The sequence below is a fragment of the Benincasa hispida genome, chromosome 11 (assembly GCF_027475165.1).
Source record: "Benincasa hispida cultivar pf3 chromosome 11, pf3_genome.v1.1, whole genome shotgun sequence".
NCBI classification, from domain to species: Eukaryota; Viridiplantae; Streptophyta; class Magnoliopsida; order Cucurbitales; family Cucurbitaceae; genus Benincasa; species Benincasa hispida.
Window position 1 is genome coordinate 60,783,467 of NC_143488.1, and position 71,624 is coordinate 60,855,090.

At 40.2% G+C, this 71,624-nt stretch overlaps 4 protein-coding genes and 1 pseudogene across 7 annotated transcripts; 4 read left to right on the plus strand and 1 right to left on the minus strand.

The window, feature by feature from the left end:
• Positions 1-974: 974 nt before the first annotated feature.
• On the minus strand, positions 975-27,344 carry LOC120091222 (LRR receptor-like serine/threonine-protein kinase EFR). 3 transcript variants are annotated; one of them, XR_016524788.1, is made up of 4 exons: positions 24,489-27,306; positions 23,932-24,391; positions 23,783-23,852; positions 975-1,149 (listed from the first exon to the last, which is right to left on the minus strand). XR_016524788.1 is itself a non-coding variant. In XM_039049143.2 (3 exons), the coding sequence occupies exons 1-2, from the start codon at positions 27,181-27,183 to the stop codon at positions 23,979-23,981; spliced, it is 3,108 nt and encodes a 1,035-aa protein (XP_038905071.1). In that variant the 5' UTR covers positions 27,184-27,306; the 3' UTR covers positions 23,388-23,852; positions 23,932-23,978. The 3 variants fall into 3 exon arrangements, 1 of the variants encoding a protein (XP_038905071.1); XR_016524789.1 differs by lacking the exon at positions 975-1,149 and adding an exon at positions 5,947-6,319 and having other exon boundaries at positions 24,489-27,344; XM_039049143.2 differs by lacking the exon at positions 975-1,149 and having other exon boundaries at positions 23,388-23,852.
• A 6,052-nt stretch (positions 27,345-33,396) lies between these two features.
• On the plus strand, positions 33,397-33,747 carry LOC120090756 (uncharacterized). Its single transcript, XM_039048465.1, has one exon. The coding sequence runs from the start codon at positions 33,397-33,399 to the stop codon at positions 33,745-33,747; it is 351 nt and encodes a 116-aa protein (XP_038904393.1).
• Positions 33,748-34,976: 1,229 nt separating this feature from the next.
• On the plus strand, positions 34,977-36,144 carry LOC150032786 (uncharacterized). The gene is made up of 5 exons (XM_090307019.1): positions 34,977-35,113; positions 35,300-35,380; positions 35,483-35,624; positions 35,766-35,825; positions 35,905-36,144. Exons 1-5 carry the CDS (start codon positions 34,977-34,979, stop codon positions 36,142-36,144), a joined length of 660 nt encoding a protein of 219 aa, XP_090163145.1.
• Positions 36,145-36,301: 157 nt separating this feature from the next.
• On the plus strand, positions 36,302-37,027 carry LOC150032787 (secreted RxLR effector protein 161 pseudogene; annotated as a pseudogene).
• Positions 37,028-44,489: 7,462 nt separating this feature from the next.
• LOC120090207 (alpha 1,4-glycosyltransferase family protein) lies at positions 44,490-46,446 on the plus strand. 2 transcript variants are annotated; one of them, XM_039047750.2, is made up of 2 exons: positions 44,681-45,972; positions 46,268-46,446. In XM_039047750.2, exons 1-2 carry the CDS (start codon positions 44,808-44,810, stop codon positions 46,294-46,296), a joined length of 1,194 nt encoding a protein of 397 aa, XP_038903678.1. In that variant the 5' UTR covers positions 44,681-44,807; the 3' UTR covers positions 46,297-46,446. The 2 variants fall into 2 exon arrangements, with proteins under 2 accessions (XP_090162791.1, XP_038903678.1); XM_090306665.1 differs by lacking the exon at positions 46,268-46,446 and having other exon boundaries at positions 44,490-46,204.
• The last annotated feature ends 25,178 nt before the right edge of the window (positions 46,447-71,624 follow it).

The window sequence follows — 71,624 nt, forward strand, 5'->3', positions numbered from 1 at the left end:
CGAGAGCAAGAGTATTTAATCAGAAGAGAGCGAGACTTACCTCGTGAGGCTGGTATAAGAGCAATTTACGTAATTTGGTATGGCAATAATGTCAGCAGAAGATTAATTGACATTATTTGTTAAAAATGGGTCATTTGACATTTTGGACCAAAAAAATGGGTCATCTATACAAATTTTCCTAACAACTTCATTCATGGGCGTTCTCTCTTTAGGTGTAGTTGAAGAGCATGACAGGCCAATTCACAATATCAACCATGCATTTTGGAACTTCTTTGCAACGACAAACTTCATCGATTATCGCTATTTTTTGTATTATCTCTTCATTTCCTTCGTCTCCATGGTGCATTTCTTCAAATAGCAAATAAAGGTCAATTATGACCAATGCTCCATGAGATGGGTTTATTGTAGTGAACATATAAATATCTACACTACTGATAAATGTGTTGTCGGTGGGTATTTTTCCAATGATCATCTCCAATAGTAGTATTCCGTAGCTAAAACTATCTCCTTCAGGAAAAATTCTACTACCAAGACCGTACTCTGCAACTCATTCATTGTTATACCAATAGAAAATCAAAATCAAAATGAAAGATTGCTAATGAAGGATGAAAGAATTTGGATGGAAGAAAAAATACTTGGAGGGATATATTCGATTGAACCCTCGAGGGTAAGTGACTTAAAGATGATTGATCATTTAAAGCTTCCAACATGAATCTAGTTAACCCAACCCTACATGGGCTACCATATCATCATCGAGCAATACATTACTAAGCTTTAAATCACAATGAAAATAGGTGTTTCACAATGATTATGGAGATAATCTAATGCAAAGACAATGTCAATGGCAATATTCAATCTTCGAATAAGACCTAACCTTCTTTGATTTCCTCCATGATTTGCAGGATGAAGCCAACGGTCTAAGTTTCCATTGGACATGAAATTAAAGACAATTAAACTCATTACCTTGTCCATCAATATTTAAGCAAGAAGTTATGATCTTGAGAAGATTTGGATGTCGTATGTTTGAGAGAGATTTGCATTCATCACCAAAACTTTTTGAAGCACCTCGTTGTTGTTGGTTTATGACTTTAGTTGTAACAACTGATCCATCATTTGAAAGAAAACCTTGATACACAGATCCAAAACTACCTGAACCAATCAAGTTTTCCCTTGAAAACACGTTAGTTGATCTAAAAAGTTCCAAGTAAGAAACTTGTGAAAGAAAATTCTTGGAATTTGAAGATAAAGCATTCTTCCTCAACTTCATGAGATAAAACAAACAAAAAGGATGCTCAAAATGATGACGATAAATGAGACCATAGATACAACAGGAACTAACACTTTTGTTGTTAGAAACTTATTGGATGAATGTGTTCAGTTAGGCTTGCATGGAGGTAAATGAAATTTTTGTGATCCACCACATAGGTTATTATAAGATAGGTTGAGATACTTGAGCGAGAGAAACTCGCCAAGAAATTAAGGAATTGGCGGAGACAAATTATTGCTTGAAAGATCAAGTGCTTCTAGACTTTTTAAAGCTTCCTAAGATTGAGAAATTGTTCCCTCGAATAGATTATCGTTGATACAAGTGAATCAAGCCAATTTAGTTACCAAAGTCGCTAGGAATATTACCTGATAACATGTTCTCTGATACATCAAACTCTAATAGACTAACCAACTCACCCATTTCGGCTGTCAATGGACCAGTAAGTGAGTTATGGGCCATGCAAAAAAAGATTGAAATGGAAGGGAGACTGAAAATTTTCTTTGGAATGGTGCCACTTAGGCTATTAGAGGAAGGTCAAGAGCTTGTAGGCTTTTGCATTTTCCTAAGCTCAATGGTATACTTCCATCAAGTTCATTATCATTCATGCAAAGCTCGACGATCGAAGAGAGATTATCGAAGGAGGATGGAGTTAGTTTATTACCATACAAATACAATCTCACCAAGTTCTAAAGCTTATCAATATTGGGAGGGATACTACCATTGATATAGTTAAATTCTGATGAAAAAGAGAAGAAGAGAATGCACAAGTTTGACGTGGAAAACCCTAGAATAGGGAGAAAAAACCACAATAGGCACTGATTTTTTTATTATTTTCTGATACATAGATTACAAGAAAATTGCTCAAATAAATAGACAAGTAGGAAGCCCTAGGTGCATAATAAATTACAAAATGCCCCTAGGGTAAATATTTATTTTCAACACTCCCCTCAAGTTGGGGCGTAGATATCAATAAGACCCAACTTGCTAACACAATAATCAAAGCTGTGTCTGAGCAACCCTTTTGTAAGGACATCCGCGACTTGCTGATTGGAAGGAAAATAAGGAGTGCATATGCTTCCATTGTCCAGTCTCTCCTTGATGAAATGTCTATCAATCTCCACATGTTTTGTCCTGTCATGCTAACAAGATTATTTGCAATACTTATTGTTGCTTTATTGTCACAAAAAAGCTTCATCAAGTGTTCACTGTCTTGATGGAAGATCCGTCAAAACTTTCTTCAACCAAATCTCTTCACATATCCCTAGGCTTATGGCCCTGTATATAGCTTTAGCGCTACTTCTGGCTACAACCCCTTGTTTTCTTACTCCTCCAAGTAACTAGATTCCCTTACACAAAGGTGCAATACCCAGACATTGACTTTCTGTCAACAACAGAACCTGCCAAGCCAAAATCGGTGTAAGCTTCAATACCCAGCTAGACCCGGTGCTTAAACTGACTTTCAAATCCCAGGGGAGGACTCATGTAGACTTCCTCTTCCAATTCCCCATTAAGAAACACATTTTTTACATCTACTTAATGAAGATGCCAATCTTTATTCACTACTACTAATAACAACACCCGGACAGTATTATGCTTGGCCATGGGAGAGAAGGTTTCTAAATAGTCTATCCTAAAGGTCTGAGTAAAGTGTTTGGTGACCAATCTAGTCTTATACCTATCAATCGTCCCATCAAACTTGTATTTTACGGTAAACACCCATTTGCATCCAACCATCTTGTGTCCTTCGAGGAGAATGACCTGATCCCACGTCCCGTTCTTCTCAAGAGCCCTCATTTCTTCCACAACTGCAGCCTTCCATTCAAGAATCTCCATTGTTTCATGTATGCTACTTGGTATCATTATTGTGTCTAGGCTGGTAGTGAGAGCCTTGAATTCGGGTGACAGGTTACTGTAAGACATGTAACTATGCATAGGATACTTTGTACAAGACCTAATGCCTTTCCTCAGGGCAATGGGAAGATCGAGAGAAACATCAAGATTCTTCATTTTGTCTGACTTTTCATCGCATTCAGTTGTCTGCTCCAGTGGTTTATCTTTTGAGGGATCTTCCACACATTCATCTTTCCTAGTACTACTTTCACTATCTGGAGTTTCCTCAGCACTATTATTTTCAACTGTTTCTTCATCGCTCATGGTGTCCTTGGTGGAACCGTCAACTACTTTTTCATCTTTACCCACACTGCAAACATCATTTTTAGCACAAGTACCAATAGTCTGGTAGGAGTACAAATACCTAGAACTGACGCGGGTCAAACTCATGCACCAGCGGGAGAAACGACAGGTGGCATTGTTTCCTTCCTGAGATTCTTCCTATAGTATGTTATCCACGGGACTTGATTGGTAGGAAAGACCGTGTTGACAGGCTCAGGTTCAGGAGACAACTCTAAGGGTATTGAAGATGTGTTCCAATTAATCTCTTCACTGGAATTCTCCCCTTGAAGATGGCTAATAGGAGAAAACGGTTGATCCTCAAGGAAGGTAACATCCATAGAAACGAAATATTTTCGAGAGGATGGGTGATAACATTTATACCTACGCTGATGGAGTGGATACCCAACAAACACACATTTTTTAGCACAAAGGGTAAACTTCGTGCAATTAGGACAATGGATGTGAACAAAGACTACACACCCAAACAACCGAATAGGCACATCAGGGATAAGACGGGTGGTTGGGTACGACTCTTTAAAGCAGTTAAGAGGATTATGGAAGTTCATGACACGAGAAGGCATACGATTAATTAGGTGGGTGGCAGTAAGGATTGCATCCCCCCATAAATAGGAAGGAAGAGAGACAGACCACATGAGAGAACGAGTAACTTCCACTGAATGGCGATTCTTTTGTTCGATCGCTCCATTCTACTGAGAAGTATAGGTACAAGAACTTTGGTGGACAATTCCCTTGGATGCGAGGAAATCCCAGAAGGAGTTGTTAAAAAATTCCTGTCCATTGTCACTTTGCAGAATTGCGATTTTTGTGTTAAACTGTGTTTCCACAGTGTTATAGAACTGCTGGAACTCCAATGGCATCTTAGACTTATCTGTAAGAAGGAAAACCTAAGTATGCCGAGTGTGGTCATCGATAAAGGTGACAAACCAGCGCTTACCGGTAGTGGTAGTGATGGACGAGGGACCCCAAACATCACTGTGGATAAGGGTGAAGGTTTGGACGGTTTTTAGGGCTGAGAATAGAATGAGACACAACTCTATTTGGCCTGAATACACACATCACACTTTAAGGATGAAATATTAACATTGCGAAACATATGCAGAAATAAATATTTCGTGTACTGAAAACCGGGATGTCCAAGACGAAAATGCCATAAAATAAAATCATTCTCAAAAGTAGAATAACACAAAAAAACGAGACTAGTCCTATAATAATCCCTAGAGAAAGTATCATCAATCAGGAAATAGAGCCCCCTATCGTGCCGGGCAGTACCAATCGTTGTCTCCGAGCTCAGATCTTGAAATAAAACAAAGTCCGATGAGAAAATGGCTTGACAACTCAGATCTCTTGTAATTTTACTGATAGATAATAAGTTATACGAAATCTTTGGAACATGTAAAACATCATGCAACATTAAACCCTCAAACGAGGAAAGATGGCCTTTGCTTGCTGAAAGAGTAATCTAACATGTAGTGGAACAAATCAGAATCAATAAGCACTCTAACTACTCTTAATTTGAGTTTTGAACATGCTATTCAAGTGAAATTCATAGAGGGTTTGAAGCAAACATTACCTTTGAATACTTAATCCACGAATTCAGTAGTAATACTCCAAGATTGAGCTTGAAACTTCAACAAAACCACCACCAAGATATTCTCTACAAAGCTCAAGAAAGAATATGTGGTGGAAACACTCAAATCTCTGAATTGGAGAGAGATTTTGGTGGGTTTGTGAGGGGTTTCAATTTTCCAGCCCTTCAGTCAATTTTCCAGAATTCCATACTCATTTCTCTACATGAAGCATGTATATATACACTGAAAACATGCAAGATAATAGGGATGCATGGAAGGCAGCTCCTACTTGGAGTATTTGATGGAATTCGGTAAATTACCAATTAAAGAGATAGTCGACTTTTCTAAAATTGGAAAAATCCACTTTCTCTTTAATTTTGTTTTATAATCAATTTCCTCGAAATTGATTTTATTTTAAATAAAACTATTTTATTTAAATTTTTTTATAAAATTAATTTATATAAGACTAATTTTATTTTAATTAAACTTTTTAATAATAGAAAATTAATTTAATATCTTAATATTAAATTAATAAAACACCAATTCCACCAATATGATTCAATTTCATATTTAAATCATAATTTAAATATTAATTGATTCTCCAATTTCGTTTAGTTTCATTTAAATTAAACGTTTTTTTAATTGTATCAAATACAATAAATTGAAAACCCTAATAATTGATTTGAACATTTCAAATTCATAACCCTAATTCCAAAATTCATCCAATTAATTCTCAATTTGTTATTCCAATTTATGAGCCAGTAGAGGGACCTAATGGACCTATAGATCATGAGCTCCAACGATTTGTGATTAATCAGTTAAACTTTTTAAACCAAATTAATTACTATTCGTTAACTATCAAGGTATACCCCTATAGCTCGATAGTTGCACTCTCCTCACTGTATATATATTTCTATCTTTTTCGGCCATAATCAATAAGTCGATCCTTCACAGGTCGTTCGTATTTATAGTTTGGTCAAAATTACCATTTTACCCCTGTAAATACATCTTACACCTTAAGCTCCCACTGACCCTCTACTGAACAACTGATTTGTAATACCATTTATTAAATTATATCCCTCTCTACCAAGAGAAGGTGGGGTCCCGTTGTTCAAGACTAGGCATCAACACTTAAGAAAACAACCTATCTACTAACCCTAAGTCGGGTAGGAATGAATTCCATCTTGCATAGCTATGTCCCCAGCTATCTACCCGGTCTTATCCCCAAAATGGGAGGCTTATTGAGCAGTGTTGTTGGACTACTCTCACCTATGCAGATCAAAGGATAATCCTGAAATAAACAGGAGTTCATAGTTAGCTCAGGATTAAGATCGTGTTATCCTAGGTCATTTTAGTTCGAAATAGTCAATTTTAATAGTAAACGGTTGTTATAAAGAAAAGTGACTATTTCGAGGTCCAGAATTATGCAAACTCATTGCATAGGATGCCTCCACTCACATGTCTCTACATGAATGATTTGTGGATCACATCATTTCTATCAGTATACGAAATGGGTCGCATCCAATAGTGTTACCAGGATGAAATACCCAACTTCATCCATATAATTATAGACCATTTAGGCTATATACTATAACTTGATCCTGTTTATGTCACCACATAAAGTTCAAGTATTCATACTATAGCCATAGTTTATTAGATTTTCATAACAGAATGCAATATCAATAACTTTGTTGAATAAAATACTCAATAACATTTTATTAATAAATAAAATGTTTAACACAAAATGTACGAACTGCAAGTTCTAGGACATTTCCAACACTTGCATCCGAAGCAAACGACCTATCTGCAATTCTAATCCGTTCATTACCAACACTCAGACAGTATGAAATAAATTGATCAGATGAGCCGGTTAAATGGTTTGTAGCTCCTGAATCAACAGTCCATGGTTTTTTACCATTAACACTAAGAAGGCCAAAGGACTTAACTGTACCTAACTACACCTACAACACCTGAACTATTTTGACCGTCTACTGGAGGTTGAACCTGAGGGTTTCCACTTGTCGAGTCATTCACAAGAGCACGCTCGGAGTTTGACTTGTCATGGGACTGCCACTGTCTGTTGTTCGGAGGTTTCCCATGAAACTTCTAACATTGATCTTTCGTATGCCACGACTTCTTGTAGTGTTCACAGACAGGAGGAAGTCTATTATGCTTATCATTGTCAGACTCGGAAGATTTTGTAGCAAAAATCGCGGCATCTGTTGATGAGATTACTAGATTATTCATGGCACTCGATCTATCCTCTTATAGACTTACCTCTGAACAAACCTTCATAAGGGAGGGTATGGGATGCTGGCCCAATATCCGACTCTGAACAACATCGAACTTTGAATTCAACCGAGCCAGAAAGTCATAAACTCGATCAGTTTCATCAATTTTGAAGTTTCGAACTCCCCCACAAGGACAATCCCAGACCATCTCTTGACACAAGTCCATTTCCTGCCACAGTAGGGAGAATTTATTAAAGTAGGATGTCACGTCCATTGATCCTTATTTACATTCATGGCCCTGTTTGCATAATGTGTACAACTGAGAAGCATTTTGTCTTTTTTAATATAATTTTTGTACAGCATCCAAAATGTCCCGGATGGTTGCAACATAGAGTAATGGCTTGCCAATCTGGGGTTTCATGCTATTAACCAGAACCAATCGCAACAGAAAATCTTCTCTTTTCCAGATACATTCCTGAGGATCTCCTAGCCTTGGTCTTGGTATCTCCCCCGTTAAGTATTTCACTTTATGACGCCCTTCCAAGGCCATCTTGATTGAATGAGACCAAGAAAAATAATTCTGGTCATTCAGCTTCTCTCCAATAATAAAATCCTATAGAGTTTCCCATAGATCTAGACATAAAATTCTTTGTGAGTAAGGTAGGGAAAGAATTTATTTGGCTGGAGAGATCTGGTTGGACTAGTTGTGAGTTTGTACCAAGAACGGCTCCGAGAGCTGCAATCTACTACTAAAGGTGGGCAAATTGATGTTGGACCTCATTTGGACAAACACTGATAGGTTCTATATTGCCCTGATTTCCTGGAACCTATTGCTGTCCAAGAGATTGAGACAAAGACTCTTCAAGTTCAAAGCCGCTTGAAGCCATCGGTATAAAACCGAGTAACGGTACGGATAGAGGACCTTGCTGATCAAAGGAGGCACTATGGCTCGGCTAAAGAGGGTTGCCATTGATCGAGCCACTCGGGTTGAGAAGGATAGCCACTGGGTCGATGCGGCTGGTCGAGTCTGCAGGTCGGCTGAAGGAGTCAGTTAGGGCAGCGCCCAAAGGGAAGCCGAACTGCTGGCTAATGGCCAGTGGCTGGAGCGACTGCTATTAGGCGAAGCCGAATGGATGCGACCAACAGGAATGGATAGACGAGTCAGCATCGATCGACGAAAGAGCCGCAACTGGATGGCCTTCGATCTGGTGAGCGGCACGGATGGGATTGGCGTTGACCTGAAGCATCAGGCCTTCGATCTAGTGAGCGACGTGGGTCTGAAGCGTTGAGCAGGTTTCGACTGGGCGACTCCATTGGTGTCAGTCGGCTGAAGAAGATGAGGCAATACAGTTTGAAGGTATAATTCAATGGTTGCCTGTATTGTGGCTGCAATATCGACGTTCGGAGCTGATGGAGACTATGGTTGATTTTTGTCAATGACGGCTAGGGTTTCATCACCATGCTCTGATACCATGATGAAAAAGAGAAAAAGAGAATGCACAAGTTTAACGTGAAAAATCCTAGAACAGGGAGCAAAAACCACGATAGGAACTGATTTTTTATTATTTTTTGATACATAGATTACAAGAAAGTTGCTCAAATAAACAAACAAGTAGGAAGCCCTAAGTGCATAATAAATTACAAAAATGCCCCTAAGGTAAATATTTATTTTCAATAAATTCCACAAAGAAAACTTCCAAATTAATCAAATTTTTAATCCTTGTAGGAATGTGTTAGGTACCAAATCTGCAATAAGATAAAATTACCCAACAAAGAAGATGTCCCCAGAAAACAGAGCAAGATCTGCTGTATATTATTTATGCAATAGTAAGGAAGAGATTACAGATAAAACCCTTCAGAACTAATATCGAAAACAAGAAAACTATAAAGGAAAAAGATAAGAACCAACCTATTCAAGAGGGTTGTGTCTCTTCTTAAACTTAGGCTCTTCAGCAAATGACCCAAATTCTTCTCTGCCTTCTCTCTCACTATGCCCTGCTATTTAAAGAACAAAAGTGGTCCCTTTCCTTATCCATACGATTATATTTCCTTTTCTTGGTCATGCTCCACCTCCATCTGAATATTCTTTCTCAACTTCCACTATTTTAGGTAATTTTCCTTTCCTTCCCCTTAACTTATACGTATTAATGATTGGGGATCTAACAATACCGCCCGCCTCGAAATGCACCTTGTCCTCAAGGTGAAAATTAGGAAATTTCTCCGTGATCAAGTGGATAACTTCCCATGTAGCCTTGCTCTCTGGTAATCCTTACCATTGTACCAACCACTCTTTCACTGCTAGCTCCCCATTCCAATGCACCCCAAGTATATTTTCAGGAGATAGTTGCAGCTCGAATTCTTCAATGAGTGTTGGATAATGATGTTGAACTTGAGTGTTCTGAACCAGCTTCTTCTTTAATATGGAGACATGAAAAACAATATGTATATTTGACTCTAAGGGAAGTTCTAGTTTGTAGGCCACTATCCCTACTTTGTCTACAATCTTATAAGGACCATAATATTTTGGGGATAATTTCTCACATCTTTTTCGTGCCAAGGATTTCTGTCGATATGGTCTCAGCTTAAAAAAAAAACTTCCTCTCCCACTTCAAAGTGTAGTTCTCGACAATGACGATCTACTTTTTTTTTCATCCGATTCTAGGCCACTATTAAGTGCTCCTTTAATGCTGTCAATGCAGAATCACGCGCCATCAACTGATTTCCACCATGTCATTGGATGTTTTCTTCTTTCCATAGGATAGTATAGGTGGTGCCTTTCTTCCAAAAACCGCTTGATAAGGAGTGGTATTGATGGATGTATGAAATGTAGTGTTATACCACAATTCTACCCATGGAATCCACTTATTCCACTTTGAGGGCTACTCATTACAAAAACAACATAGGTAAGTCTCAAGACATCGATTGACTCTCTCGGTTTGGCCATCCGTCTGTGGATGGAATGTTGTGCTTCTCTTTAAGATTGTGCCCATCGTAGTGAAGAGTTCCTTCCAAAAGTGACTAAGGAAGATCTTGTCTCGATCAATTATTATTGATTTAGGAATTTCGTGATGTTTAATGAACTCTCGAATAAACAACTCGGCCACTTGTTTTGCAGAAAATAGATGTTTAAGGGGAATAAAGTGAGCGTATTTACTCAACCGATCAACCACCACCATAATAGAATTGTAATCGTCGGATCGTGGTAATCCTTCAATCAAGTCCATGGTTAATTCTTCCCAAATCTGCTCCGAGATTGGCAATGGTTGTATTAATACGGCAAGATTCAGGGTTTCTATTTTGTTTCGTTGGCACACTTCACACTGCTCTACATACCTTTTTACATCCGCCTTCATCCCTTGCCAATACAGCTCCCCCGACATTCGCTTATAAGTTCTTAGGAACCCGAAGTGTCCTCCCAAAAACTGAATCGTGGAATGTGCACAACAAGGAAGGGATCAACGAGGACTTTTTAGAGATTACTAACCGGCCCTTGTAAAGTAGTTTCCCATGTTACCACCGATATTTGGACCTCCCCTTGGGATCTTCTTTATAATGCAATAGTTTTCTATAATTCCTCGTCGTTCTCCACCTCTTATAAGGCTGTCCCGAGGCCAACTAAATCAAGTGATGTCAATGTAAAAACCTCCACTACATCAGGTAAACGGGGCAAAGCATCAACAGCCTTGTTTTGCAAACTGAGTTGATATAGTATCTTGAAATCGTATCCCATGAGCTTTGTTAACCAATGTTGGAATTGAGGTTGCACCTCTCTTTGTTCCAATAAAAACTTCAGCGCCTTTTGGTTCGAAATGACTGCAAATCTGTTCCTTATGAGATAATGATACCACTTCTAAATAGCAAGCACTACAGCCATGAGCTTCTTTTCATAGATAGACTTTTCTTGTGCTCGAGGGGAGAGCTTTTGACTAAAGTAGGTAATCGGTCTGTTGTTTTGGCTTAGCACAGCTCCCACTTCAAAGTCGGATGCATCTGTTTCAATCACAAATGAAAGGTAAAAATCAGGCAAAACTAATACTGGTATTGTTATCATGGCCCTCTTCAAATCCTCGAAAGCCTTGGACGCTTGTTCATTCCACTTGAATTTGTTTTTTTTGAAGTAATTGTGTTAATGGTGCTGCGATCTGGCCACAGTTTTGGACAAATCTCCGATAGTAACCCGTTAGACCTAAGAATCCCCTTAATTCTATCACATTCTTAAGTTACGGTCATTTGATCATTGCTTGCACCTTCTCATCATCAGCCTCCACTCCTTCTTAAGACACCCAGTGTCCTAAGTATTGGATTCGTGCTTGGCAAAAGGAACATTTCTTTTTATTGACCATCAGATTGTGATCTCGCAGAACATTAAAAAAAACGGCCAAGTGTTCATGAGTGGATATATCTGGATATATCATTAAAGAACATGAGAATAAACCTTCGAAAAATGGCCGGAAGATGTGGTTCATCAGTGATTGAAAGGTAGCAGGGGAATTTGTTAACCCAAACAGCATTACTATAAATTCATAGTGGCCCTCGTGAGTTCTGAACGCTGTTTTCTCAACATCTCTTTCATTCATCTTGATTTGGTGGTATCCAGACTTAAGATCTAACTTGGAGTAGATTGCCGATCCATGGAGCTCATCTGATAATTCCTTTATCACCGGAATAGGAAACTTATCGGCTATGGTTGCTTGGTTTAATTTTCCGTAGTCCATGCAAAATCTCCAGCCCCCGTCTTACTTCTTTTCTAATAGCACAGGACTAGAATATGGGCTCCTACTTGGTCCGATGATGCCCGCCTACAACATTTCCTCCACCAAGCTTTCTATTTCTTCCTTCTGATGGTGGCTGTATTTGTATGGCCTGACATTCACAAGAGGTTGCCCCGCTGATAGGTTTATTTGATGATCTACGACTCTCTTGGAAGGCAGCCCGGTAGGTGGTTCGAAAATGTCTGCATTATCCTATAACATAGCTTCAATCATCACAGGAAGAGGGCCTTGTATGCTACGACTGATATCTCGGATTTCGCCTTCACTCGCACATTCCACATTCTGGAACTCCACCAAAAATCTTTGATCATATTCTTCCCATTCTCTCGCCATCACCTTTAAGGATACTTCTAAACGAGTTAAAGATGGGTCTTCTTTGAGCAGGACTGTGTTCTCCCCTTCCTTGAAACACATCAGCCATGAAGACCAACTAAAACCCATGAATCCGATTGTCACTAACCATTGCATACCTAAGATCACATCCATTTTCCCCAACTCCATGGGGAGGAAATCAACCTCGATCGTCAACTCCTGCAACAAAAGCTTTACAGACTTACAGATCCTCTCCCATGCACGACATCTCCATTTTCGACTACTACCTCGTAACCCAAAGTTAACATGACCTACAGACCAAGCTCGTCAATCAGCCGTTGATGAATGAAGTTGTAGGTGGCACCACAATCAATTAAAACCAGGACTTCGCGATCGAGAATCGTCCCTTTCAGCTTCATCGTTCCTTTATTGGGAAATCCCATCATCGATTGCAGGGATGCTTCCACGTCTTCAACCACTTCGACTCTTTGCAGCTTTGGTGTCTCCTCCGTTACCCCTGTTTCTAGGTCCTCTTCCCCACCGTCCCTTTCATTCGAAATAAACAACCTCTCGGTTTTCACGTACCTTACATCGATGACCTTGTGAGTATTTATCATTACATCGGAAACATAGCCCTTTTTCCAGGTGCTCACAGTATTCACTGTCGGACAATCGTCTCACTGGTGCCTCCTTCTTCACCGGATTCGCTTTAACTGGGATTGAGACTTGTTTGATCGCCCCAGCTCCGTACCCTTTTGGGTTATATTTCATTATTGATGTTGAAGCTTTATTTCCCATTGCGTTTTGGGCTTCTTTATTGATAGGCCAACAAGGCCTAACTCGCTAAGGGCCATTTTAAGAGCAAGATTCTGATCATTAACTAATTGGGCCTCTTTCATACACTCATCCAGCCCTTTGGGACGCCTACTGATGACTTCTGCTTGTAGTGATTGATGCGTTATTTTATTGAAGTGGAAATATGGATGATATGCGTTGATGGAATTGCATTGTGTACTCAAGTTTCCCTAGCGGAATTCAAGTGTAAATTCCTCTGAGTTTCCTGGTAAGTCCAGGGTCGAACACAGAGACTTGTGAAAATAGATTGCGTTGGTAATTTTGATGAAAACCTTGCGGTAACCGGGAAAATAAATAAAGTGTTTGGTTTGTCGATTGCGTTGATTAAAAATAAATAACAAAAATAACGGAGTTTGAAAAGAGTTGGTAAACGGGAAATGCAATGAATATTCGGTGAACGGGTTGAGAAAGGTTTTGGCTAACACTCCCTAGAATGCGTTCATGCTTACGATCATGCAACATGCATACATCAGTAAACCACCTCTCGGTGCGAATACCACGGCTTCTAAAGCTAGAATGTATGCGATATATATGCGTCTACAGGGTTTACACACAAACCTCTATTCCTATTTATGCGATGACAAAATGACATTCACACAAATATGCGACCACATAATATCATTCCCATTCCTAGGATGCATGCGATGCAAGTTGACAAACAGAGTTTATCTCTAAGTCCCTATCCCTTGTTTATATAAGCCTAATCTTGCTCTTTCGAGTCCAGATTCTAACCTAGTTCTCTCGAGACATTAGGTTCTTTCTTTAGACTCTCTCGAGTAGCTCTAAAGGATATTTTGCACAGCATAAAACAAGACAATCGCAAGCAATGAACTTCCTAGGTCATGTTAGCTTAGTTCTTCTCAACCCATTCAACTAGTTTAGCTACTCATGCGTATTAAGAGAGTGAGCAGATGTAGAAATAGAACTTCCATTGAATAGATATGAAGATGAAGTACAAAATAACAATACAAGTATAGTAAGGAGCCTGGTAGCAATTTCTTGTTGCCAGGCGTTTACACTGTTTCTACTCGTGCTCTAAAGATATTCTCGCTCTCGCGAGAGTCGGTCCGCTCTCTGCTCTTACGCCCCAAGGTTCTCTCTCGAGTTTCTCTGGGCGATCTCCGGCGCCACCACTCTTCTCTTGCTCCACCTTAAAATGGAAAGGAAAATTATGAACAAAAGCAACTGGTTTTATTGTCAACCGGCTATATATCGTGAACCCCTTTTTTGAAGAATTCACTTGGTATTTATAGGGCATCCATGGTGAAAGGCAGCTTCTCTCTCCCGGTTGTACAGATGGGACAACTTTAATTCTTGATTGACGTGTCGAATGATTGTTACCGATAAAGCTGAATGTACTTTGTGACCATTATCGACTGTCAACTTAATTTGGATTTGACTGTCGTTAGCTTTCTGTCTCATCGCTCTTAATTGGCCTTTCACCCAGATGCGCCAACTAAGTTGCGACAATCCTTCTCAGATGAATGTTTGCGAGCACGATCAACGCAAAGTCTTGCGGTGAAGTTGCACTCGACCAATGAATTCCTATGATCGCAATCTTTGCATTGCGTTAACGCATGTTCTGCACAAAAATATAAAAATCAATAATTCTAATGCGTTGAACGCATGCGACCGCAATATTATAGAATTTATGCTTAATGGACGCAATTTAACATATTTCATCAATGCAATCCAACATTGTTTAAGAACTTAGCACTATGATAACGTGCATTTCTGCCCGTTATCAGTGATGGGTCCAACCCGTTCAGAAAGACGTCCGTCAGCACATCCTCGGCCATCTCCAGCAATGGTGCGGAGTAGGTGACAAATTTCTTCACATAGTCAGTGTAACTTCCATCTTGCTTGATCCGAAGTAGTCGAGCCCCTATACTCTCTTCGTTGGTTGGTCTATAACGCTCGAACAGTCGTTTCTTCAATTCCTCCCATGTGTTGATCGACCGTTGGTCATGGCTCGAACGAAACCAGTCAAATTCATCTAGTGCAAAGCTCACCACAACCACCTTCACTTTCTCGCCGTCGTTGAGGTAGTGTATGTCAAAGTAGTGCTCAGCGCGATATACCCAAGATTCTGGGTTTTCTCTTGAAAATATTGACATCTCCAATCTTTTGTACTTGCTTTTGTCCACTCCATTTGTCCATTTGTCTGGTCCCAGCCCTGAATCAGATTCACGGATTTTCTCATGCATTTAAGTTTTGAGCCTTCACATGTACCTGATTCAGTCACCTTCTGCAACAAGCTTGTCTCCTTCACCTCCTCGGTTAGTTTCTACATATTCTTGCATAGTACCAACAACATATCCTTCATACTCGATATTTTCTTCTCATTGGCTTCTACATATTTATGGCTCTAGTACCCAACAAAGAAGATATCCCCATAAAATAGAGCAAGATCTGCTGTATATTATTTATGCAGTAGTAGGGAAGAGATTACAGATAAAACCCTTAAGAACTAATATCAAAAACAAGAAAACTATAAAGGAAAAGGATAGGAACCAGCCTATTCGAGAGGGTTGTCTTTCCTTCAGCTGAGACTCTTCAGCAAATGACCCAAATTCTTCACTGCCTTCTCCCTCGCTATGCCCTGCTATTGAAAGAATAGAAGTCGTCCCTTTCCTTATCCATACAGTTATATTTCCTTTTCTTGGTCATGCTCCACCTCCATCCGAATATTCTTTCTCAACTTCCACTGTTCTAGGTAATTTTCCTTTTCTACCCTTTCTCTTGTACGTATTGATGATTGGGGTCTAAGAGAATGACTCCATGCAACATATTTCCACCAACAGTTAGGCTTGTGAGTACTGGTTTGAAAGATAACTAATAGATGAAGGCAATACTCCTCCAAAATGATTCCCAGCAATACCCAACATACTTAAACCAGTACAATTGGCCAAAAAATTGATAAAACTCAAGTCATCAACCTTTCCACTGCCAAGTATATTGTCATCAAAATTGAGTATCACCAAGTCCTTTAAGCTCCCCAAGTCATCGAGTAGTTTTCCAGTGAGGTTATTCTGAGAAAGATCTATTTCTTGAAGACAAGAGGTATTAGCAAAACACATGGGAATGGGCCCACTGAAATTATTGATAGCACCATAAAATAAAAGAATTGAAGATTAGGAAGAGATTCCAATATTTGGTGGTGCTAGTACTTGCAATTGATTTTGAGTGAGAGAAAAGTATATAAAATATATATATATATATATATTGCAGATCGAAGGTGGCACTGAACCTGTCAGATAATTATCATAAACTGTGAAGACTTTCAATTTAGATAGTCGTCCAAATGCAGTGGGAATACTTCCTTGAAAATTGTTCTTTGCCAATGACATGCGAAACACTGAAGAACAATTCCCAATCCAAGGTGGGATAGTTCCAAACAAATTGTTGACACCCGAACTGAGTAGTTTCATCTTGGTTAATGTGGAGAATTGGCGTGGAATTTGACCTTCAAGTCTATTGGCACCAATTGACAAAACAACAAGCTTAGTGTAATGACACATATTTATTGGAATCTCACTGCTCAAATCATTGATGGACAAATTGAGATGACCAATCGTAGTAGTCAACCAAATTCTTGGGAAATTTGGCCATAGAAGTTGTTTCCTAATCTGATTTCAATGAGATAATTAACATTTCTCAGAGAAGAGGTATCGAACCCGTCAAACTTCGAGCTTCCAAGTTCAGAATCTTCTCTTCCAATGGTGTTACCACAAGTAACACCAACCCAATCGCAAAAAATGGGTGGAATCATTCCAAGAGCTCACGATTTTTCTAGTCAAGTAGAGCCAAGCCATCTGATGGAGCATTATTTCCAGAAGTTGGTATATTTTTTGCCAAAGCTGATATCATAAAGATAACGAGGATGAATTGAAAAAAAAATTATTCGTTCTACCTCCTATTTTTTATGAAGAGAATGAATCTTTTTACCGAAAGATCAGAAAAAAATGAATTCAGACCTCGCCGAAAATGATTTAGCAGTCAATCAATATAGATTGATCCGAAATCTGATTCAAATCCAATATAAAAAATATACACAGAATCCTCATGGTACTGCTGCACTTGTGCCCCATTCTACTATGAAATAGAAATGATAAATCTCGATCTATTTGCTTACTTGTGACAATAAGCTTATCGTTGCTTTAGGCCCAGATTTTGAGTGGAAGTAATTATTAGGTCAGACAAATATATTGACTTTATGAGATGAACACTAATGGTAACTCTTCACCGTCTTAATTTAAGAATTTAGTCTTTAAATTTTAGTTTTATTTATTTGGTCTCATGGAATTCAATTTTAAATCTAACAAGCTAGTTAAGTTTTAAATATGTTATTGATCTATTAAACACAATAAAAGTTAAATAACCCATTATACATTCTTAAAGATGAAGAAACTATTAAACACAAAATTAGAAGTTTAAAAGTCTTTTGGACATAAATTCAAACTTCAAAACTAAACTTTGAATTTAACAGTTTTTTTAATAAAAGGAGATCAAGAAGTATAATTTCTTTCTGATTCAAAGATATTTATACTCTACTATTATTAAATGAGTTCTTATAAAAATTTAAAAAATATATATATGACATATAGTATGAGTTAGAAAAGTAACTGGACTTTTTACCTTATAACATTAACATAAATTAGCTCATCTTATAAAGAGTAAGAGGTCTCTTGTTAGAAATAAAAGAGTAGGGAAGAGAATAACATAGTTACGTGGAAACCCTAGTACAGGGAGAAAAACCACGATAGACACTGATTTTTATTATTAATTCTGATACCAGAAGTACAAGAGAATAGGCCAAATAAATAGACTAGTGGGAAGCCCTAGGGTACACATAATTACTAAAATGCCCCTAGGGTTACAAGCTGCTTTTTCGACACTCCCCCTCAAGTTGGGGCGTAAATATCCATAAGACTCAACTTGCTGACACAGTAATCAAAGCTTAATCCTTTTGTGAGCACATCTGCAATTGCTGATTTGAGAGAACATAAGGAATGCATATACTTCCGTTGTCAAGTTTTTCCTTGATGAAGTGTCGGTCGATCTCAACGTGTTTTGTTCTGTCATGCTGAACAGGATTATTTGCAATACTTATTGCTGCCTTATTGTCACAAAACAGTTTCATACGAGCTCATTGTCTTGATGAAGACCTGACAACACTTTTATCAACCAGATCTCTTCACATATTCTTAAACTCATGGCCCGATACTCAACTTATGCACTACTTCTGGCCACAACTCTCTGTTTCTTACTCCTCCAGGTCACAAGATTACCCCAAACAAATGTGCAATACCCTGATGTTGACTTTCTATCAACAACAGACCCTGCCCAATCAGAATCAGTGTAGGCTTCAACGCAACATTTATCAGACTTCTTGAACATTAACCCCTTACCTGGTGTACCTTTCAGATATCGAAGGATACGTTCAACTGCTATCATGTGTTCTTCACAAGGAGCCTGCATAAACTGACTGACGACACTCACTGCATATGAAATATCAGGTCTCGTATGAGATAAGTATATCAATTTCCCAACTAACCGTTGATAACTTTCTTTATTGACCGGAACACTGTTACTAGTATTGCTGAGCTTTGAATTATATTCAACTGGGGTGTCAGCAGGTTTGTACCCAGTCATTCCCGTTTCCGTTAGAAGATCAATCGTGTATTTCCGTTGGGACACTGAAATTTCGTCCCTAGACCGGGCTACTTCCATTCCGAGAAAGTATCTTAACTTCCCAAGGTCTTTAATTTCAAACTCTTTGGCCATCTTTGCTTTGAGTTCCACAATTTCAACATCATCATCATCGGAGAGCACAATATCGTCTACGTACACAATGAGAACTGCTACCTTCCCTGAAGTTGACTTCTTTGTAAAAAAGTGTATGATCTGAGTGCCTTTGGGTATACCCTTGTCCTTTGAAAAAGGTGGCAAATCTGTCAAACCAGGCTCTCGAAGACTGTTTCAACTCATATAGCGACTTTCTCAACCGGCAGACTCGCTGTTTGAACTGATCTTCAAATCCGGGAGAAGGATTCATGTAGACTTCCTCCTCAAGTTCTCCATTGAGAAAGACATTCTTTACATCCAGTTGATGCAAGGGGCCAATCTTTGTTAACTGCAACTGATAGCAATACTCGGATAGTATTGAGTTTAGCTACGGGAGAGAATGTCTCGGAGTAATCTACCCCAAAGGTTTGAGTAAACCCTTTAGCAACTAACCTGGCTTTGTACCGATCAACAATCCCATCTGACTTGTACTTTATAGTGAAAACCCATTTGCACCCAACCGTCTTGTGCCCTTTAGGTAGGATCACCTGGTCCAACGTTCTAATTTTCTCCAGAGCTCTCATTTCCTCTATAACAGCAGCCTCCAAACTTCAGTTCCCATTGCTTCCTGTATGTTACTTGGTATCACCCCTGCATCTAAACTAGTGGTAAAGGCCCTAAATTCTGATGACAGATTACTGTATGTCATGTAACTATGCATGGGGTACCTTGTACATGACCGAATACCTTTCCTCAGGGCTATTAGAAGATCAAGAGAAGCATCATATTCCTTCAAACTATCAGAATTTCCATTGTGAGCCTGTTTCTCATCTTCAAAAATCACACCTTTTTCACCATTATCTTTAGTATCATTCACATTTTCTAGAGCTGTGTCTGAATCGTCATTCACTATCGTCTTCCCATCTGCTATAGTGGTGCTATCAGACCTTTCCTTCCTTTTTCCTCTCTGCACTTGTTAGTACAAGTATCAATCTCATTAATTTCAGGAATACATGTACCTGATGTCGGGTTTGACTCATGGACCGGAGTCGGAGATGCAACAGGTGACGTTGTTTCCTTCGTAAGATTTTTCCTATAGTATGTTATCCATGGGACTTGATTTGTAGGAAGGATGGGACCAAAATGTTCAGGAATAGGGGCAGACTCCAAGGGAATTGTATATGTGGACTAGTTAGTCTCTTCACTAGAGGTCTCCCCCTAAAGATGGCTAACAGGGAAGAAGGGTTGATCCTCAAGGAAGGAAATATCCATGGAAACAAAATATTTGCGAGAGGATGGGTGGTAACATTTATACCCGCGCTATGGAGTGGATACCCAACAAAGACGCACTTTTGAGCACGGGGGGTAAATTTCGTGCGGTTTGGACCATGGGAGTGAACAAAGGCAACACAGCCAAAAACTCGAAGTGGTACATTGGAGACTAAACGAGTCGTAGAGTATGACTCTTTTAAACAGTCTAAAGGGTTTTGAAAATTGAGGACCCGGGAAGGCATTTGGTTGATTAAGTGAGCAGCAGTAAGGATGGCATCACTCCATAGGTAAGACGGGAGTGATGTGGATAGCATTAAGGACCTAGCAACCTCCACCAAATGACGATTTTTCCTCTCTGCTACCCCATTTTGTTGAGGAGTGTAGGCACACGAACTCTGGTGGATAATCCCTTTGGAAGTAAGAAACTCCTGGAAGGAAGCATTAAAGAATTCCCGCCCATTGTCACTTCTCAAAATACCAATCCTGACATTAAACTAGGTTTCCACAGTGGCATAAAATTGCTGGAATATAGATAACACCTCGGACTTATCAATGAGAAGAAAGACCCAAGTAAGCCGAGTGTGGTCGTCTATAAAAGTGACAAACCAGCATTTCCCTGTGGAGGTTGTGGTTGGTGAGGGACCCCAAACATCACTGTGGACTAAGGTGAAGGGTTTGGATGGTTTATAGGGCTAGGAGTGAAAGAAGACACGACTCTGTTTGGCACGAATACACACTTCACAATTTAAAGAAGACACATTAATATTGCGAAATAAATGCGGAAATAAGTGTTTCATGTACTGAAAGTTCAGATGCCCTAAGCGGTAATGCCATAACAGAAAATCATTCTCAGAGGTAGAAAAATTTAAGGAGACAAGGCTAGTCCTATAATCATTCCTAGAGGAAACATCATCAGTTAGGAAGTAGAGTCCCCCATCGTATCGGGCAGTGCCAATCGTAGTCCTCGAGCTTAGATCCTAAAATAAAATAGAGTCGGGTGAAAAAAATGTCTGACAATTCAAATCTCTTGTAATCTTACTGATGGATAACAAATTATATGAAATTTTAGGAACATGCAAAACGTCCCGCAAAACCAAACCCTCAAATAGAGATAAATCCCCTTTTCCTACAACAGGTGCGAACGACTTATCTGCAATCCTAATTCGTTCGTTACCAGCACTTGGATAATATGAGAGAAACTGATCAGAGGTACCAGTAAGATTATCCGTCACCCCTGAGTCAACAATCCAAGGTTTTTTACCGTTCACACTAATAAGACCAAAAGACTGTATATTGCCTGACTGGGCGATGGTACTGATTTCAACCGTACTCAGGCTGGTCGTACTGTCAACTGAGGGAAACACAGGCAGGATATTTGTAGTAGGTAAAATAGGGAAAGAATTTACCGGGCTTTCATCTCGGTATTGGGTCGAGCCACAACCGATTGGAAATGGGGCAGCCACTAACGGCTAGAAGGAGATCGACGGCTAGAAGGTAGTCGCCCGTTGGAGGCGGTTGTCAGCCTGTTGTTGGTCGAATGCGCCTAGGGTAGAATCGGAGAGGTCCTTTTCTTTTTTTCGGACGAGTGGGTTCGCCGGATCTGACGTGAAAACCCTAGGTTACACTAGCGCAGTTGAGTTTTTACAGGTCGAAGTCGAAGCCCTAGGGGCAATCGGAAGCTGTCGAAGGTCTGAAGCCCTAGGCGCGATCGGAAGCCCACCTTGTTCGTCAGTCGGAAGCTGCAGGTCGAAGGCGCGATCGGAAGAAACTCTGTCTGCTGAAGGGTTGCTGCAGATGCGAATGTCCCCGATCGGAGCCAGATCTGGTCCGCCTCGCAATGGGTCTGAGGGGTTGCTGCAGCCGTACCTGATCGAAGTCGTACCTGAGGGATCAGTCGACGACGGCGCGAGACGAGGCAGATCAGCTCTGTTTGTGTATTCTTCAGATCTGTCCATGTGCAGCTCCCATTGACGGCGGCTTTCTGTTGACTGCAACTGGACGGCAGAAATTAATTCCGGTAAAGCAGCATGAAAACACTCCTTTACCGCGGCTCAAATAGCAGTTTTCATATCAAAACTCGAAGATCCACCAGCTGAAGGCGACTGTGGATGGTTCTCTTCCATAATGGCTAGGGTTTCGTCCCCTTGCTTTGATACCATGTTAGAAATAAAAGAGTAGGGAAGAGAATAACAACACAGTTATGTGGAAACCCTAGTACAAGGAGAAAAACCACGATAAACACTGATTTTTATTATTAATTCTAATACCCAAAGTACAAGAGAATAGGCCAAATAAATAGACTAGTAGGAAGCCCTAGGGTACACATAATTACTAAAATGCCCCTAGGGTTACAAGCTGCTTTTTCGACATCTCTCAATTCTTCCCATGTAGGATCCTAAAAAAAACGTAACTAAATTCATCAAATTTGGGTGAGTAATTATATTTTGAGGGCATTTTCAGGATACTCTCAACCTCTACATGTGAAGAAATCTTGATTTGCTAATTTTTGCCCATTTTCAAAATCGAACTGTAAAAATATTCCATATGATCTAATTTCCATTGATGCTCCAGTCTAGATCAGGGTGGGTCATTAAGATTAAGAAAGGTTATAGATTCGTTCATAATTAATTAAACTAATCTAAAGAAATACATATTTACATATCGTTCCAATAAAAAACCGAACCAAACAAAACATTTTTTTTTTCTCTATCTCTCATCATATCATGTGTATAAATCCCTGATATGAATTATGATTTTATTCAACATTATTCAAGTTCACTCTACCTAAGCAACCAAGTCGCAACCCATCTCCCATCAATTAAAGTGATTTTGATGGTAAAATTATTGCAAGTCCAGGTCTCAAAAATATTGGATTGAAGCATGCCTACTCTATAACATCTAGGAGATTATCAGAGTTAATCCTGCAATGCAAACCTAACAGAGCATTGAACTTGAAGAAACAGAGCCTATTTTGGACCGTATGTGGTGTTTCAAAACACGAGCACAGAAGATAAGACATCAATAACAACTACGCATATATCTTAAATAAATTCAAACCTCACATATAGTATTACTACTGCAATATTTTACGGTATACTGTTAATGTAAGCTCCAAAAAGTAGAAAATATGTCAAATGAAAATGATAAATAACATTAGTTAAAACTATAAAGTTATAAACATTATTATTTTAAAACATAATTTTTCGTAATGAAAAGAGGCTATTCCTCAAATTACAATGAATCAAAAGAGCAAAAGAAACACAATTATAAAAACATCGGATCAGTAGGTGCACCCGAATTAATATAAAGTAATAGACATGATAAAATTAATATAAAGAAGCTATGAAGATTTTTTTTTTTCTTTTATTCAATCCTATCCACTAATATCTCCTAAAAAAATTTACCTTGGTACATAATATTTTGTACAATTGAAATAAGCAATATTCTTTCTACTTTAGTCAGAATAATATTTCTTCATAACTCATCACTTGAACAAACTGATTTTTTGTAGATGAAACAACATACCTTACTTTGATTCCTCCAAGATTTATTCTCACCATACATGTCAAGATGTAACCAAAATGGTTAAGCAATACTGTAGAAAACAATTTGGAAAATAAATTAGGAAAGAAACTCATAGATGGGTCCAAATCCTGATAACGAAGTAAACGAACCTGCAAGTTCTTGAAAATCTTGTTGGACAATATTAGCTTGTTTTCTTCTACTTGAGATAGGAGCTTTTAATTGTTTGCAACTTGTTAACAACTATATTCATGGACATCCTTTCTCTAGGTGTTGTTAAGGAGCATGACAGCCCAATTCTCATTACTGAGACTAGGTATTCTTCCATCCTTCTTTGCTCAATTTCTCTACGATCTTCCCCGCTCATAATTGCTACTGTTTGTATTTTTTCTTCATTCTCTTCTTCTTGTTGGCATGAGACTTCAGATAGCAAAAAAGGATCAATTATGTCCAAGACACCATGAGGCAATGCCATTGCTGTGAATAGATGAATATCCACGCCATCGCCAAACAAGTTGTCAGTGGGCCGTCTTCCAATGAATGTTTCCAATAGTAGAATCCCAAAGCTAAAGATATCTCCTTCAACGGAAATGTTGCCACCAGTTCCGTACTCTATACAATGATCATTTACTCATCATTTTACCAAAAGAAAATCAAGATCTAACATCTGCTACAGAAAGGTTGTAGAGTTTGAAGGGAAGGAAAGTACCTGGGGGAATATATCCAATAGAACCCTTGAGCGCAATTGACATGGTTTGTCTAAAAGAAGATTGATCTGATCTTTCAAGGATGAATCTAGCTAACCCGAAGTCCCCAACATGGGCTACCATATCATCATCCAACAACACATTGCTAGGCTTTAGATCACAATGAACGATAGGTGTTTCACATTGATTGTGGAGATAATCTAATGCATTGGCAACATCAATAGCAATGTTCAATCTCTGAATAAAGCTCAATTTTCTTTTATTCTCCTCAATATGTGTAGGGTAAAGCCAACCGTCCAGATTTCCATTGGACATGAAGTCAAATACTATAGCTTTGAACTCATTACCTTTTTCATCTGTACTTGAGCAAGAAGTTACGATCTTAAGGAGATTTCGATGTCGTATGCTTGCGAGAGCTTTGCATTCATCAACAAAACTCTTGGAAGCACCATGTTGTTGAAGGTTAAGAACCTTAACAGCAACAACTGATTTATCATTCAAAAGAGTACCTTTATACACTGAACCAAAACTACCCGAACCAATCAAATTGTCTATAGAAAACCCATTTGTTGATCTATTGAGCTCTAAGTAAGAAATTTGTGATAATAAATCCACAGATCCAGCTGAAGATAAAACATTTTCCCTTGACTTTATCAGCATAAAATATACAGATAGGATGCTCAAAAGAATAACTAGGAATGTGAGAGTAGATACCAACGGAATTAACACTTTTGGTGTTAGGAGCTTGTTGGACAAATGTGTTCTGTTAGATGTGCACGAAGGTAGATGTAATTCCTGCAAACCATCACATAGATTATTGTTTCCAAGTATAGAAAACATGGTTGAATTTGAAAAAATTCCTTCTTTGGGCACTTTTCCCTCGAAATTATTATAGGATAGGTCAAGAAATTTAAGTGAAAAAAGATTGTCAAGAAATTGAGGAATTGACCCAGAGAAGTTGTTACTTGAAAGATTTAGTTCTTCTAGACCTTTCAAAGCTTTCAAAGACTGAGGAATCATTCCCTCAAATTGGTTACCTCCCAAATACAACTGTACCATGCCAATACATTTACCAAGGGTACTGGGAATATCACCTGATAATTTATTCTGTGATACATCTAACAGTGTTAAACTAACTAAATCACCAACTTCATGTGGCAATGGTCCAGTAAGTGTGTTGTGATTTAAGGCCAAATAGATTGAAAGGGAAGAGAGACTGAGAACTTCTTTTGGTATGGTCCCACTTAGGTTGTTACCAGATAGGTCAAGAGCTTGGAGCCTTTTGCATTGTCCCAAGCTTGGTGGTATAATTCCCTCTAGTCTATTATCCTCCATGAAAAGCTTGGTCACTGAAGATAAGTTACCAATGGAGGATGGAATTGTCCCAGTTAACATGTTATTATTCAAATTAAGAACAGACAACTGACGAAGCTTCCCAATATTGGAAGGGACACTACCATTCAAATTGTTCCCTTCTACTCCAAGAACTTGTAAGTTAATCAAGTTTCCAATCCCCACAGGAATGCCTCCACTTAACAAATTGCTACCCAAGGTTAATATTGTCAGCTGGTTTGAAAGGTTGCTAATAGATAGAGGCAATGTACCTCCAAAGTGATTCCCAGCAAGACCCAAAACGCGTAGACTAGTACAATTAGTCAGAGACCTGATTAAATTTAAGTCATCAGCTTTCCCACTTCCAAGTCTGTTGTCATCAAAATTGAACCTCACCAATTCTTTTAAGTTCCCCAAGTCATGAGGAAGAGTTCCAATAAGACTGTTCTCAGCAAAATCTACGACCTGGAGACCGGAGATATTAGCCAAGGATATCGGAATAGGCCCTCCAAAATTATTGACACCACCAGCAAAGACCTCAAGATTGGGGAGAGTAAATCCCACATCTGACGGCAGAGTTCCTTGGAGTCGATTTTGAGTAAGAGAAAAGTAAGTAAGAGAAGTTATATTATAGATCGATGGCGGCACTATACCCGTCAAATAGTTTCCATAAACTGTGAAGAGTTTCAATCTAGATAGGTGTCCTAGTTCACTAGGAATACTTCCATGAAAATCGTTCAGTGCAAAAGACAAACGAAATAGTGAAGAAAAATTTCCCATCCAAGGTGGGATGATTCCAACTAGATTGTTACCGCCAAACCCAAGTCGTTCCAACTTGCTTAACGTGAAGAACTGATGTGGAATCTGACCAACAAACTCATTAAGACTCAGCTCCAAAACAAGAAGCTCAACACAATGACTTATATTCGCCGCAATTTCACCGTCAAAGTTATTGAAGGATAAATTGAGATGGCGCAATCGTATTAATTTACCAAACTCTTGGGGCATTGGGCCATGGAAGTTGTTGTCTCCCAATCTGATTTCAGTGAGATGAGTAAGATTTCCTAATGAAGATGGTAGTGAACCAGTCAGTTGTCGAGCTTCCAAGTTCAACGTCATTACTCTTCTAATAGTGGGACTGCAAGTAACACCGATCCAGTCACAAAAATGCATGGAATCGTTCCAAGAGCTTATGATTTTGAGTGGGTCATTAAGTACTCTCCTTTTCAAGTCAAGTAGAGCCAAGCGATCTGATTCGTTTCCAAAAGTGGGTGCATTCCTGAAAGCCGAGTTCATGGACATCAGAAATATATAACATAAAAAACTGCAAAGAAATTTCTTGGGAACGTAGCAACTGTGCCTCATCCTGCTGGGAAATACCAGTTCTATAATGAACAAAACCTAATCTATCAGCTTTCTTGCAAGGATAACCCAATTGAATTGTAGGTCCCAGTAGCTATAGGTTCAAATTTTCTTAGGAAGTTATCATTTAATGGCCGTTTGGAGAGTTTTAAATGATACAGAAACCTTACCCCATTGATGGCGGTTGAGCGGTAGACGTTTTGACATTAATTCATGAAAAGATAAGTTTGACATTTCGCTCGAGTTTTATGGCAATTATGATAATATTTAAATTTAAAGCCGTGGTTTCATTAAAGTGGGAAATCTGCTATCTTAAAAAAAGAGAGAGAGAGAGAGAGATTTAGATGGAAAAAAAAAATCAAAATGAATTAATTCTCCGCAAGTAGGATTCGAACCTACCAACCAATTGATTAACAACTGACCCTCTACCACTAAGCTACTGAGGAACAACAATAATTGATTCTATTCCTATCTGGATTAAACTGAAGCGTGTCCCTCTGGAGTTGTGGACGGGTAGGGGTTTAGTAGTGTTGGCTAGTGTCGTGGGTAAATCGATCTCTTTTGATGTTGCAACAAGAGAGCGGCGGTGGTTATCGTATGCGAGGGTTTGTGTTCAGGTGGATGGGGATTTGTTATTTCCCTCTTCAGTCATGGTTCCAGTAGTGTATGAGTGGAAATCTCGTACTATTCCAGTAGTGTATGAGTGGAAACCCCGTAGGTGTGCTTGTTGTGGTTCCTTTGGGCATCCAGGAGCAGTCTGTGAGAAACAAGGTGTGGCAAAGAGTCAAGAGTTATGTATTGTGACGGTAAATGAGGAGTGTCTAGGGAGAATGGGGGACGTGTCTGTGTGAAGAAGGGGCAGGATTTTGGTATTGATGGTAGAGAAGTTAGCCTAGTGGTTGGGAATAGAGGTGCGGGGAATGATGACGAGTTTACTATGGTTAGTTGTTGTCGGCGTGATAGAGGAGGTGTAGGGCATAGGGGAGGCAGTGGATCACCGGGTTCCGTGCCCTTAAGGAACAAAGTAGTTTATGGGTCCCCAGGAATTATGGGTTTTGTAAAGCATGTTGACGAATGTAATCAGTTTGAAGTTTTGTGTGATGAGGGGGGAGACTTGCTGGCACTAGCTTTAGTGCAGGCAGATCCTAATCCGTTGTCAGTTATGGAGGGGATGTTCAGAAGTTTGGGCAAAAGTCCAATGGGAGGTGGTAGGTGTGATTTCTCGCAGGATTCATGATTTGGTGTTCCTGGAATGTCAGGGGTTTGAATGACCCTGTTAAATGTAGGGTGGTGGCAGATTTTCTGGTTTCCTCCTCTGTTACCTTTTGTTGTTTGCTTGAGACGAGGGTTCATCGCGAGAACTTTGATATAGTGGTGAATAGGATTGGTGATGCTTGGAGGTGTGTGTGTAGTTATAGTGGGAAAGAAGTTTGGAGGATCTGGGTGATGTGGCGGAAGAGTGTCTATGATTTTTTTTATAGATATCATCGGGGATCAGTTCATTTCTGGAACCTTGGTGGATATTGTATCTAGTGCTAAGGAGCATATTGGTGTTGTGTATGCCTCTAATCACGTGAGCGAGAGGAGGAATTTGTGGTCTCAGTTGATTGATGTGTATGCCTCGTGGTAGCTTCTTGGAGTTGTTCTGGGGGATTTTAATGCTATTCATAGTAGTTTGAAGGATTTTGGAGGTTGCCCTAGCTGGAGGGAGATGGAGGAATTTGATGGAACGTTGTTGGAGGCAGATCTGGTTGAGTTGGGTGTGACAAGTAACTAGTTTACTTGGACTAGTAAAATTCAGGGGGATGGTATCTTGCGCCGGTTGGATCGTTGCTTGTCTAATGAGGCGTGGAAGGTAGCTTTTCTCTATTCGGAGGTTAGGGTTGGTTAGTGGGGGATTTCTAATCATAGTCCTCTTCTAGTTTCTACAAATGAAACGAGGAGTAAACCGCCTCCTACGTTTCGCAATTTTTCTCATTGGGTGGAGGCTGGTGGTTTTATTGATACTATCAGGTCAGTGTGGAGAAAGTCTGAGGATGTGTCTCCCATGGTTAGCTTTGTGCAAAATTTAAAGGTAGTGAAGAGGGTGTTACGTGCTTCGTTTGGTAGGCATATCTCTGTGTTATTTGAGGAGGTACGGGTAACTAGGCAGATTATGGATGCTGCTCAGGCTGAGGTGGAGAGGGATCCTCACTCAGAATCAGTATGTGCGGAGGTGGCTCGGGCTACTGAGATGTTATGGTTAGTGGCTAGATTGGAGGAGGCGTCGCTCCGGTAGAAGGCCAGAGTGGGGTGGCTAGAGTTAGATGATATGAACACAACATTCTTCCATCGCTGTGTTCGATCTCGTCGTAGTTGCAGTGGTTTATTTACGGTTGTGGATGCTGAGGGGACTCGCCAGACAGTGCAGATAGAGTGGCAGGGGTAGCAGTTGAGTTCTTTCGAGGTAGTTTGGGGCCTTAGCTGATGGGGTATAGGGATCTTACTACTCAGATTAGGCATATTGTGCAGTTCAGCTGGTCCGAGGAAATTCAGAAGGTCTTATTCTCAATGAAGTCTGAGAAGGCTCTGGGCCCGATGGGTTTTTGATGGATTTTTACAGAGCTGCTTGGAGTGTGGTTGGGGATGATTTTTGTGATGCTGTACTGAACTTTTTTTAGTCCTGTTACCTGTCTGGTGGAGTTAATTCTACTGCTATTACTCTTATCCCAAAGAGACGGGGAGTTGAACGTATGGAGAAGTTTCGTCCTATCTCTTATTGCAATGTTGTGTACAAGTGTATCTCGAGGATCTTAGCTGAAAGATTAAGGTTATGGTGGCCTTCTTTCATCAGTGATAACCAGTTTACGTTTGTTCCTGGTAGGTCAATTTTCGATAACTTTATTGTGTCAGGAGCTTGTGGGGGCCTACAAGGTGGGCAAAGGGAATCTGCATTGTGTGTTAAAGGTAGACCTTTAGAAGGCGTACGATTCAGTCAACCGGGATTTTCTGTTTGGTGTGTTGCTGGCTATAGGTACGCCCCTTCAATTTGTTAGTTGGGTGAGGGCTTGTGTTATGTCACCTACATTCTCTGTGATGATTAATGGTTCCCTTGAGGGGTTTTTTTCCTGGTAGGAATGGGTTGAGGCAGGGGGATCCATTGTCTCCCTTTTTGTTTGTGATGGTGATGGAGGTCTTGTTCAGGTTGTTGAATAAGTCTCCTATGTGGTTTAGGTTCCATGATCGGTGTGAGCGTGTCGGCCTGACTCATTTTGTTTTTGTAGACGATTTGATGATTTTCTGTGCAGCTGAGAGAGATTCTTTGGAGTTTGTGAGGCAGATCTTGGCGGATTTTGCAGGGCTGTCTGGGTTAGTTGCAAATGTTGGGAAGAGTTCCATGTTTGTTTTGGGTGTGGAATCTGGTGAGGCAGAGGAGTTGGCTGCATTTATGGGGTTCTCTCATGGTTCGCAGCCTATTAGGCATCGGGGGTTACCATTATTGGTTGGTCGGCTGAGGGCTGTGGATTGTGTGCCTTTAATACAGAGGATTACAACTCGTATTAGAAGATAGGTAGTGCGGTCTCTCTCTTTTGCTGGAAGGTTGCAACTTGTTAGGTCTGTTTTACAGTCCTTTCAGGTGTTTTGATGTAGCATCTTCGTGTTGCCTGCATGTGTAACTCATGAGGTTGATCGTTTGTTACGTAGTTATTTATGGAAGGGAAGTGCGGTGAGTCGTGGTGATGCACGGGTGGCGTGGGATGAGGTTACTTGCCGTTGGGATAGGGGGGTTTGGGTATGAAACATGTGGCTTCATAAAATCAGGCTGCTATTACGAAGCTGCTCTAGCTTCTTTTAATTAAATTGGGTTCATTATGGGTGGCGTGGGTGGAGGCATATGTTTTGCAGGGGCGGCTTTGTGGGCTGTTCGGAGTGAGGTTGGAAGGTCTTGGTGCTTGAGGACTATCTTGCACTATAGAGATAGATTCAAGCATCTGGTTCATTTGATGGTCGATGATGGACGGTCTTGTTTTGTTTGGTGGGATCCTTGGTTGCCACGGCGTTTCATATGGGTCTACGGTGGTTTATGATGCAGGGAGTAGTTTGGAGGCCAGGTTATCAGAGTTCTTAGATAGTGAGGGAGGTTGAAGGTGGCCTACAGTGTCTTGGGAGTTGCTTGAGATCTAGGGTTTTATTCAGGCAGTGGGGCCTAGGGTGAGGGGGGAGGATTATTGGGTTTGGGAGCCAGGTACTAGTGATTATTTTTCTATCGATAGTGCTTGGGAGAGTTTGCGTCCTCGTCGTCCTAGGGTGTCTTGGGCTAGTATTTTGTGGGCGGGGGATGGTATTCCGCGCCACTTCTTCTGTGCATGGTTAGCTGTGAGGGACAGGTTGGGTATGCAGGAATTGTTGAAGAGCTGGGGTGTGTTGTCAGAGGGGGGATGTCTTCTGTGTGTGGGAGTATAGAGTCTCGGGATCATTTATTTTTTGAGTGTGGGTTTGGGAGAGAGGTGTGGTCTGGTGTGTTGCGTCAGTCAGGTTCGTCGCATTGAGTGGCAGGTTGGGATGAGTTGAGTTGGTTGAGTCGAGTGGGGTCGGGTAAAGGGGTGCGTAGTAAGTTGTTTCATGTATTCTGGTGTGCTTCCATATACTACATCTGTCAGGAACGTAATCGGCGGCTACATAGGGGTGGTCTGAGGTCGGTGTCTGCTTTGTTTCACCTTATGGTCTCTACGGTTCATGCTCGTGTTGCTTCCTAGTGGGTTGATCTTCTTGGTCTTATCTAGCATGTTACAGTTGTTTTTCTTCTTTTTGAACTTGTTGTTGTTCTCTGTTTTGTTGTTGTCCCTTGTTGTGGGATTTTGGTCACTCTTATCTGGCTTTCTCCCTAATATTTGGGGGTTTTTTTACGTTTATGTTTGGTTATGTTCAGGTTTTATCTTGTTAGCTTTGTGTGCGTTTTGTTGCCCTGTCTTTGCTTGTGCTTTGTTGCATTGATGCTTTGATCTCGGGATGTGGGATCCTCCTTGTTGTTGTATAATAATATCATCTATTCTAAAAAAAAAAAGGAAAAAAATTAATCTACCTTGTAATTTTTTTTTAAAAAATGGAAAATGGTTAAACATGTTCCATAACATTAGTTTTCCTGTTGTTAGTGATAACGAAAAACTAACTTGATTTTTTTTTTCCTCCTACACTTCTTTAAACTAGTAAGATAATCATCCTAAAAAATTTAGGAATATAATATTCAATAATTATTTATTATTTGTTTACTAAAATTTAATGAAATCAAATTTAATAATTTGATAATATTAAGAATTAAATGTCAATGTGAGTATAACTCAATAATATTTAACATGTACTACTTTCTTTAAATTATGTTAAGAAAATGCTTTAGGACTGAAACAAGTTCACTCTGTTTAAGTTGATTGTGTCAAAGGTTGTTTCTATTTTTAGGGATTATTTACTTTGTTATTCATGCTCTATAATTGTGGAGCAAGTATAGGACTTTTTGTTAGAAGGTTGTTATGCTAAGCTTTAAATATTGTTATGTTCCTCTTTGTAATGCAGATTTCTGTTGTCTTTGGCTCAACAAGCTTTACTAAATAATTCATTGCTTCAACTTTGCAATAACAGAATCCTTTGTTTTTCTCATATTAAAACAACAATTGGTATTAGAGCCTTATTCTTGAGGGATCTGTGAGCGAGTGTTTTTTGTGTCATGGACATTCAAGCAAGTTCCAATTTTTCTTCAATGTCTCCACCAGTATTTGATGAAGACAACTACTAGGTTTGGATAGTTCATATGAAGGCATATATGGAAGCTTTAGATATTTGGGAAGCTGTGGAAGAGGATTATGAAATTCCTGACCTCCTAAATAATCCTACCATGACACAGATTAAATTGCATAAGGAGAAAAAGATAAGGAAATCCAAGGCAACGACTTGTTTGTTTGTTGCAGTCTCATCTACTATATTCACTTGGATTATGACTCTAAAATCAACATATGAGATATGGAAGTATCTCAAGTTAGAGTATGGGGGATAGGGGTGGAAACGGTTCGGTTTGGTGGTCAAACCGAACTGAACCAATTTATTGGTTCAAATCGAATCGAACCGCATATATGCGGTTCAGTTCGATTTAAAATTTGGTTTTGACATTTTTAAAAAATTCGCATTTTTCGGTTTCACTGAGTTTTCGGTTCGATTTTTAGAAACGGTTTGGTTTTTGTGGTTTGAATGACCACCCCTAATGAGGAAGATGCAAGAATCAAAGGAATGTGTGTGCTAAATTTGATTCGAGAATTTAAGTTGGAGAGGATGAAGGAAACAAAATCAATTAAAGAGTATTCTGATAGGTTATTGGGCATAGCAAACCGAATCAGATTACTTGGTTCTACATTTAAGGACTCAAGAATTGTTGAAAAGAATCTTGTAACAGTGCCTGAAAAATTTAAGACATCTATTTCAACCTTAGAAAATACCAAGGATCTAACTCAAATTACTCTTGTAGAAATTCTCAATGCTTTACAAGCACAGGAGCAAAGAAGAGCTATAAGGCTAGAAGGTGTTGTTGAAGGAGTCGTGTAAGCCAAACATGAGAATGCAAGGAACAACAAGAAGAATCAAAACCTTAATGGAGAATCCTCAGCCAACAACAAAGTAAAATTTAAAAAGGGGTCATATCCTCCATGTCAACATTGCAATAGAAAGTGTCATCCTCCTTTCAAATGTTGGAGAAGACCAGACGCCAAGTGCACCAAATGTAACCAAATGGGGCATGAAGCTGTAATTTACAGGAGCAAGAATCAACAGCAAGGGGAAGAGGCTAAGATTGTTGATCAGGAGGAAGAGGAGAAAGATCAATTGTTTGTGGCTACATGTTTCATGGGTAGTGAATCAAACAAAAATTGGCTAATTGACAATGGCTGCACCAATCATATGACTTATGACAAGGAATTGTTTAGAGATTTGAAGCCAACTAACATCACCAAAGAAAGAATCGGCAATGGGGATTACATCTCTGTCAAAGGAAAAGACACTATTGTGATTACAAGCTATACAAGTACAAAACATATACAAGATGTTCTCTTTATTCCCAACATTAACCATAATTTGTTGAGTGTGGGTCAACTTATTGAAAAAGGCTTTAAAGTTACTTTTGAAGATAAATATTGTTTGATTAAGAATGCAGCTAATCAGGAAATTTCAAATTTAAAATGAAAGGAAAGAGTTTCTCACTCAATCCTTTAGAGAAGGAACAATCTGTTTTTCTTCTCAAGGAAGATGTCACACAAATTTGGCACAAGAGAGAGTTGGACACTATCATCATCAAGGTTTGCTGCAACTAAAAGAAAAGAAGCTAGCACTTGATGTTCTCAAGCTTGGTAATGCAATCTCAAGCTATTAAGCATGTCAATTTGGAAAACTAAACAGGAAGCCATTCCCGAAGTCAACCTGGAGAGCCACTTGCAAGTTGCAGCTCATCCACACAAATGTTGTAGGACCGCAAAGAACACCTTCTTTAAAAGGTAGTCTCTATTATATTGCCTTTATTGATGACTTTGCCTGAATGTGCTGGATTTTTTTTTTTTTTTTTAAAGTTTAAATCAGAAGTAGCTCAAGTTTTTTGGAAATTCAAAGTAAGAGTTGAGAATGAAAGTGGCTGCAAAATTAAAATTGTAAGATCCGACAATGGGAAGGAGTACACTTCGGCAGAATTTGACAAGTTTTGTGAAAATTCCGGCATAGAGCATCAACTTACAGCCCCTTACACACCTCAATAAAATGGAGTTAATGAGAGAAGAAATAGATAAATCATGGAGATGTCAAGATGCATGTTGCATGAGAAAAATCTGCCAAAGAAGTTTTGGGCAGAGGCAGCAAATACGGCTGTGTTTCTTCAGAACAGGCTTCCGACAAAGGCAGTGAAGGAACAAACACCATTTGAGGCTTGGTATGGCTACAAACCCTCGTTGAAATTTCTTAGAGTATTTGGTTGCTTGTGTTTTACTCATATTCCATAGAGCAAGCATGACAAGCTTGATAGGAGAGCTTTATCAGGTATTTTTATAGGCTATAGTACTGTCATCAAGGCCTATAAAATTTTCCAGCCACAAACTGGAAATATTATTGTTAATAGGGACGTCCACTTCCTGGAGGATGAAGAGTGGAGCTGGGATGAAACAAAAAAGAAGGATCAGAATATAACAGAGAAACTCAAGTTCTCTGGTTCAAGCATCAAAGAAGAAGAAGATTAGCAAAATGAGACAGTGGATGATGTGTCTGTGAGAGGAACAAGGTTACTCTTAGATGTTTATGAAAGATGCAATGTTGCTGTGTGTGAACCCGCTGACTATGTAGAAGCAAAAAAGGATCAAAGGTTGATGGATGTAATGGAGGAGGAGATGTCAATGATAGAGAAGAACGAGACTTGGATTCTTGTAGATAGACCTCAAGGCAGGAAGGTAATTGGGGGTGAAGTGGGTGTTTAGAACCAAGCTTAATACCGATGGCTCGATCAACAAACACAAAGCCAGACTTGTGGTTAAAGGGTATGCTCAAATCTTTGGTGTCGATTACTCTGACACTTTTGCTCCTATTGCTAGATTAGACACAATCAGGTTACTGTTTGCAATAGCTGCACAAAAGGCCTGGAAAGTTTTCCAGTTGGATGTCAAATCAACTTTTTTAAATGGTGTCCTACAGGAAGAAATTTATATTAAATAACCCCAAGGATTTGTGAAGGAAGATGAAGGAGATAAGGTTTATCTTCTCAAGAAGGCTTTCTATGGATTAAAACAAGCTCCAAGAGCTTGGTACAGCAAAATTGATGAATATTTGCTAAACTTGAGTTTTGTGAAAAGTCTATCAGAAACAACCTTGTATGTTAAGTGCAATGGTACTGACATTCTTATGGTTTCATTGTTTATTGATGACTTACTGGTTATAGAAAACAACACAGATCATATTCAGAATTTCAAATAAGAGATGATGAAGACGTTTGAAATGACAGATCTGGGGTTTATGTCATACTTCCTTGGCATGGAGATTAAGTAAGAGAAAGATGAAGTTTTCATATGCCAGAAAAAATATGTAAAGGAAATACTGAAGAAGTTTCAAATGGATGAATGCAATAACTCCAATGAATCAAAAGGAGAAGCTATGCAAAGAAGATGGTGCTGTCAAAGTTGATGAAGGATATTTTAGAAGTTCGATTGGTTGCTTGATGTATCTCACAGCAACAAGGCCAGACATTTTGAATGTTGTAAGTATTTTGTCTCGATTTATGCATTGTGCAAGCGAATTACATCTCAAGGCTGCCAAAAGAGTGATACGATATGTAAAAGGCACAAGTGATTTTGGTATCAAGTTCACAAGAAGCAAGAAGTTCAAGCTGGTTGGTTTTTCTGACAGTGACTGGGGAGGTTCCATTGATGATATGAAGAGCACTTCAGGCTATTGTTTTACTCTTGGCTCTAGTGTTTTCTCATGGAGCTCAAAGAAGCAAGAAACTGTAGCCCAATCCACTATCGAAGTAAAGTTTATTGCTGCAACAGCTACTGTTAATCAAGCTTTATGGCTAAGAAAATTTTTATTTAACCTTGATTTTGAGCACAAAGAAAGCATAGAGATTCTTGTTGACAACCAAGCTGCTATTGCTATCTTTCACTCTCATAATCCTATGTTTCATGGAAAGACTAAACATTTTAACATCAAGTTATTTTTCTTAAGGGAAGTACAGAAACATGGAGATGTAACTCTTGTCTACTACAAAACAGAAAATCAATTTGCAGATATTTTAACAAAACCATTGTCTGCTTGCAAGTTTGAGTTTCTAAGGTCAAGACTTGGTATTTGTAGCTCCTAAAGTAAGAAGGAGTGTTAAGAAAATACTTTAGGACTGAAACAAGTCCACCCTGTTTAAGTTGATTGTGTCAAAGGTTGTTCCTATTTTTAGGGATTAGTTACTTTGTTATTCATGCATTATAATTGTGGAGCAAGTATAGAACTTTTTGTTAGAGGGTTGTTATGTTAAGTTTTAAATATTGTTATGTTCTTCTTTGTAATACAGATTTCTATTGTTTTTGGCTCAACAAGCTTTACTAAATCATTCATTGTTTCAACTTTGCAATGACATAATCCTTTGTTTTTCTCATATTAAAATTTCAAAGATTCAAATTTTCCTTCCTCCCTTTATTGTACTTAAAGAGAAAAAGGAAACAAATGTAAAATCCTTCCTCGTTGAAACTGCAAACTGCTTGATGAAAAATCAAACTTATTGATTGATAAAAGAGAAAGGAATCGATTTGTTGTATGCCCGCAACGGAACAACAGCACTATTTCAATATTGATGCTCTGTTCTCTGGATCGCATGACACCTCCCTTTGTTGTACTTGAGAAAAAATATTAAGAATTCAATAAATATTGTCGTAAAGAAGATAACTTAACAAATATATTTACTAAACTTGCTTAATACCGAACATAAACAATATTTCTCTGTCTCCTATTTTCTTTCCGTGACATTTTTTAGGGTGATTATGAAATGCTTAATCTTAAATCGTCAATTGACCCAAAAACTTGAACTTATAGATAAAGACAAATTTAATATCATATCATCTAACACTCTTTCTTACTTGTTAGCTTGAAATATGAAGAAGACCGAACAAATGAAAATCAACATCAATTGAAGAGGAAATCACATTTGATGGTGTATGAACACATGACCTCCTAAATCACCTGTTCTATACTATCTTAAATCATTAATTGATCTAAAAACCTAAACTTGTGAATGAAGATAAATTTAATATTATAATTCATACACTTAAAATCAATTTTGTCATTTTCAAAATCATTAGAAAAATCTCTTTCATCATTCAATATCAATTCTATAGAATAAAAAACGTGTTTAAAAGTATAAAATTAAATATTAAATTAATTTTGAAGGATTAAAAATGTGTTTTAAAATAGATCTTATAATAGTGATTTTAATTCTTCTAAAATTATTTAGAAATATGTACGATAATTCCATCCTCACTCCCCCTCCATCTCTCATCATCAAATTCAAGAGGGGGAGACGGAAGGTGGGTTGAGAGATAGAGAGAAATTTGGCGGAATATGTGTGGCTAAGGTTAACTGTCATTTGAAGTAAACTAATTAAATAGCATTTATTTAATCATTACCAAAATAAATTAAATAAAACTCATAGGTTTGGTCTTATCGCATCAACGTAAAATACCTACATACATGTATATTATGTTTAGTTGAGTCAGCTTCTCTTCAGTGTAGCTAAAAACATGAAAGTGGGTATTTTTAACGTTATCGAAATAAATAAAATTAGGTTAAATACTATACTAATTTTGCCAATGTATTTTGTTCTATTTTGATCATATATTTTTAATTGTTTAATTTTAAGTAAAAATATATTTTAATAGTATCCTACGTTGTATGAAAATTACTACTACTATTTAGCTAATTTCCTTAATAATAATAATAATAATAATAATAATAATTTAAAAAGAAAAACAAAAAAAACGTTAAATGACTAAATTTAAGATTTGTTGAAAGTATAAGAACTAATGTTAAAATTTATTAAAAACATATTATATAAAGACTAAAATTAAACAATTGAAAGTATAAGAGTAAATGAATTTTAACCAAAGTTGCAGATTTTGATATATGAGGATTAAATTAAAACATCGATGAAAAACTAAGTATATATGTAATCTCCTAATCCTATTTTACTAGTTAATTACATTTAAGTTCCTTTAGTTATGTGTTAATTATCCTAATTATGTGTATAAGTTCTTGTAAGTATGTGATTATAATGTTTGTAGTAGTTGAAAAATTATAGAAGTTATAATGAGTATGCGTGTGAGGTAGAGATGGGGAAAAATTTCTAAGTCTTGAGATGAGGTGCTCTCGGGTAGCAAAGAGCAGCCAACACTTATGGGAAAGCTAAGACAAGTGAGGAACGCATAGGTGTTTATGGGCTTAAGAACCTAAGGGTGGAAAATTGATTAAGTGTAACAGAGGTATGCGTCAAGGGCTTAGAGGTCAGTGAAGGCCTAGGATGGATAGTAGTTGGGCAATTGAGGTTGTCTAAGTGAACGCATGGTAGTCGAGGAGTGTTGAGGCATGCTAAAGGTAAAGGATGCGATGTTAGTCGTGGTATGTGTTGGTCGAGGCCGAACGTTAGCAGGAATACGAGCCTGGGCGTTGGTAAGAGACTTAAGCATTCAATTTAAACACTAAATTAGTAGACTACGTGGCATGCTTAGAGGCCTTAAAGATGGGTTAAGTATGGCAACTATCATTTTAAGAAACTTAATAACCATGCAAATTTAGTATTAAAGGAAATTTTGAATGGATATGCTTGGTTTTGCCATTTTACGTGAGCTAAGGTAGGAGAATATCTGTCAACTTAAGTTTGGAGTTTGAAGGAGTTGAGACAAAGTTGCCAAAGAGGAATTTCTATGGATTTGACTATAAGTTGAAGTATTTCTTCAAGCATTTGAGAATCTAAGGCCATATGGACGAGTTGTAAGAATTGGTGAATTCCAAGCTCGGGGCAAAGGAACCAGAAGCTGGAATTCTAAGGTAATGTAGTTGAGATGTTTAGGAATAAGTTCTTAGAAGGAAGTTTCATGAGATTGTATCTGGAATTTAAGTTCTTCAAATTGAAAGTGCAATATGAAATTTTGATTGGATGAACAAGCAGGCAGTTATAACCCACGCATAAGCAAGCAAATGTAAGCATGGGCAAGTGATCGTCACATAGGTGAAGCCATCACGCTTTGATACCTAAGAGTATCTTGTGCGAGCTACCACACACACTAGTTGGTTGCAAGGTAAAAGTTCGTTTAAGTGTATTTATGCGCTAAATACATTATACTGAGGATGCGTCGAGTAGGAAAAGAAATGAAATGATGTGTTGAACTAGATTTGAGGCTTATTATGCATTACCTTGAATAATAAATTAAGCTCGAGAGAAAGCTAAGACGTTAACAAAGGCTCTTATTATTTTTACAGGACAGATGCATATAGGGGAGGCATACAGTCCTTTAAGGAAGTAACCCAAAGACTGTGAGTGACTAATTTTCAAAATATTTGATAAGTATTTTACTTATGAATTTCTAACACATAATCAGATTTATCTTGATCTTTCCAACACATAGTTTCTTTAATCGTGATGTTTCAACGCATGCTTTAAGTAAAGGGAGGCGAGCATGAATGCATGTTAATGGTTTAAAGACCGCTTTACATATAATTTCCATGTGTTCCACTTGTGTTTTATACCATGACTTAGCATTTAAAATGAGCTATTTACTGATTCCCTTAAGCATGATGATGAATATGATGCTTATGATGTTAACATGCATATTTGCTATGTACAACCTACTCTTGAGTATTTGGTACCGAAGGTATGGTAAGGTATCCAAATATGTGACGATCCTTGCTACCAAAGTTATGCTAAGGTAAGTGAGATCATATCTTGTTCTACATGCACGTAAGATCTATGTTATTGACGTTGATGAGATCGAGCAAAAGAGCTCTCTTCTCAATTAAGGTTATTAGGGATCGAGCAAAAAGTCTCCCCCCCATGTTCATGCAAGAGAGTAGAAGAATTTTACAAGGAATGTTAATGAGTTTTAGTCCAAGATTTACATGCTATGATTTTATATTTTTAAATTCTTGATTCTGAACCTTAGAATGTGATGTAAATGTTTTGTTATAAACACGTTTATATCATGAGTTAATGAAAGCATGTTTCCTTTAAAGAAGTCACTTTACAGGCATTTAAAGCTCATCATTTTTAATTTTTTCCTCCCTAAGTAGCAGTCTGTTGGGGTTGATGCCCTAAAGTCTCGTGCCCTGTAGTTTGTAAACAGCTTGTACGAAAGCTTGTGTTGTATAATATATGATATTTTACTTCACATCTTGTATTTTGCTCAGCTGCATGTTTTATTTTCTTTACCACAAACCAATAAACATAAAATTCCTAGTTATCTGTATGTAACTTAAGTATGTATGTGGTAACATACAAGTGGATCATGTCTTGAGTGATAACCAAAATGGTCTGTAGTGTATGGATATAGGAGGGAAACCTTATCCTGGTAACGCTACGAATGCGGCTCGCTTTGTGGAATGGTCATAAGTGCTGTGACTTGTCACAGATGGTCTGATCCTGATCATTCGTGTTGGGAACATGCAAGTAGGGGCGTTCTATACAAAGAGTTTGTATAAAACCTGACCAAGAAGTGTTAACGTCTCGTTATATAATACTGTTCATGACAGAGACTTCACTTCACTAGGATGAACATAGGTAACATGACCTCAATCCTGAGTGAGTTGGGAACTCCTGCCATTGAGGGAGGTTCTTTGATTTGTATGGGTATGAGTGGTCAGGTCGTCGATTCAAACCAACCATTTTGGGGATTTGTCTGATTTGGGAGTTGGAAACTCAGCTACAGAAGATGGAATTCACTCCTTCCTCGAAGCAGGGGTAAGTAGATAAATAGCTCCCTTAAGGGCTGATTTCGGGGCTTGAACAATGTGGCGCCACACACCTTCTCTTGGCCTGAGAGGTGTTCACACATAGTTGGACTATGTTGTATTGTTTATTAGAGGAATCAGTGGTACTTAATGAGTGAGATGTAACTATAGGGGCAAAACGATAAATTGGCTCAACTGTACTTACGAACATCTGTGGGTCATGATTGGTTATATCCGATGGACACAGAAATATATTTATTGTAAGAAGAGTTCAGCTGTTGGTCTTTAGTGAAATGTCTGACAATTAACAGATGGTGGATATGGTGGCTAAAGAGTTTTGTCATCTATTCATGGACCATTGGAGCTTCGAGCCACAGGTCCATTAGGTCTCCTGGGTAGCTTAGATAAAGTTGAGAATTAGTATTTCGGTTTATTTGAAATGTTCAAATTGACAAGAGGAAGTTCGATTATATATGATATAATTGGACTAGTTAATTATATATGATATAATTGACTAAATGTATGAGATACATTATTTTGAAGAAAATTAGATATAAATATGATTTATATCAAGTAGAGGAGAAATTACTATAGTAGATATGTGATATCAAACTATAGGGTAAGAATATAATATAATTATATTTATTAATTATTTAATTGGTTAATTATATGATAATTGGCATAAAATTTCTCTCGAATGTGCGTTAGTGGGAGCAGTCGCGTCGGTTATTGTAACCAAAGAATAAAATGAAATTTTGTTTCATTTTGCAAAAGTTCGAAAAGTTAAAAAAATTTGGCATCGGTGTGGAAACGTAAACGATCGCATAAGTCGAGAGCCTATACGATAGTCACTTAGCACCTAAACGATCACACATCTCACGCCTAAACGATCGCACGCTAGTCCTTAAACGATCGCTTGTTTTCTAAACGATCGTCCACCTTTTACTAAATGATCGCTTAGTAAAACCTACACGATCGTGTAGCTTTTTCTAAACGATAAGCATTTAGCTATACGATAGCTTCCTTTTCTCTCCCACTTGTTTATCATCTACACGATTAATTCTTCCTCCTACCTCTACCAAACTCACCAAAGACCACACTTTGGGTTCTCACTCCGAGAATACCAAGGGCTCCATTTTGGTGATGTCGTCCCCACTGCGTTCACTTGTTTGTGATAGTTCGTGTTGCTGTCGTTTGTGTAGACGTTCGTGCTGCTGCAGCTGACGCATTTATTGGGCGATAGAGATCGCGTAGAGGTCTTCCGCTGCGTTGAGTTCCAAAGCTTGAAGAGTATCTTCAACTAGTATGAAAACTCTCTCCCTTTGTTCTTTAGTGTTCGAAGCATGCCTTTAATTACTGTTTGTTTGCATAACTGTATGTTAGAATGTATATGTTGTATTTCGGTCACAGTGAAATCGGAAAGATCCGAATGTACTCATGGATGCTCTTCGTTAAGAGATCCTTCACGGTCAACATCCCGAAGCCTAGCGGTTCAGCCAGTCAATCACTACTCAAGAATCATAGGAGGCTTGATTTTTAGGTGGTCCATTAAGTCTTGTTAAAACCCTAGTTTTATATGTACATGTCATGGGAAATAGGATAGAGCTAATATTGAACTATTGTTGTAAATAGGTCTGGTGTTGGAGTTGATACTCTGAAAAGTAATAGTCAATATGCTTTAGGTTGTTGTTGTAATTGTGTGTTAAGTTCTGGATAATTATAAACTACTAGCCAAGTTTAACAGAAGCCAATGACACAAGTTTATAGAAGTATGTTGGGCAATAGTTGTCATAAGAAGGTTGGTAACTGCTGCTTTCACATCTCTTCTCGGATTAAGAGGGTAATATGAAAAGGGGTGTGACAATATATCTCAATAAACTCGCCCATAATATTATCAATAAAATATTTCATAACATATTAGCTTCACAAAAATTAAAAAAAAAAAAAAATATTTTTTAATGAAAATTAACAACTTAATTTGAAACTATAAACCTACCCAAAAATAAAATAAAAATATTTTTAAGAATTCATTTTTAGACTATTAAATCTTATCCACTACAATTTCTTAAATGAAACTAATACTGGAAGCTTGATAGATAAAATTCTATATAATTGAAATAAGTACTATTCTTCCTATTTTAATCAGAATAATATTTCTTCCTACCTCATTGCTTGAAGAAACGATTTTTTGTAGATGAAACAACATACCTTATTGTGATTCCTCTAAGCTATACCACATGATAAGCAATACCTTACCCGCAGAAAAACAGAAATAACCAAGTAAATGAACCTGCAAGTTGTATGCTTAAGTTTTTTTTTTTTTTGTTTGTGAGTGTCCGGACTAGCTTATGCGCATCTTGACTAATCTCACTAATCTTGTCTAACCCTACAATATTTTAATGTCAAGAGAACTCGTAGATTATTAAATCTTATGTAGATGGTTACCATGGATTTAACTCATAACCTCTTAACCATTTATCAAGGTCATGTCTCCCTATTTATCACTAGACCGACTCGAGATGGTTAGTCGTATGCTTAATATTTAATACGCAATTGGCTTTTAGTTGCACAAAACTTGGGCAATTTGGACAATAACAGAAGCTGATGTATATCTATCATCCCTTCTCGTTTAATTCCTGCGGCTATCATTCCTTAATTTAATGTTCTATGCTTTCATCTTGCCCATATGTGCCATTATGATAAACCTAACTTTCCCTCTCCCGTTTTCACCTTTTGAAATGCAATTACGAAACTTTTAGCAGCGGGTCAACCCGGTTCAACCCACCCTGAACTATAGTAGCTGCGTTATTTCATGATGTGAAAGGCTTCCACGGAAAGAAAAATGTTGACACAATGCTTTCATCCTCGACCGTTCGATCTTTGTAACTAAAGCACAGCCTTTGTGATAAACATTCATTCGTCACTGTTCTTAAGAATTTGGATTTGACTTTTTCAATTCCATTTCCTTCCGTGGACTTTACGAAAATCTGACCAACCTCAACCCGCAGACCAAGCAAGCGCCTGAATAAATTAATAGTGTCTTCCATTGGTGTAATCGCCAACTAATTTCCCCTAATTATGAGTTTATTGAAATAGCTTCATTTTGCATACCTCGATGAAGACTTCACTTTTTGTGGGAGAACCACCTGGGAGAAATGTCTGAAAGGTGTGCTATATCACCCATATTGCCTACCATCCTGTTTGCTGCCATCATCTTCCTTGTATGTGGAGATGGCATAATCTACAAAGTATCAATTCGAACAGTATCCATAGATGAGAAAAGAAATTCAAACTCAACAATTAAGTGCATATCACAACTGCAAATTAAGCCAACCTTAGTTGGAGAGCCACTGCAGTCCTCACCAGAAAACAGAGATGATGATGATAGTGAAACTTTTGATTCTTTAGTAGTTCCATCGAATCTTTCAGCAAAAGAAGCAAGAATTGATTGGTTTATGAAGCACCTTCCTGACTTTCGAATTTTGCAGTCAAACAACTTGACGCAGCAGTTTCATAATCGACTTCTGGAGTTTCTCAGCCATGAGTGTGGGACACAATTCTTCATGACATGGGTATCTCCAGCAAGGTCTTTCAGGGAAAGAGAACTGATGGCAGCAGAAAGTGTTTTTAAGTCTCATCCCCGCGGATGCTTAACTATTCTATCAAGAACGCTGGATTCAGAAAGAGGCTGCAAGATTCTTAAACCTCTACTTGATCATGGGTTTAAAATTCAGGCAATCACACCGGACTTGCCTTTTCTATTCAAAAGCACTCCGGTTGAGGCTTGGTTTGATGAGATGAAGAGTGGAAAAAAGGACCCTGGTCAGATTCCATTAGCTCAGAATCTATCTAACCTAATGAGACTTGCAGTTTTATACAAGTATGGAGGTGTTTATATAGATACAGATTTCATTGTTTTGAAGTCTTTCATGGGGTTAAAGAACGCTATTGGTGCACAAAGTATTGATCCGGTATCTAAGAACTGGACAATACTGAATAACGCTGTTCTTGTTTTTGATAAGAAGCATCCACTTCTAGAGAAATTCATGGAAAATTTTGCATCAAATTTTGATGGGAACAGATGGGGATATAATGGACCTTTTCTGGTCTCCAGAGTAATAGCAAAGGTAACAGGAGCCAGAGCTAGACCTGGTTTCAACGTCACTGTATTGCCACCAGCAGCGTTCTACCCAGTGGACTGGATTAAGATTGGTGAGCTTTTTAAGAAGCCAGAAAACAGAGCTGCCGCAAGCTGGGCAAAAGCAAAACTAGCTCAGCTAAATAACGAGACTTATGGAATTCACCTATGGAACAAGCAGAGTAAGAGTTATATAATTCAAAAAGGAAGTGTCATAGAAAGATTATTCGCTGACCATTGCATCATTTGCAGCTATACTTAGAATTAAGGAAAGCTCTACGAGAAGAAATGTAAAAATGTATGAAAAACTACAATTTATTTATTATACTAACACTGAAAACCTTCAGCAAGATTGAAGTGAACCATTTTCCTTCTAATAATCATAATGAGATCATGACCTAATCTGTTCTCCCAGATGTGAAATTCCCTAAATTATAGCTTTCTTAGATTCTGATTTGTTCTTTTTTCTCTTTCAAGAATGCACTTACTCCAAGGCTAACCTTTGAAGGTATCAAGGATTTTACCCAGAGGTATTACTCAAAGGCCATTGACCTTAGTAAACGAGACTACAACTCTGGAGGCTCTATACTGTAGCTTCTCTTTGCTAGGTGTTTTAAGAGTTTGGATCTTCTCCATTGTATTCATTTACTAATTTTCTATATTGTCATGATTAGAAATATTATTCTCTGATAGTAGAAAAATAGTAAACTGTACTTTAAAGGGCAGCAGGTATCATGTTTAGATGATTAATCTATCAGAAGTGGACATTAGAGACAAGTTTTATAGCTATCCGGCACAATATTCCATCCCCAAATAAATCTAACTAGTCTCCAAGCTCTATGGATTCTTAAGGCCACTTCACCATTATAAAATTCCCAATGTCCTTTGCCAATTAATCAATTGTGGAAGCTAAAGAATTGAATCAGTTGGTTCAACCATGCAAGCAAATGCAACAGGAACAAGTAAAATCATATCAAATTAACTAGTACTGACGTTAAATATTGCTTAACTAGAGAATAAAGACTCGTCAAAATCAATGTCAACAAACTCTGGCCTAAACGCCTCGCCTGCCAACGAACTTATGCATTAGAAAAAACAAAAGTCCTTGTGGCCCAAAAACTATAATTAATTTAGGAAAGCGACACGAAAACAAATATAAACAACAAATGGGCGTAAATTTCCATACCATTAATTAAATTGCTTTCCCTGACTGCTATCCCATCGCCTCTACCACAAGATAATGAGACGCAAGTAAACGAAAACTAAGAAAAAAAGAGAATGACGAAGGAGAAAAATTGAGAAACGAAGGAGGAATTGGAAGGGGAACTGTAGAACCGGACGCCATTACTGAGTGAAGAAGGTAGGTAAAAAACAAAATAAAGGCATGGACGAGGTCGGAGAATCGTGAAAATTTTGGCGGGGCGATGACTTTAAATTTTTTTATTTAATATTGGAAATTTGGTTCAACTGAAAATTAAATTAAATTAAAATTGGGCATGTGTTTCACGATGACGTGGCATCTGGAGTAAAATAAAACGGTCAAAGGGCCAAAGATATCAATCTTTTTCTTTTTGCTGGGTAAACATAACGATCTAACGCTGATCAATTAATCGTGTAAGAAGGTATTAAAAAATATTGTAAAACAAAAAGTATTAATAAAATCATTACAAAAAGACCATCAATTGTTAACAATATTTAATAACTAGAGTCAATGAGTATTATGATATTATCTATTAATTTCAGCTAAAAAAATTTGTTATTATTATTTAATATATATGTGTTTAATATGTATATTCTCCCGTATATATATATATATATACATACAAGTAGGCCGTGAGCAGAGATAGGGATGTATAAATTATAATCTCCATCTTGTTTAGGTAACTTCACTTCACTCATTCTTCGTGTAAACATAAATTTTTTTCTCTGATGGAGAAAATTCTCGCAAGTAAATATAAATGTCTAAGTAGATATGTTCGATTATTCAATCTTTTCTAGGCCCAATTAATCAAGATCAATACTGAGATAATGAAAAAATGGTTGAGAAGAGTTCTATTAAATCCTCGATGTTAGATACTCGATACTCGATGGAAATTTCCTTCTATCCTCGATGAGTTTATATTCTTCGCTTGATGGAACTCAAAGAGTGTTGATCGTTACTCGATTCTACTCGATGAGTATTAATCTTTACTCGAAGAAACTCGGAGATGGACCTGCTACTTGATAGAAGAAATTCGAGACTTGTTCCGACTTGATACTCTGAAAACGATATGATTTTATAACAAGATTGTATTTTTCGTGATCTGCAGAAAGATTGATGTAGATCGAATGAAGAAGATAAAGAGAAGAAGAAGAAACACACAGGATTACGTGGTTCGGCCAATAAGCCTACATCCATAGGAAGATTCACTATCTTTTTCTTGTCAAGATTGCTTATAGCTTGTTGTAGTTTACAGAAAAATAGAACGAACGAAAAAACTCTTAATTTTGTGTTTTGATCAGAGATATTTATAACACATACCAACTGACCGTTACAAGATAAGATTAGTTATAAAACTAAACTAGCTGAATAGGTATTTGAGTCACGGTTTTTTTTACAAATTCTCCACCTTGACTCTAATGCCTGCAATCTTTTGATCTTCCTGATTCTGACCATTCTGTTTACCCTATGTCTGGAAGTTTGAAACCAACTTGTTCTAGACATTTGACCAATTTAAGTTTTGATACTGACTTTGTCGACATGTCTGTTTCATTATCTGATGTGTGAACCTTTAAGATTTCTATTTTCCCTATCTCTACTTTGTCTCTGATGAAATGATACTATATATCAATGTGTTTAGTTATAGTATGGTATTGTGGATTTCGGGATAAATGTAAAGCACTTTGGTTGTCATAGTAGAGTTTTATCACTGTTTGACTTATTCCAAAAATCTTTCAGTAATCCCTTAAGCCACAATGCCTCTTTAATTGCTTCAGTTAAAGCCATATACTCAGCTTCTGTTGTAGATAAAGCCACTATAGGTTGTAATGTTGCTTTCCAGCTGATTAGATTAGGACCATAAAGGAATAGATAGCCTGTTAGGGACCTCCTTTTGTCCAAATCACCAGCATAGTCAGCATCCACATATCCATATAGTTCTAAGTTTGGTTCAGCTAAATTTTGGTAGACTAGTCTTAAGTTTTTAGACCAAGCTAAGTATCTTAGGATCCATTTAGTAGCCTCCTAGTGTCTCTTACTTAGGTTAGACATATATCTACTAACAAGGCTAGCTGAACCTATGGTCATCCTAGTGAAGTGAAGCCTCTATCATGAATGGTGTTAAATAACACTTCGTGGTCAGGTCTTATACAAACTCTTTCTATAAGACGCCCTTGCTCGCATGTCCCCTATACGAATAATCAGGATCAAACCATCTGTGACAAGTCACAACACTTGTGACCATTCCATAAAGTGGGCCGCATCCATAGCGTTACCAGGATAAGGTTTCCCTCCTATATCCATATACTACAGACCATTTTGGTTATCACTTAAGACATGATTCACTTGTCACATACATGCTTAAATTACATACAGATAACCAGGGATTTTATGTTTATTGGTTTGTGATAAAGCAAATAAAACAAACAACAAAGCAAAATGAAGAAGTGAAGTAAAATATCACCACAAGCATTCGTACGAACTGTTTATGAATTACAGAATACGAGACTTTAGGGCATCAACCCCAAAACGGGGCACCCCTGTCAGGCTCGATAGCCGTTGAGGCACCAAACAAGCTTCGTTCCCTAAACCGCCTGGCGCAAAGCTTTTTCTCATCGTTCTGAACCCCTGGGTCTGTTTTCAAATTTTCGCTCGCAGAAAGTTCGCACACAAAAATTAGGCCCTAGGGCACCCCTGTCGGGCCCGATAGCCGTTTGTGGCACCAAACGAGCTCCGTTCCCAAAACCTTCTAGCCCATGACTTTTTCTCATCGTTTTGAACCCTTGGGTTTGTTTTCAAATTTTCGCCCGCCGAAAAGTTCGTGCATAGAAATTGGGCCCTAGGGCACCCTCGCTGGGCACGATAGCTATTTGGGACACTAAACAAGCTCCATTCCCAAAACCGTCAGGCGCATGGCTTTTTCTCATCATTTTGAACCCCTGGGTCCGTTTACAAATTTTCGCCCACCGGAAAGTTCGTGCACATAAATTGGGCCCCAAGGCACCCTCGCCAGGTCGGATAACCATTTGGGGCACCAAACGAGCTCCGTTCCCAAAACCGTCGATGCACGACTTTTTCTCATCTTTCTGAACCCCTGCGTCGTTTTAAAATTTTCGCCCGCCGGAAATTTCGAGCAAAGAAATTTGGCCCCAGGGCACCCCACCGGGCCCAATAGCTGTTTAGGACACCAAACGAGCTCCATTCCCAAAACCGTATGGTACAAGAGTTTTTCTCATTGTTCTGAATTGCTTGGTCTGTTTTTAAATTTTAGCCTGTCGAAAAGTTCGCGCATAGAAATTGGGCCCCGAGGCACCCCACCGGGCTTGATAGCCGTTTGGGACACAAAAAGAGCTATGTTCCTAAAGCCGTCTAGTGCACAACTTTTTCTCATCATTCTGACCCCTGGGTTAATTTTTAAGTTTTCGCCCACCGGGAAGGTCACACATAAAAATTAGGCCCCGGGCACTCCCGTCGGGCTCGATAGTCGTTTGAGGCACGAAACGAGCTCCGTCCCAAAACCGTCTGGTGCACGGTATTTTATCATCATTCTGAACCCCTGGGTTCGTTTCAAATTTTCACCCGCTGGAAATTACGCGCAGAAAAATTGGGTCTCGGGGCACCCCTGCCGGGGACGATAGTCGTTTGGGGCACCAAATGAGTTCCGTTCCCAAAATTGTCTGTCGCACAACTTTTTCTCATCGTTTTGAACCCCTGGATCCATTTTCAAATTTTCGCCCGCCGGATAATTTACACACAAAAATTGAGCCCCGGGACACCCCGTCGGACCCGATAACTATTTAGGGCACCATACAAGCTTTGTTCCCAAAACCATTTGTCACATGACTTTTTCTCATCTTTTTGAAACCCTGGGTTCGTTTTCAAATTTTCGCCTACTGGAAAGTTCGCACACAAAAATTGGGCCCCACGGCTCCCTCGCCAGGCCCGATAGCCATTTGGGGCACCAAACGAGCTCCATTCCTAAAACCGTCTAGCTCACAACTTTTTCTCATCATTTTGAACCCCTGGGTCCATTTTGAAATTTTTGCCCGTTGAAAAATTGGCGCACAGAAATTAGACCCGGGGGCACACCCGCCGGGTCCGATAGCCGTTTGGGGCACGAAACGAGATCCGTTCCCAAAATTGTTTGGTGCACGGCTTTTTCTCATCGTTCTAAACCCCTAGGTCTGTTTTGAAATTTTTGTTTGTCGAAAAGTTCGAACGAGCTTCGTTCGCAAAACTGTCTGCACGCACGGCTTTTTGTCATTGTTCTGAACCCCTGGGTCCGTTTTCAAATTTTTGCCCCGCCGGAAAGTTTGCGCACAAAAATTGGTCCCCGGGGCACTCCCGTCGGGCCCGATAGCCGTTTGGGGCACCAAACGTGCTCGTCTGCACGGAAGGGTTTTTATCATCGTTCTGAACCCCTGGGTCTGTTTTCAAATTTTCGCCCGCCAGAAAGTTCGCACAAAAATTGGGTCGCGGGGAACTCCCGCTGGGCCCGATAGCCGTTTGGAGCACCAAACGAGCTCCGTTCCCAAAACCATCTGTGCGCACGAATTTTTCTCATCGATCTGAACCCCTTGTTCCATTTTCAAATTTTCACCCCGCCGGAAAGTTCGCGCACAAAAATTGGTCTCTAGGGCACCCCCGCGAGGTCCGATAGCCATTTGGGCACCAAACGAGCTCCGTTCCCGAAACCGTCTACGCGCACGACTTTTTTTAATCGTTCTAAACGCATGGGTCCGTTTTCCAATTTACGCCCGCCGGAAAGTTCGCGCACGAAAATTGGTCTCCGGGGCAATCCCACCAGGCCTGATAGCCATTTGGGGCACCAAATGAGCTCCATTCCTAAAACTGTCTATGTGCACGGCTTTTTCTCATCTTTGTAAATCCTTGGGTTAGTTTTCAAATTTTTGCCCTCCGAAAAGTTCGTGCACAAAAATTGGGCCCCCGGGCACCCTCGCCAGGCCGGATAGCCATTTGGGGCACCAAACGAGCTCTGTTCCCAAAACTGTCTGCGTGCACGACTTTTCTCATCGTTCTGAACCCCTGGGTTCATTTTAAAATTTTCGCCAGCCGGAAAGTTCGCGCACAAAAATTGGGCCCCGGGGCACCCACGCCAGACTGATAGCCATTTGGAGCACTAAACGAGCTCCGTTCCTAAAACCGTTTGCGCGCACGACTTTTTCACATCATTTTGAACCCCTGGCTCCGTTTTCAAATTTTCGCTCGCCAGAAATTCGCGAACAAAAATTGGGCCCCGGGCACTCCCGCCGGGCCTGATAGCCATTTGAGCCACCAAACGATCCCCGTTCCCAAAACCGTCTGCACGCATGACTTTTTCTCATCATTTGAACCCCTGGGTCCGTTTTCAAATTTTCACCCGCTGGAAAGTTTGCGCACAAAAACTGGGCCCAGGGGCACCCCTGCCAGGCCCGATAGCTGTTTGGGGAACCAAACGAGCTTCGTTCTCTAAATTGTTTGTGCGCACGACTTTTTCTCATCGTTTTGAACCCCTGGGTCCGTTTTCAAATTTTCATCCGTCGGAAAGTTCGCACACAAAAATTGGGCCCTGGGACACCCCCGCCGGGCCCGATAGCCATTTGGGGCACCAAACGAGCTTCGTTCGTAAATCCATCTACGCGTACGACTTTTTCTCATCATTTCTGAAGCTCTGGGCCCGTTTTCAAATTTTCACCCGTCGGAAAATTTGCACACAAAAATTGGGCCCCAGGGCACCCCCGCCGAGCCCGATAGCCGTTTGGGGCACCAAACGAGTGCCATTCCAAAAATCGTCTGCGTGCACGGCTTTTTCTCATCGTTCTGAACCTCTGGGTCCGTTTTCAAATTTTTGCCCGCCGAAAAGTTCGCGCACAAAAATTAGGCCCGTTATAATTTATTTTATATTCTATAACAATTATAAAATAAATTATAACAATTGTAACCCTAGAGCATTCATCTATAACATGCTTCCTTCAAACAAACATGCTTTAATATAACACTTATATTAAAACTAAGCATGCAAAATATATATTTTATAACACTTATAACATATAACAAATGCATGTCACATGCTTTTCCTATGGTGCGGTTTTAAAACTATATGGCATACTATATGCACACATAATCAAAAAACATTATACATCACATGCATAATAGGTAAACAACACTTAAGTGGACCGATTTTGGCATTAAAAACAAACAAATAATTAAATTATTAAAGAAATCAGCAACCAGCTTCCCGGAACCGGCTTCAAACACTTTGAACCATCTGGAACCACTCAGAAACCAATCGAACCGACCCAAAAACACCAAAAGCTAAGTTGAATCGGTCAAACTGGCTCAACTAGGTCAAACGAACCGGTCCAGACCGTGTGGACCGACTGGTCAACGCACGCTGGCATGGTCAACGGAAGCACGGGGCAGGTCGGGTCGAACAGAAAGCGTGGGCACGCGGGTCGCAGAGGCGCGAACAGGTAGGGCGGCGAACTGGATCGGTGCGCGGGTTGCAAGCGGGCGGCGCGCGAAGTTGCTTCAGACCGGGTCGGAACAGGCTGTCGGGTCTGGTGGCCGAAACGGGTCTGAAACGAAAATTCCTTCAATTTTTGAAGCTGTCCTCTCTCCCAGAACTGAGTAATTACAACCTAATTTCAACTCTAATGACTCTAACAAAATTACAGATCCTTTTTCACACATTAATGCTCATAAACATGTGAGCAATTACAAATTTCCACAAGAAATTTGAAGAAAAACAATGCCAAAACCGTAATATATCCACTTTAGTCCATATTTCATTCAACACTTAAAAGAAAGGAAAAAATTACCCACCAAAAGCAATTGAGCGTAATTAAAGCATGCTTTAATACCACATGATGGAACACGAGACATACACAGCAGAATAAGGATCTAATTACACTCTAATTTCTTTTAATTAAAGGAAAAAACATGCAAAAAAAATAGGAAAAACAGTAAATTAAAAAGGAGAAGAGTACAACCTTTGTAGCTCCCGAAAAAAGTTTTTCCTCGCTGAATCTCGACCCAAACTCTTTCGGACCACCATTAGAGTTTACCCGTTATTCTCTGGACTCAGAACCAGGTTGTGAGACCCGGTGAATGAAGGAATAAAAAAGGGGAAGAAATGGTGGTTCAAGGTTAATGTGAGAAAGAAAGGAGAATTTTTTGTGAGAATTTTGGAAACCAAAAATATAAAATTTTTCCCAAGAAGAGAGAGAAAAAGATTTCAAAAACCTCTTTTTATTAAACAATTACATGCATCTAATGCATGTAAAACTCACCAAAATTCAACACCTCACAAAGCACTACACCAAAGTGGGCTATGTGTCATTCTATAATGTTTACACATAGTCCACTTAAGTTAGTGGGGTTATTCAACAAAAATGTTGGATAATTCCACTAATTCTTAGTCAAAGGCAAAATGGTCTTTTTCTATTTGGTCAAAGTCAAACTTTTCTTTTTATAGTTTTGACCCTCTTGACTAATTTTGACCTCCCAAACATGAATCCACATTCATATTTTCAAAATTCAAATCACATTTGAATATAGAGCGCCATACAAAAAACCGATAACGATATCACATATACTTGTCGGGTTTAATCCTTTTTCCTAATTCGAACAATTCGAATTAATCCAACATACTATTCTAGGTTTAATCCATATGAGCTAGCAGGGGGACCTAATGGATCTACAGATCATGGGCTCCAACAATCTGAGATTAACCGATAAATCTCTTTAACTTAATTAATCAACATTTGTTAACTAACGGGTCATTCCACTAAAGTCCCGTAGTTGCACTCCCCTCACTGTAAATATATTTCTGTCCATCTGATATAACCATAACCAATAAGTCAATCTTTCACAGGTTGTTCGTGGTCTTGGCTGGGTCAAAATACCGTTTTACCCTTGAGAACACTTCTTCTTCCTTCAATACCACAGAACCTCTAAAGAACAATTGATTTGTGGTCCAACCAACCAATTCAATTCCTCTCAGCCTAGTGAGAGGGTAGGGCTCCTTATTCTTATTCTGAAGTCAGCACTTAAGGGAATAACCTATCTACTACCCTTAGAGACGGGTAGGAGTGAAGTTTATCTTGCACCCTATGTCCCTAGCTATTTACCCGGTCTTACCCCTAAAATGGGAGGCTTATTGAGCCAGCGCAGTTGAGCTGCTCTCACCCATGTAAATCTAAGGATAATCTCGAATAAACAGAAGTTCATAGTTAGCTCAGGATTGAGATCGAGTTACTTAGGTCATCAAATTTGAATTAGTCAATTTTAAACAGTAAACGATGTTATAAAGTAAAAGTGACTAAGTCGTGGCCCGGTCTTATACAAACTCATTGTATAGAATGCCCCCACTCACATATTTCTATATGAACGATTCAGGATCGCATTGTTTGTACTAACTACAAAGTGGGTTGCATCCATAGTGTCCCCAGAACAAGGCACCCAACCTTATCCCTATATTATAGACCATTTTAGGCTATATACTCGAACTTGATCCATGTTTTATGTCATCACATAAAGTTCAAGTCTACATTAAATAGCCTCAGGTTTAGGGTAAGCTTCCTGAGATATTTTAGAACATGTTTGTAGAAGGAAGTATCTCAAAATAAGGCTTAGAACTATGTGTAATCTGTGTTGTAAATTGAATCTGGATTCTAGGGGTGTAAAAGGGAGCCCAAGGTAAACAAGGAACTTCTAGAGAGAAAGGTTCCTAAACGATCGAGGTGAGTGACTAAAATATTTGACTAAAATATTTACAATGTTTTAAAGAAAGCATGTTTTACAGAAGATTATTCTCATGGCAGCTAGTTTTACGAAGTAATTTCCAAACAAACCATGAGTGATGTTTTAAACGCATGCATATATGGAAAGTTTATTGAAAAGCTATTTATGTGTGTTAAATACACCCAGCATGTGTTAGTATCTTTAAAAGCCATGTTTTTATATGTGCTATACTTTACATGCTTTAAAGAGAAAGTCATTTATGACTAGTTTTACTTAAAACGCGATACCAAAAGACATTTCAGAAGGTATCCGCCCAACTTGATACTAAAGGACATTTGAGAACGTATCCGACTAACTTGGTACCGAAGGAAATTCGAGAAGGTACCTGACCAACTTGATACCGAAGGACATTTGAGAAGGTATCTTAGCAGCTCGATACTGAAGGACAAGTTTTGAGAAGGTATTTGAGTAGAAGTACCTAAGGTATGACGGTACTTAGTATGGCCATGTGCACGTAGGTCGTTGGAGTCAGAGATTGAACAAAAGGGTTCTCTCTTGACTAGTAGTTGGTGTTGGGATTTTAACCACAACAGGGTTATTCTCACTGAGAAATAGTTTTAATGTTTTTTTGATAAAAACAGCTTTATATGTTTTATGCTTGGAAAATGTTTATACTGCAGTACAGGGTTACTGTAGAAGTTTATTTCAGTTTAATCTCTTTATTGAGACTTTTGCATGGGAAGCAGTTATCTTTCTTAAGTCACTTACTGGGCTAGCAAGCTCACCCCGTTTTCAAATGTTTCCTTTTCCCCCAGGTAGTGGTTAAATCCTCAGGAGATAGCTCTACATCTACTCTGCCACTAAAGGATAAAGATATTGTAACCCATCTGTTAGGTGGTTACTGTGAATATTGTACACATGTTCCAGTTGTTCATATAGGGACTAGGGTTTTGGGCTTTGAGACTTGTGAATCTAGGGTTGTAATTACTCTAAACATGTTATAAAAACTTTTGGCCTAAAAGGCTTTCCGCTGTATATGAGTTATATCTTGGTATCAAAGTTATTCCGCAAGAGTTATTAGGCAGTAAGTGTCAACAAAAGGGTTGATAACTGCTGTCAGTCACGCCCTTTCCTAGGCTAAGAGGGTGGTCTGGGGCGGGGTGTGACAACTTGGTATCAGAGTAAAGGTATACGAAAAACTTGGGAAAAGGTTGAGCGTAAAGTTTGAGTTTATACTAGCTTAGTATTAAAGCATAAGATTTTTGGGTAAAAGAGAGAGTTCATGCATTAGATTAAGTCCCATAGGTAGATGTAGATCCCTGGATGGAGGATCGAGTATGTGATAGAATCGCCCAGAGATTGTAGCAAGTGTAGGATCGATTCAGACCGATCCAGAGAAGAAATTCAGCATCGAGAGGCTGAAAGCTTTAGGTGTAAAACCCGAATCCTAATTACTTTAAGTAAGAGTAAGTAATGTGATGTCTTCTAATGAGTTAAATGAAGCCATGTTTTAGGAGGGATAGAGGATGAAAGCAATAAGAAATAAGCTCTTTTGTAGCTAAGTGTAAACCCCGAATTCTAAGTTTTCTAAACAAGCATGTTTAGCCAAAGGAATGATATATTAAATATCTAATAAGTGAAAATCCATGTTATTTATAGAAGTTGTGGAGAAAGGAAAATAAAAACATATTAAATAAGGAAACTCACTTATTGGTTTGGCTGGAGGCACTAAATATGGGGTGACGTGGCAGATAATCCTTGAACTCAGGAGGCGGTAGGAAGATTAAAAGGAAGAGGAACTTCGAAAGCTTGGTTTCGGAAATCTATATGAGAAAATTTAGTGAAATTAGTGCTATTTAAAAGCTGGGAGAATCTAGTTTTCAAGGTTATCTTGCCAGAGAAAGATTGCAGGAGGAGAAGAACAAGAAATGAAGAAAGTGCAGAGGAGGCAGAATCTGGGGTTAATCACGATCTGAAGTGAAGATTGGAAGCTCTAGGAAAAACTATAAGGAAGTTTTGGCTGAAAGTTTAAGGTAAGAAAGTTAACTCAATTATAAACATGTTTGTAGAAGGAAGTTTCTTCAAAAGCGGTCTGTATTTTGAGTTATGAATTTTAAAATTTGTAACAGAGAATCTGTGTATAAGCAGACAGCTGCTTGGGAAGAACAAGCAAATAGCTCATCGTGGAGAGTTATAGCAAGATATGGAGAATGAGGATCTCGTTAATGAAGGAAATCTCGCTAATTTTGTACTGAGGATCTCACTCAAGAAGGAAATCTCGCTAGAAATTGGGCTGAATCTCGCTAGTATGGTGAGTATCGCTAGGTTGAAGTTTGTTGAAGAAATGCTTGATCTCAATCATGAGGAAGAATTCACTCATGATGAGTATCTCGCTAGTAAAGCTGTCTTTGATGATGAAAGTTCCATTAGTAAATGAACTATTTGAGGTATTTTGCTAAGAATTCTAAGTAGTTTAACCGGGAATTATGTCCTTTCAGGCATAGAAGAGCTAGAAGAGGCATATAACCCGTTAAGAGGCCAACGAGCAGTGAGTGACTATGTGATGATTTAATGTTTTAATGATTTAGAAACTATGATTTTCTTTGAAGTTATTTCTCATGCTAAGTGTTTATATGAAGTTCAAGCAACCTATGTTTGAAGCTATTTCTCATGCTAAGTAAAGCATGTTTTCCATGGAAATTGACATGATTTAAGTATGTTATCTTGTCCAAATACTTTCAGCATGTTTTAGTAACTCCATTTTCATGATGTTTACTAATGTATGAGTGTTTCAAGTATGTTATCCGTGTCTAACGCATGCTAATGGTTTTTACGAGCTAGTTCAACATGATTTAAGCCATTTTATTTTAAAAAGTGTGAAGCATGTGTTAGAGTTAAGCTAAGGTTGAATGAAGCTTGATGTATTATGTTTTAAATACTTAAGGTTGTCAAAGTACATGCGTTGGTATCCCTAAACATAATGAAAAGGGATACTGAAGGATGAGAAAGTATGCTAAAGAGTTTTCTATACTATATTTGAGAGCTATTCTTTTAATGCTCTTCGAGAACTTGATAGCTTAAGTGAGCCGGATACTGAAGGTAAGGAAGGTATCTGAATAAATGTACCTAAGGTGTTTACGGTACATAGAAAACTCCATGTGCACGTAGGTAGTTCTGAATGAGAGGCCGATGTATGGGTCTCCTAGGCCATAAACCAACAAAGAGAGGCTAAAGTATGGGTCTCTTGGCCGATAACATAAATGTACCTAAGGTATTGACGGTACATAGAAACTCCATGTGCACGTAGGTAGTTATTAATGAGAGGTTGAAGTATAGGTTTCCTAGGCCATATACCAGTGAAGGGAGGTCGAAGTATGGGTCTCCTAGGCCATATACCAGTAAAGGGAGGCCGAAGTATGGGTCTCCTAGGCTATATACTAGCAAAGGGAGGCCGAAGTATGGGTCTCTTGGCCAGTAACAGATGTTGGGAGCTAGAGCGATGTATGCTCGTTCTCAACTAAGGAATAATGATGTTTAATAGTAGTTAAATATTGTTATCAATATTTATGTTTAAAGGAAGTTGCTTGAGATGCCATTGGTATATTTAAAGAGATCGACGTAGGAATCTCGCCTAGCCATAGTTCAGTATGAACAAGTCGAGTAGAGGTCTCTCCTGGCCATGGCTTGGCGTTGGGAATTAGAGCGATGACTGTTCATTCTTAACTAAGATTCAGGTTTCAATTACAATGGTTTTAAAGGTTTTATGTATACGTTTGCTTGGTATATTTTAGTTATAGTATTATGTTTTCAAGCTTTCAGTTTAAGCATGAGAATTACGTTGGTATTAAGTCACTCACTGGGCTTCTAGCTCACATTTTCAAATGTTTTCTTTTTCAAGTAGCGGTCAGTTCCCAAAAGACTTTTCTGCTGCTGCTCTGCCACTCAAAGAAACAGGTTGAAGGAAGTGTAATTGAAGATTTGTATTAGTTAGTACACATGCGTATGTCTAATGACTAGTATTCTTGATGGGCTCACTAAATTGTAATATTCATGTATGAACAATGTTGTGAAATCCTGTAATGTAAATGTGTTACGTTCTGAGTTAATATGTTTATATATCGATGATATGTATGTATTCAGGGTTTGAGCAAAGTTTAACAAGTTAGATAGGTAGTAAGTGCTAGCAATAGGGTTGGTAACTACTGTAGTCACCATTCCATCCAGGTTAAGAGGGTAATCTGGAGCAGGATGTGACATTAGGTGCCACGATGTTCGATGGAGCCACAGATCTAGTAGATGCTGAGGTTTGGTTGGACTTGATTGAGAAATGTTTTAAGGTTATGAGGTGCCCTGAGGACCGTAAGGTCGGGTTAGTGGCATTCTTGTTGCAGAAAGGGGCTAAGAAATGGTGGAAAGTGATAGAGGCCAAAAGGAGTAGTTCAGAAACTATGACTTGGCCTGAGTTCAGACTTGCAGCTAGATGTCAAGACCTGCAGCTAGACCGAGTGGTAGATCAGTATCAGGTCATGCTAGCGAGTCTGTAGCTAGTACAGGAAGGAGACCACTATGTGTAAACTGTGGTAGGCACCATACAGGAGTATGTTATAGAAATAGGAATGTGTGCTTTCAGTGCGGACAAGCAGGCCATTTTAAGAAAGATTGTCCCCAGCTAGGTCATGGAGCACAGAGTGAACAAAGAGGAGTTACCCAGATTGTGGACCAACTCAGAGCGACCGGAACTAGAGGTGAGGGATCCGGTGTAGCTAAGCAGAAAAGGGTAGCTGGACGACCCCAATAGCAACAACAGCAGCAACAACAGTAGGGTAAAGTATATGCTATGACACACCAGGAAGCGGAAGAGGCTCCAGATGTCGTAACTGGTACGATAACTTTATGTAATCAGTCCGCTTATGCATTATTTGATCCTGGTGCTACGCACTCATTCATATCTAGCATGTGTGCATTGCATATAGATAAAGTGCCTGAGTGTATGAATGAGGATTTTTTTATCTCTATGCCTATAGGAGATACTCTAGTTGTACATGAGTATTACAGGAATTGTGAAGTAATTCTTGGAAATTAGAGTTTATGGGTTGACTTGATTCCATTAGAATTACTAGAGTTTGTTGTTATCTTAGGTATGGATTTCCTAAACAAACACTATGCCACTACGAATTGTTTTAAGAAAGAAATAGTGTTTAGGAAACCAGGTGAAAAAGAGATAACCTTGGTAGGAAGTAAAAGAATACTTCCAGGAAGTTTAATATCAGCAGTGAAGGCTAGAAAGCTACTGAGTAAAAGATGTGAAGCCTATTTAGCCTATGTAGCAGTTTCACAGGATAAGAAGCTGAGACCTGAGGATGTACTTGTGGTACAAGAATTCTTAGATGTGTTCCCTGAAGAGTTACCAAGCTTACCACCTGACAGGGAAATAGAGTTTACTATTGAGTTAATTCTAGGTACAACACCTATATCCAAGGCACCATATAGGATGGCACCAACAAAACTGAAGGAGTTAAAAGTTCAATTATAGGAACTTGTGGATAAGGGGTACATTAGACCCAGTGTGTCGCCTTGGGGAGCGCCAGTCTTATTTGTCAAGAAGAAAGACGGTACTCTTAGATTGTGTATAGATTATAGACAGTTGAATAACGTAACCATTAAGAATAAGTACCCATTGCCTCGTATAGATGATCTCTTCGATCAGTTAAAGGGAGCCACAGTGTTCTCTAAGATAGATTTGAGATCAGGCTATAACCAATTGAAGGTGAAAAACACAGATGTTCCAAAGACTGCATTCAGAACTAGGTATGGACATTATGAGTTCCTAGTAATGCTGTTTGGATTGAAAAATGCTCCTGCGGTATTTATGGACTTGATGAATAGGATATTTCATCTTTATCTGGATCAGTTTATGATAGTTTTCATAAATGATATACTAGTATATTTTCGTAGCACAAAGAAACACAAAGAACATATGAGGATGGTGTTGCAGTTGCTAAGGGAAAAGAAGTTATATGCCAAGTTTAGTAAGTGTGAGTTTTGATTAAACGAAGTCGTATTCCTTAGGCATATAGTTTCAGTTGACAGAGTTATAGATTCTCAATAGTTAGCGTAGTTTTAGCTTACGCACAAAAATTGGACCTCGGGACACCCTCGCCGGGCCAGATAGCCGTTTGGGGCACCAAACGAGCTCTATTCTCAAAATCATCTACGTGCATGACTTTTTCTCATCGTTCTGAACCCCTAGGTCCATTTTAGAATTTTCGCCCGCCGGAAAGTTCGCGCATTAAAATTGGGCCCCGAGCGACCCCCGCCAGGCCCGATAGACTTTTGGGGCAACAAACGAGCTCCATTCCCAAAACCGTCTGCGCACAACACTTTTTCTCATCGTTTTGAACCCCGGGGTCCGTTCTAAAATTTTCACCCGCCAAAAAGTTCGCGCACAAAAATTGGGCCCCGAAGCACCCACGCCGGGCCTGATAGCCATTTGGGGCACCAAACAAGCTCCATTCCCAAAATTGCCTGCGTGCAAGATTTTTCTCATCGTTCTGAAACCCTGGGTTCGTTTTAAAATTTTCGACCACCGGAAAGTTCGCAAACAAAAATTGGGCCTTGGGGCACCCTCGCTAGGCCCGATAGATGTTTGGGGCACAAAACTAGCTCCGTTCCAAAAACCTTATGCGCGCAAGGCTTTTTCTCATCATGCTGAAACCCTGGGTCCTTTTCAAATTTTCGCCCATCAGAAACTTCGCACACTAAAATTGGGTCCCGGGGCACCCCCGCCGTGCTCGATAGTCGTCTGGGGCACCAAACGAGCTCCGTTCCCGAAACCGTCTACGTGCACAACTTTTTCTCATCGTTCTGAACCCCTGGGACCATTTTAAAATTTTCGGCCGCCGGAATGTTCGCGCACAAAAATTGGGCTTCGAGGCACCCCGTCGGGCCCAATCGTCGTTTGGGGCACCAAACGAGCTCCATCCCCGAAACCGTTTACGCGTATGGATTTTTCACATCGTTCTTAACACCTGGGTCCGTTTTTAAATTCTCACCCACTGGAAAGTTTGTGCACAAAAATTGGGCCCCGGTCACCCCAGCCGAGCTCGATAGTCGTTTGGGGTACCAAACGAGCTTCATTCCCAAAATTACCTGTGCCCACGGCTTTTACTCATCGTTCTGAACCCCAGTGTTTGTTTTTAAATTTTCGCCCACCGAAAATTTTACGCACAAAAATTAGGCCCCGGGTCACCCCGTCGGGCCTGATAGCCATTTAGGGCATCAAATGAGCTCTGTTCCCAAAATTGTCTGCACGCACGGCTTTTTCTTATCGTTCTGAAACCCTGGGTCCGTTTTAAAATTTTCGTCTACCGGAAAGTTCACGCACGAAAATTGGGCTCCAGGGAATCCCCCGCCAGTCCCGATAGAAGTTTTGGGCACCAAACGAGTTCTGTTCCAAAAACCGTCCGCATGCACGACTTTTTCTCATCATTCTGAACCCTTGGGTCTGTTTTCAAATTTTCGCATGCCGGAAAGTTCGCGCACAAAAATTGGGTCCCGGGGCACCCCCGTAGGGCTCGGTGGCCGTTTGGGTTACCAAACGAGCTTCGTACCCAAAATCGTCTGCGGGTACGGCTTTTTCTCATCGTTCTGAACCCCTGGGTTTGTTTTAAAATTTTCTCCCACAGGAAAGTCACGCACAAAAATTGGGCTCCGGCGATCCCCTGCCAGGCCCGATAACCATTTGGGCCACCAAACGAGCTCTGTTCCCAAAACCGTATGCGCATATGGATTTTTCTCATCGTTCTGAACCCCTGGGTTCGTTTTAAAATTTTCGCCGTAGGAAAGTTCGCGCACAAAAATTGGGCCCCAAGGCACCATCGTGGGACCGGATAGTTCTTTGGCGCACCAAACAAGCTCTGTTTCCAAAATCGTCTGCGCGCACAGCTTTTTCTCATCGTCTTGATCCCCTGGGTCCATTTTCAAATTTTTGCGCGTTAAAAAGTTCGCGCACAAAATTTGGGCCCCGGGGCACTCCCGTTGGACCCGATAGCCGTTTGGGGCACCAAACGAACTCTGTTTCGAAAACCGTCTATGCGAACGTCTTTTCCTCATCCTCTGAGACCCTGGGTCAGTTTTCAAATTTTCGCTCACCGAAAAATTTGCGCACAAAATATTTGGGCCACGGGGCACCCCGCCGGGCCCGATAGGCGTTTGGGGCACCAAATAAGTTCTGTTCCAAAAATCGTCTGTGCGCACGACTTTTTCTCATCATTCTGAACCCCTTAGTCCGTTTTCAAATTTTCTCCTGCCAGAACGTTCACGCACAAAAATTAGGCCCCGGGGCACCCCCGTCGAGCCCGATTGCCGTTTCGAGCACAGAACGAGCTCTGTTCCCAAAACCACCTGCGCGCACAGCTTCAAATTTTCTCCTGCAGAACGTTCGGGCACAGAACGACTTTTTCTCATCGTTCTCAACCCCTTGTCCGTTTTCAAATTTTCGCCCAATAGAAAGTTTGCGCCCAAAAATTAGGCCCCGTGGCACCTCTGTCGGGTCCGATAGCCGTTTGGGGCAGCAAATGAGTTCCGTTCTCAAAACCGTCTGTGCGCACGGATTTTCCTCATCCTCTAAACCCCTGGGTTTGTTTTAAAATTTTCGGCCGCCGGAAAGTTTGTGCACAAAAATTGGGCCTTGGGAAACCCCCGTCGGGCTCGATAGTCGTTTAGGGAACCAAAGAAGCTCCGTTCCCAAAACCATTTGCGCGCACGATTTTTTCTAATCGTTCTGAACCCTTGGGTCCGTTTTCAAATTTTCGCCCGTCGGATAGTTCGAGCACAAAAATTGGGCCCCGGGGCACCCCTGCAAGTACCGATAGCCGTTTGCGGCACGAAATGAGCTCCGTTCCCAAAACCGCCTACGCGCATGAATTTTTCTCATCGTTCTGAACGCCTGGGTCTGTTTTCAAATTTTCGCTCGATGAAAAAACACTCACAAAAATTGGGCCTCGGGGTACACTCGCTGGACCAGTTAGCCGTTTCTGGGCACCAAACAAGCTCCGTTTCGAAAATCGTCTATGCGCACGGCTTTTTCTCATCGTTTTGAACCCCTGGGTCCGTTTTCAAATTATTGCACGCCGTAAAGTTCAGAACAAAATTCGTTCCCAAAACCGTCTGCGCGCACAACTTTTTCACATCGTTCTGACCCTTGGGTCCATTTTCAAATTTTCACCTACCGGAAAGTTCGCACACAAAAATTGGTCCCTGGGGCACCCCCACCGGGCCCGTTAGCCATTTTTGGGCACCAAACGAGCCCCGTTCCCAAAATCGTCTGCACGCATGACTTTTTCTCATCGCTTTGAACCCCTGGGGCCATTTTCAAATTTACGTCCACCGGAAAATTTGTGCAGAAAAATTTAGCTCCGGGGCCTCTACGCCGGGCCCGATAACCATTTGGAATACCAAACGAGCTCCGTCCCAAAAACCGTCTGCGCGCACGACTTTTTCTCATCGTTCTGTACCCCTGTTCGTTTTCAAATTTTCGCCCGCCAGAAAGTTTGTGCACAAAAATTGGGGCTTGGGGCTCCCCCACTAGGCCTAATAGTGGTTTGGGGCAACAGATGAGCTCCATTCCCAAAACCCTATACACGCACGACTTTTACTCATGTTTTGGAACCTTTGGGTCTGTTTTAAAATTTTCGCCAGCCGGAAAGTACGCGTACAAAAATTAGGCCCCGGGGCACCCCCGCAGGGCCCAATAGTTGTTTTTGGGCACAAAACAAGCTTCATTTCTAAAACCGTCTGCGTGCATGGCTTTTTCTAATCATTCTGAACCCCTGGGTCTATTTTCAAATTCTCGCCCGATAGAAAATTTGTGCACAAAAATTGGGCCCCGAGGCACCCCGTCGGGCCCGATAACGATTTTTGGGCACCAAACGAGCTCATTTTCCAAAATTGCCTGCGGGCACGAATTTTTCTCATCGTTCTAAACCCCTGCGTTCATTTTAAAATTTTCGCCCACCGAAAAGTTCACACACAAAAAATGGGAGCCAGGCACCCCCACTAGGCTCAATACTTGTTTTGAGCACCAGACGAGCTACGTTCCCAAAACCGTCTGCACGCATGATTTTTTCTCATCGTTCTGAACCCCTGGGTCCATTTTCAAATTTTCGCCCACTGGAAAGTTCATGCACAACAATTGGAGCTTGATAGGCATTTGGAGCTCCAAGAGAGCTCCGTTCCCAAAGCCGTCTGCACGCACGACTTTTTCTCATCGTTCTGAACCCCTGGGTCCGTTTTCAAATTTTCGCCCGCCGGAAAGTTGGCGCACAAAAATTGATGACCAGAGCACCCCCGCGAGGTCCGTTAGCCATTTTTGTGCACCAAACGAACTCCATTTCCAAAATCGTCTGCGCACACGGCTTTTTCTCATCTTTCTGAACTTTTGGGTCCGTTTTCAAATTTCGCCCACCGGAAAGTACGTGCACAAAAATTGGGCCCCGGGGCACCCAGCCGGGTCCAATAGCCTTTGGGGCACCAAACGAGCTCCGTTCCCAAAATCGTCTGCGCGCACGACTATTTCTAATCATTCTGAATGCCTAGTTCGTTTTCAAATTTTGACCCGCCGTAAATTCTCGCACAAAAATTGGGCCCCGGGGCACCCCGCCGGGCATGTTAGCTGTTTTTGGGCACAAAACGAGCTCCATTCTCGAAACCGTCCGCGCAAACGACTTTTTGTTATCGTTCTGAACCCCTAGGATCATTTTAAATTTTTCACACGCTGGAAAGTTCGCGCACAAAAATTGGGCCCCGGGGCTCCCTCGCTAGTCTTGATAGCCAGTTGAGGCACCAAACGAGCTCCGTCGCCAAAACGGTATGAGCGAACGGCTTTTTCTCATCGTTCTGAACCCCTGGGTCTGTTTTCAAATTTTCGCATGCCAGAAAGTTCGTGCACAAAAATTGGGCATCGGGGCACCCCCGCCTGGACCAATAGTCATTTTTTGGCACCAAACGAGCTCTGTTTTTGAAAACCGTCGGTGCGCACGGCTTTTTGTCATCGTTCTAACTTCCTGGGTTCGTTTTCAAATTTTCAGCAGCCGAAAATTTGGGAACAAAATTTGGGCCTCGAGGCACCCCCCGCCTGGCCCGATAGTCCTTTTTGGGCACCAAACGAGCTCTGTTCCCAAAACCGTCTGCGGGCACGGTTTTTTCTCATCGTTCTGAACCCCTGCGTCCGTTTTAAAATTTTCTTCCGTCGTAAAATTCACGCACAAAAATTTGGCTCTGGTATACCGCCACCGGGCCCAATAGTCGTTTGGGGCACCAAACAAGCTTTGTGCCCAAAGCCGTCTACAGGCACGAATTTTTGTCCTCGTTCTGAACCTCTTAGTCCGTTTTCAAATTTTCGACCGCCGAAAATTCGCGTACAAAAATTGGCCCCCGGGGTACCCGGCCGTGCGTGTTAGCCAGTTTTGGGCATCAAACGAGCTCCGTTCCTAAAACCATCTACGCACATGGATTTTTCTCAACAATCTGAACTCCTGGGTCCAGTTTAAAATTTACGCCCGCCAGAAAGTTTACGCACGAAAATTAGGCCCCAGAGCATCTTCGGCAGACCCGATAGCCGTTTTTGGGCACCAAACGAACTCCATTTCCAAAACCATGTACGCGCACGACTTTTTCTCATCATTCTGAACTCCTAGGTCCGTTTTCAAATTTTTTCCCGTCAGAAATTCGCGCACAAAAATTAGGCCTCGGGGAACACTCACCGGGCCCGATAGCCGTTTTTGGGCACCAAACGAGCTCCGTTCCCAAAACCATCTGAGCACACACCTTTTTCTCATCGTTCTGAACCCCTGGGTCCGTTTTCAAATTTTCGTAAGCCAAAAAATTCGTGCACAAAAATTTGGCTCCCCCCGTCGAGCCCGATAGCTATTCGGGGCACTAGATGAGCTCCATTCCCAATACCATCTGTGCGGATGGCTTTTTCTCATCTTTCTGAACCATTGGGTACGTTTTCAAATTTTCACCCGTCGAAAATTCGCGGAAAAAAATGCCCCAGTGCACCACTGTCAGGCGCGTTTTCCATTTTTGGACACCAAACGAACTCCACTCCCAAAACCGTCTTCGCGCACGGCTTGTTCTCATCAATCTGAACCTCTGGGTCCGTTTTAAAATTTTCGTCCACCGGAAAGTTCGCGCACAAAAATTGGGCTCCAGGGCACCCTCCTGCCAGTCCCGATAGAAGTTTGGGGCACCAAACGAGCTCTGTTCCAAAAACCGTCTGTATGCACGGCTTCTTCTCATCATTCTGAACCCTTGGGCCTATTTTCAAATTTTCGCCTATCGGGCTCGGTGGCCGTTTGGGTCACCAAACGAGCTTCATTCCTAAAACCGTCTACAGGTATGGCTTTTTCTCATCGTTCTGAACCCCTGGGTTCGTTTTAAAATTTTCTCCCATAGGAAAGTCGCGCACAAAAATTGGGCTCCGGGGCTCCCCCGCAAGGCCCAATAGCCATTTGGGCCACCAAACGAGCTCTGTTCCCAAAATTTTCTGCGCGCACGGCTTTTTCTCATCGTCTTAAACCCCTGGGTCCATTTTCAAATTTTCGCCGTCGGAAAGTTCGTAAACAAAATTGGGCCCCTGGGCACCCCCGTCGGGCCCGATAGCCGTTTGGGGCACCAAACGAACTCCGTTCCGAAAACCATCTGCGCGAACGTCTTTTCCTCATCCTCTGAAACCCTGGGTCAGTTTTTAAATTTTCGCTCGCCAGAAAATTTTCACACAAAAAATTTGGGCCACGGGACACCCCGCCGGGCTCGATTGTCGTTTGGGGCACCAAATAAGTTTCGTTCCAAAAATCGTCTGTGCGCACGATTTTTTCTCATCGTTCTGAACACCTTAGTCTGTTTTCAAATTTTCTCCTGCCAAAAAGTTCGCGCACAAAAATTGGGCCCTAGGGCACCCTCGTCGGGCCCGATTGCCGTTTCGGGCACAAAACGAGCTCCATTCCCAAACCGCCTACGCGCATAGATTTTTCTCATCGTTCTAAACCCCTTGGTCCGTTTCCAAATTTTCGCCCAATAGAAAGTTTGCACCCAAAAATTCGGCCTCGCGGCACCTCTGTCGAGTCCGATAGCCGTTTGGGGCACCAAATGAGTTCCGTTCCCAAAATCGTCTGTGCGCACGGCTTTTCCTCATCCTCTGAACCCCTGGGTTCGTCTTAAAATTTTCGGCCGCTGGAAAGTTTGTGCACAAAAATTAGGCCTCGGGAAACCCCCGTCGGGCTCGATAGCCGTTTAGGGAAGCAAAGGAGCTCCATTCCCAGAACCATCTGCGCACGACTTTTTCTAATTGTTTTGAACCCCTGGGTCCGTTTTAGAATTTTCGCCCGTCGGAAAGTTCGAGCACAAAATTCGGCCCTCGGGCACCCCCGCAAGGACCGATAGTCGTTTGCGGCACCAAACGAGCTCCATTCCCAAAACTGTCACCGTGCATGGATTTTTCTCATCATTTTGAAACCCTGGGTCCATTTCAGATTTTCACCTGCCGAAAAGTTCGCGCACAAAAATTGGGCCCTGAGGCACCTCCGTTGGGCCGGATGGACATTGTGTGCACCAAACGAGCTCGTTCCCAAAACCATTTGTGGCACGACTTTTTCTCATCGTTTTGAAACCTTAAGTCCATTTTAAGATTTTCGCCCACTGGAAAGTTTACGCACAAAAAATTGGGACCAACGGCAACCCCGCCGAGCCCGATAGCCATTTGGGGCACCAAACGAGCTCCGTTCCCAAAACCGTCTACGTGCACGACTTTTTCTCATCGTTCTAAATTCCTGGGTTCGTATTCAAATTTTCACCCATCGAAAAGTTTGCGCACAAAACCTGTGCCCCAGGGCACCCCCGTCGGGCCTGATAGCCGTTTATTGCACCATACGAGCTTCGTTCCAAAAACCGTTTGCGCGCACAGCTTTTTCTCATCGTTCTGAACCCCTAGGTTCGTTTTTAGATTTTCGCCCGTAGAAAAGTTTGCACAGAAAAATTAGGCCTAGGGGCACCCCCGCCGGGCCCAAGTTTGGGGCACCAACCGAGCTCCATTCCCAAAATCGTAGGCAAGCACGGCTTCTTCTCATCGTTCTGAACCCTTCGGTCTGTTTTCAGATTTTCGCCCGCTGGAAGGTTCGCGCACAAATATATTTCCCCGGTGCACCCCGTCGGGCTCGATAGCTGTTTGGGGCTCCAAACGAGCTCCATTCCTAAAACCGTCTGCGCGCATGGCTTTTTCTCATCGTTCTGAACCCCTGGGTCCATTTTCAGATTTTCGCTCGCCGGAAAGTTCGCGCACAAAAATATGTCCCCGGGGAATCTCCTGATAACTGGTAGAAATGTTAGTTATTATAAGCCTTTTATTTAAAATTATGAGGGCTAACAGGTAGAGAATGCAGTGATAATACTTAGAATTTGTGAAACATTGAGTTTTGGGTCGATAAGCACCTAAAACCTCACTGACCCAATATTATGCGTTATTCCGTGCCAAAGTATCTATTTTTGTAACTATCGTAGGAATCAAACGCATGCGTTTGTAATAAGCAATTACAGACAAACGCATGTGCTGAAACCAGACGACTGCAAAAGACAAAGTATCTATTCAGATTTTCGCTTGCTGGAAAGTTCCTGCACAAAAATTGGGATCAGAGGCAACCCCGCCGGGCCCCATAGCCGTTTGGGGCACCAAACGAGATCCATTCCCAAAACCGTCTACGCGCACGACTTTTTCTCATCGTTCAGACCCCTAGGTCTGTTTTCAGATTTTCGCCCACCGGATAGTTCGCGCACAAAAATGGTGCCATGGGCACCCCGCCGGGCCTGATAGCCGTTTGGGGCATCAAACGAGCTACATTCCCAAAACCGTCTGCACGCATGACATTTTCTCATCGTTCTAAACGCCTAGGTTCATATTAAGATTTTCGTTCGCCAGAAAGTTTACGCACAAAAATTGAGCCTCGGGACACCTCCGCCGGGCCCGATAGCTATTTGGGGTAACAAACGAGCTCCGTTCCAAAAATTGTCTATGCGCACGGCTTTTTGTCATCGTTCTGAGCCCCTGGGTCCGTTTTCAGATTTTCGCCTGCCGGAAAGTTCGCACAAAAATTGGGCCTCGGGGCACCCTCGCGGGGCCCAATAGCGGTTTGGGGCACAAACGAGCTCTGTTCCAAAAACCGGCTGTGCGCATGGATTTTTCTCATCGTTCTGAACCCCTAGGTTCGTTTTAAGAGTTTCGCCCGTCCGATTTGATACTAGAGTCTCGATCTAATACAATTTCATCTGGAGACCCAAACTGACTCACAATTCGATCAACATACAACTTAACTAATTGGTCTAGGGTAAAAGTAACTTTGACAGGTAAAACTTAGTTATTTTTTTCAACAAAACTTAGTTGTTTTTTTCAATCTATCCACAATTACCTATATACCATCATAGCTCGCAAGTGTCCTAGGTAACCCAAACAGGAAATCCATCGTAACATTATTCCATTTCCACTCTAGTACTAGGAATGGATTAAGCAATCCTGTTGGCCTCTATCTTTCTGGCTTAACTTGTTGACATATTAGACACCTGTCAACATACTCTGTTATTTCTCTTTTCATACCAGGCCACCAATATGATTTTTTTAATGTTTTGTACATCTTTGTACTATGTGCCGAACTATGTGCCTCTTCTAGAATAGCTTGTTTAAGTGCTAAGTTATTAGGTACACATACCCTACCTTTTTTTAATAACACTTTATCTGCTCTTAACTGGTAGTCCATCCTCAACCCTTTACCTATTTCTTCAGCTAACTTCTAAAGATCAGAATCTTTTAACTGTTCACGTAGAATATCTTCTACAAGAGTAGAA

Bases quoted from the DNA above. Each gene is read 5' to 3' on its own strand.
- LOC120091222 (XM_039049143.2), bottom strand. From the start codon at position 27,183: ATGAGGCACAGTTGCTACGTTCCCAAGAAATTTCTTTGCAGTTTTTTA. The intron at 24,392-24,488 runs GTACTTTCCTTC...ATCATTGTATAG, and splicing joins TATTGGATATATTCCCCCAG to AGTACGGAACTGGTGGCAAC.
- LOC120090756 (XM_039048465.1), top strand. From the start codon at position 33,397: ATGACCACCCCTAATGAGGAAGATGCAAGAATCAAAGGAATGTGTGTG.
- LOC150032786 (XM_090307019.1), top strand. From the start codon at position 34,977: ATGGAGATGTCAAGATGCATGTTGCATGAGAAAAATCTGCCAAAGAAG. The intron at 35,114-35,299 runs GTATGGCTACAA...TATTGTTAATAG, and splicing joins CAAACACCATTTGAGGCTTG to GGACGTCCACTTCCTGGAGG. The intron at 35,625-35,765 runs GTAATTGGGGGT...TCCTATTGCTAG, and splicing joins ATAGACCTCAAGGCAGGAAG to ATTAGACACAATCAGGTTAC.
- LOC120090207 (XM_090306665.1), top strand. From the start codon at position 44,808: ATGTCTGAAAGGTGTGCTATATCACCCATATTGCCTACCATCCTGTTT.